The sequence below is a fragment of the Rattus norvegicus genome, chromosome 17, assembly GCF_021556685.1.
Source record: "Rattus norvegicus strain SHRSP/BbbUtx chromosome 17, alternate assembly SHRSP_T2T, whole genome shotgun sequence".
Classification (NCBI taxonomy): domain Eukaryota; kingdom Metazoa; phylum Chordata; class Mammalia; order Rodentia; family Muridae; genus Rattus; species Rattus norvegicus.
The window spans coordinates 31,019,618-31,091,706 of NC_141550.1; the positions used below are offsets into that span (position 1 = coordinate 31,019,618).

At 40.5% G+C, this 72,089-nt stretch overlaps 1 protein-coding gene across 1 annotated transcript; it reads left to right on the plus strand.

Annotated features, from left to right (window-relative positions):
* Positions 1-33,702: 33,702 nt before the first annotated feature.
* Positions 33,703-43,032, plus strand: Serpinb6e (serine (or cysteine) peptidase inhibitor, clade B, member 6e). The gene is made up of 6 exons (XM_087591946.1): positions 33,703-33,882; positions 36,215-36,370; positions 37,422-37,539; positions 38,689-38,831; positions 42,108-42,263; positions 42,551-43,032. The coding sequence occupies exons 1-6, from the start codon at positions 33,718-33,720 to the stop codon at positions 42,953-42,955; spliced, it is 1,143 nt and encodes a 380-aa protein (XP_087448072.1). The 5' UTR covers positions 33,703-33,717; the 3' UTR covers positions 42,956-43,032.
* Positions 43,033-72,089: the final 29,057 nt, after the last annotated feature.

A 72,089-nucleotide genomic window follows, 5' to 3' on the forward strand; every position in this document is an offset into this window, starting at 1 on the left:
ACTTAGATGCTTCAAACAGTAATGACTTAGATCTTATCACCACATCATATAACATATATATTGTTCTGAGCTGGGAACAAGTGGGTCATAAAGGTAAAACAGGGAACATGGTGCAATTGAGACTTTGAGTTGACCTGAGATTGTAGAAGTTACTTAATTCCTTTGCAAATCCAAAGTATAGTAAGATTTATTACTCTATTTATCTTAGAGGTTGGTTAATTCAGAACAGGTTGAATAAACATTGTGTATGTAGTTATAAATGATTGCAGAGCTCATTATCCACCTGGTTACAGGTTGAGTTAATGTTTGATTTGTAAAGGCAAGCTTTAAACAGTATTGCTGTGAAAACACATTTCTTTTTTTTTAGATTTTAATATTAACTTTAATGTAAATTAAAATACCTTTTATTAATACTGCATTTTCATATTTTACATGTTGAAAAGAACTTTGTATAGTTTCAAACCATGGCCAATAACACTTTCAGATGTCCTCTTTTCACGTTTTTATAATGAAATTTCATTCTATTTAATTTTCCTTTGTTCATTGACATAATATCAACTTAAAAATCTTCATTTGGTTGAACTATTGGTTGGTATGTCAGTTTCTCTTCTCAATCTCCTTTGACATTTGAAGTCATGATCGTGAGGATGAAAGTTTACTTCAGATGAAACTTTTTGGAAAAGTGTACATTACACATTCAGACAAAATAAGTTAAACTTTCAGATGACAATCCACAAGAATAAATATAATTTTATCCTGTCTATACACATTGTTTTTCAAAGACAGAAGAAAAATACTTCATGCTAATATTATCTACAAATTTACTATTATTTAATATATTGTTTAAAATTATTCAAATAGGTATATAAATGACTTCAATAGCATGTTCTAAGACATATATTTGTGATGATGATGGTCCATGAAGATGACTGTGGTGACTTCAAGTATTTCATTTTGTAATATTTGGGAAATTTATAATAATATTTACATTGCCTATAATATAATCAAATGTCATTTCATATACCTTGATGTACATCACAAGTACTAACTATTTAGAATTTAATAGTAACATTTTTTCTTTTCTTTTCTTTTTTCATCTTTATTAACTTGAGTATTTCATATTTACATTTCAATTTTTATTCCCCTTCCCCGTTTCTGGGCCAACATCCCCCTAACCCCTTCTCCTCCTCTTCTCTATGGGTGTGCCCCTCCCCACCCTCCCCCCATTACTGACCTCCCCCAACAATCACGTGCGCTGGGGGTTCAGTCTTGGCAGGACCAAGGGCTTCCCCTTCCACTGGTGCTCTTACTAGACTATTCACTGTTACATATGCAGTCGGAGTCCAGGGTCAGTCCATGTATAGTCTTTGGGTAGTGGATTAGTCCCTGGAAGCTCTGGTTGGTTGGCATTGTTGTTCATATGGGGTCTCAAGCCCCTTCAAGCTCTCTCAGTCCTTCCTAAGATTCCTTCAACGAGGGTCCCGCTCTCAGTTCAGTGGTTTAATGATGGCATTCGCCTATGTAATTGCTGTATTCTGGCTGTGTCTCTCAGGAGAGATCTACATACAGTTCCTGTTGGCCTACACTTTTTACTTCATCTTATCTAGTTTGGTGGCTGTATATGTATGGGCCACATGTGGGGCAGGCTCTGAATAGGTGTTCCTTCTGCCTCTGTTCTAAACTTTGCCTCCCTATTCCCTCCCAAGGGTATTCTTATTCCCCTTTTAAAGAAGGAGTGAAGCATTCTCATTTTGGTCATCCTTCTTGAGTTTCATGTGTTCTGCGCATCTAAGGTAGTTCAAGCATTTGGGCTAATATCAACTTATCAATGAGTGCATACCATGTGTGTTTTTCTGTGATTGAGTTACCTCACTCAGGATGATATTTTCCAATTCCAACCATTTGCCTATGAATTTCATAAAGTCATTGTTTTTGATAGCTGAGTAATATTCCATTGTGTAGATGTACCACATTTCTATATCCATTCCTCTGTTGAAGGACATCTGGCTTCTTTCCAGCTTCTGGCTATTATAAATAAGGCTGCTATGAACATAGTGGAGCATGTGTCTTTTTTATATGTTGGGGCATCTTTTGGATATATGCCCAAGAGAGATATAGCTGGGTCCTCAGGTAGTTCAATGTCCAATTTATTGAGGAACCTCCAGACTGAATTCCAGAATGGTTGTACCAGTCTGCAATCCCACCAACAATAGAGGGGGGGAGGGTTCCTCTTTCTCCACATCCTCGCCAGCATTTGCTGTCACCTGAGTTTTTGATCTTAGTCATTTTCACTGGTGTAAGGTGAAATCTCAGGGTTGTTTTGATTTGAATTTCCCTTATGACTAAAGATGTCAAACATTTCTTTAGGGGTTTCTCAGCCATTCGGCATTCCTCAGCTGTGAATTCTTTGTTTAGCTCTGACCCCATTTTTTTCATCTTTATCAAGTTGAGTATTTCTTATTTACATTTCAATTGTTATTCCCCTTCCCAGTTTCCAGACCAACATACCCCTAACCCCTCCCCCTTCCCTTCTCTATGGGTGTACCCCTCCCCATCTTCCCCCATTATCGCCGTCCAGCCAACAATCACATTCACTGTGGTGAACCCCATTTTTTTTATTTTTTATTTTTTTCATTCTTTTTTTTTTATTAACTTGAGTATTTCTTATATACATTTCGAGTGTTATTCCCTTTCCCGGTTTCCGGGCAAACATCGCCCTCCCCCCTCCCTTTCCTTATGGGTGTTCCCCTCCCAACCCTCCCCCCATTGCCGCCCTCCCCCCATAGTCTAGTTCACTGGGGGTTCAGTCTTAGCAGGACCCAGGGCTTCCCCTTCCACTGGTGCTCTTACTAGGATATTCATTGCTACCTATGGGGTCAGAGTCCAGGGTCAGTCCATGTATAGTCTTTAGGTAGTGGCTTAGTCCCTGGAAGCTCTGGTTGCTTGACATTGTTGTACTTTTGGGGTCTCGAGCCCCTTCAAGCTCTTCCAGTTCTTTCTCTGATTCCTTCAACGGGGGCCTATTCTCAGTTCAGTGGTTTGCTGCTGGCATTCGCCTCTGTATTTGCTGTATTCTGGCTGTGTCTCTCAGGAGCGATCTACATCCGGTTCCTGTAGGCCTGCACTTCTTTGCTTCGTCCATCTTCTCTAATTGGGTGGCTGTATATGTATGGGTCATATGTGGGGCAGGCTCTGAATGGGTGTTCCTTCAGTCTCTGTTTTAATCTTTGCCTCTCCCTTCCCTGCCAAGGGTATTCTTTTTCCTCATTTAAAGAAGGAGTGAAGCATTCACATTTTGATCATCCGTCTTGAGTTTCGTTTGTTCTAGGGATCTAGGGTAATTCAAGCATTTGGGCTAATAGCCACTTATCAATGAGTGCATACCATGTATGTCTTTCTGTGAATGGGTTAGCTCACTCAGGATGATATTTTCCAGTTCCAACCATTTGCCTACGAATTTCATAAACTCGTTGTTTTTGATAGCTGAGTAATATTCCATTGTGTAGATGTACCACATTTTCTGAATCCATTCCTCTGTTGAAGGGCATCTGGGTTCTTTCCAGTTTCTGGCTATTATAAATAAGGCTGCGATGAACATAGTGGAGCACGTGTCTCTTTTGTATGTTGAGGAATCTTTTGGGTATATGCCAAAGAGAGGTATAGCTGGATCCTCAGGCAGTTCAATGTCCAATTTTCTGAGGAACCTCCAGACTGATTTCCAGAATGGTTTTACCAGTCTGCAATCCCACCAACAATGGAGGAGTGCTCCTCTTTCTCCACATCCTCGCCAGCATCTGCTGTCACCTGAGTTTTTGATCTTAGCCAATCGCACTGGTGTGAGGTGAAATCTCAGGGTTGTTTTGATTTGCATTTCCCTTATGACTAAAGATGTTGAACATTTCTTTAGGTGTTTCTCAGCCATTCGGCATTCCTCAGCTGTGAATTCTTTGTTTAGCTCTGAACCCCATTTTTTAATAGGGTTATTTGTTTCCCTGCGGTCTAACTTCTTGAGTTCTTTGTATATTTTGGATATAAGGCCTCTATCTGTTGTAGGATTGGTAAAGATCTTTTCCCAATCTGTTGGTTGCCGTTTTGTCCTAACCACAGTGTCCTTTGCCTTACAGAAGCTTTGCAGTTTTATGAGATCCCATTTGTCGATTCTTGATCTTAGAGCGTAAGCCATTGGTGTTTTGTTCAGGAAATTTTTTCCAGTGCCCATGTGTTCCAGATGCTTCCCTAGTTTTTCTTCTATTAGTTTGAGTGTGTCTGGTTTGATGTGGAGGTCCTTGATCCACTTGGACTTAAGCTTTGTACAGGGTGATAAGGATGGATCGATCTGCATTCTTCTACATGTTGCCCTCCAGTTGAACCAGCACCATTTGCTGAAAATGCTATCTTTTTTCCATTGGATGGTTTTGGCTCCTTTGTCAAAAATCAAGTGACCATAGGTGTGTGCGTTCATTTCTGGGTCTTCAATTCTATTCCATTGGTCTATCTGTCTGTCTCTGTACTAATACCATGCAGTTTTTATCACTATTGCTCTGTAATACTGCTTGAGTTCAGGGATAGTGATTCCCCCTGAAGTCCTTTTATTGTTGAGGATAGCTTTAGCTATCCTGGGTTTTTTGTTATTCCAGATGAATTTGCAAATTGTTCTGTCTAACTCTTTGAAGAATTGGATTGGTATTTTGATGGGGATTGCATTGAATCTGTAGATTGCTTTTGGTAAAATGCCATTTTTACTATATTAATCCTGCCAATCCATGAGTATGGGAGATCTTTCCATCTTCTGAGGTCTTCTTCAATTTCTTTCCTCAGTGTCTTGAAGTTCTTATTGTACAGATCTTTTACTTGCTTGGTTAAAGTCACACCGAGGTACTTTATATTATTTGGGTCTATTATGAAGGGTGTCGTTTCCCTAATTTCTTTCTCGGCTTGTTTCTCTTTTGTATAGAGGAAGGCAACTGATTTATTTGAGTTAATTTTATACCCAGCCACTTTGCTGAAGTTGTTTATCAGCTTTAGTAGTTCTCTGGTGGAACTTTTGGAATCACTTAAATATACTATCATGTCATCTGCAAATAGTGATATTTTGACCTCTTCTTTTCCGATCTGTATCCCCTTGATCTCCTTTTGTTGTCTGATTGCTCTGGCTAGAACTTCAAGAACTATATTGAATAAGTAGGGAGAGAGTGGGCAGCCTTGTCTAGTCCCGGATTTTAGTGGGATTGCTTGAAGTTTCTCTCCATTTAGTTTAATGTTAGCAACTGGTTTGCTGTATATGGCTTTTACTATGTTTAGGTATGGGCCTTGAATTCCTATTCTTTCCAGGACTTTTATCATGAAGGGGTGTTGAATTTTGTCAAATGCTTTCTCAGCATCTAATGAAATGATCATGTGGTTCTGTTCTTTCAGTTTGTTTATATAATGGATCACGTTGATGGTTTTCCGTATATTAAACCATCCCTGCATGCCTGGGATGAAGCCTACTTGATCATGGTGGATGATTGTTTTGATGTGCTCTTGAATTCGGTTTGCCAGAATTTTATTGAGTATTTTTGCGTCGATATTCATAAGGGAAATTGGTCTGAAGTTCTCTTTCTTTGTTGTGTCTTTGTGTGGTTTAGGTATAAGAGTAATTGTGGCTTCGTAGAAGGAATTCGGTAGTGCTCCATCTGTTTCAATTTTGTGGAATAGTTTGGATAATATTGGTATGAGGTCTTCTATGAAGGTTTGATAGAATTCTGCACTAAACCCGTCTGGACCTGGGCTCTTTTTGTTTGGGAGACCTTTAATGACTGCTTCTATTTCCTTAGGAGTTATGGGGTTGTTTAACTGGTTTATCTGTTCCTGATGTAACTTCGATACCTGGTATCTGTCTAGGAAATTGTCCATTTCCTGAAGATTTTCACATTTTGTTGAATATAGGTTTTTATAGTAAGATCTGATGATTTTTTGAATTTCCTCTGAATCTGTAGTTATGTCTCCCTTTTCATTTCTGATTTTGTTAATTTGGACGCACTCTCTGTGTCCTCTCGTTAGTCTGGCTAAGGGTTTATCTATCTTGTTGATTTTCTCAAAGAACCAGCTTTTGGTTCTGTTGATTCTTTCTATGATCCTTTTTGTTTCTACTTGGTTGATTTCAGCTCTGAGTTTGATTATTTCCTGCCTTCTACTCCTCCTCGGTGTATTTGCTTCTTTTTGTTCTAGAGCTTTTAGGTGTGCTGTCAAGCTGCTGACATATGCTCTTTCCTGTTTCTTTCTGAAGGCACTCAGCGCTATGAGTTTCCCTCTTAGCACAGCTTTCATTGTGTCCCATAAGTTTGGGTATGTTGTACCTTCATTTTCATTAAATTCTAAAAAGTTTTTAATTTCTTTCTTTATTTCTTCCTTGACCAGGTTATCATTGAGTAGAGCATTGTTCAATTTCCATGTATATGTGGGCATTCTTCCCTTATTGTTATTGAAGACCAGTTTTAGGCCGTGGTGGTCCGATAGCACGCATGGGATTATTTCTATCTTTCTGTACCTGTTGAGGCCCGTTTTTTGACCAATTATATGGTCAATTTTGGAGAAAGTGCCATGAGGAGCTGAGAAGAAGGTATATCCTTTTGCTTTAGGATAGAATGTTGTATAAATATCCGTTAAGTCCATTTGGCTCATGACTTCTCTTAGTCTGTCGACATCACTGTTTAATTTCTGTTTCCATGATCTGTCCATTGATGAGAGTGGGGTGTTGAAATCTCCCACTATTATTGTGTGAGGTGCAATGTGTGTTTTGAGCTTTAGTAAGGTTTCTTTTACGTATGTAGGTGCCCTTGTATTTGGGGCATAGATATTTAGGATTGAGAGTTCATCTTGGTGGATTTTTCCTTTGATGAATATGAAGTGTCCTTCCTTATCTTTTTTGATGACTTTTAGTTGGAAATTGATTTTATTTGATATTAGAATGGCTACTCCAGCTTGCTTCTTCTGACCATTTGCTTGGAACGTTGTTTTCCAGCCTTTCACTCTGAGGTAGTGTCTGTCTTTGTCTCTGAGGTGTGTTTCCTGTAGGCAGCAGAATGCAGGGTCCTCGTTGCGTATCCAGTTTGTTAATCTATGTCTTTTTATTGGGGAGTTGAGGCCATTGATATTGAGAGATATTAAGGAATAGTGATTATTGCTTCCCGTTATATTCATATTTGGATGTAAGGTTATGTTTGTGTGCTTTCATTCTCTTTGTTTTGTTGCCAAGACGATTAGTTTCTTGCTTCTTCTATGGTATAGCTTGCCTCCTTATGTTGGGCTTTACCATTTATTATCCTTTGTAGTGCTGGATTTGTAGAAAGATATTGTGTAAATTTGGTTTTGTCATGGAATATCTTGGTTTCTCCATCAATGTTAATTGAGAGTTTTGCTGGATACAGTAACCTGGGCTGGCATTTGTGTTCTCTTAGGGTCTGTATGACATCAGTCCAGGATCTTCTGGCCTTCATAGTTTCTGGCGAGAAGTCTGGTGTGATTCTGATAGGTCTGCCTTTATATGTTACTTGACCTTTTTCCCTTACTGCTTTTAATATTCTTTCTTTATTTTGTGCATTTGGTGTTTTGACAATTATGTGACGGGAGGTGTTTCTTTTCTGGTCCAATCTATTTGGAGTTCTGTAGGCTTCTTGTATGTCTATGGGTATCTCTTTTTTTAGGTTAGGGAAGTTTTCTTCTATGATTTTGTTGAAGATATTTACTGGTCCTTTGAGCTGGGAGTCTTCACTCTCTTCTATACCTATTATCCTTAGGTTTGATCTTCTCATTGAGTCCTGGATTTCCTGTATGTTTTGGACCAGTAGCTTTTTCCACTTTACATTATCCTTGACAGTTGAGTCAATGATCTCTATGGAATCTTCTGCTCCTGAGATTCTCACTTCCATCTCGTGTATTCTGTTGGTGAAGCTTGTATCTACAGCTCCTTGTCTCTTCTTTTGGTTTTCTATATCCAGGGCTGTTTCCCTGTGTTCTTTCTTGATTGCTTCTATTTCCGTCCTCAGTTCCTTCAACTGTTTGATTGTGTTTTCCTGGAATTCTTTCAGGGATTTTTGTGTCTCCTCTCTATGGGCTTCTGCTTGTTTATTTATGTTTTCCTGGAATTCTTTCAGGCATTTTTGCGATTCCTCTCTGTAGGCTTCTACTTGTTCTCTAAGGGAGTTCTTCACGTCTTTCTTGAAGTCCTCCAGCATCATGATCAAATATGATTTTGAAACTAGATCTTGCTTTTGTGGTGTGTTTGGATATTCCATGTTTGTTTTGATGGGAGAATTGGGCTCCGATGGTGCCATGTAGTCTTGGTTTCTGTTGCTTGGGTTCCTGCGCTTGCCTCTCGCCATCAGATTATCTCTAGTGTTACTTTTGAACCCCATTTTTTAATAGGGTTATTTGACTCCCTGCGATCTAACTTCTTGAGCTCTCTGTATATTTTGGATATAAGCCTTCTATCAATAGTAGGATTGGGAAAGATCTTTTCCCAATCTGTTGGTTGTTGTTTTGTCCTAACAACAGTGTCTTTTACCTTACAGAAGCTTTGCAGTTTTATGAGATACCATTTGTTGATTCTTGAGCTTAGAGCATAAGGCATTGGTGTTTTGTTCAGGAAATTTTCTCCAGTGCCCATGTGTTCGAGATGCTTCCCCACTTTTTCTTCTATAAGTTTGAGTGTATATGGTTCGATGTGGAGGTCCTTGATCCACTTGAACTTAAGCTTTGTACAGGGTAATAAGCATGGACAGATTTGCATTCTTCTACATACTGACCTCCAGTTGAACCAGCAAGATTTGCTGAAAAGGCTATTTTTTTCCATTGGATGGTGTTGGCTCCTTTGTCAAAAATCAAGTGACCATAGGTGTGTGGGTTCATTTCTGGGTGTTCAGTTCTATTCCACTGGTCTATCTGTCTGTCTCTGTGCCAATACCATGCAGTTTTTATCACTACTGCTCTGTAATACTGCTTGAGTCCAGGGATAGTGATTCTCCCGGAAGTCTTTTATTGTTGAGGATATTTTTAGCTATCCTGGGTTTTTTGTTATTCTAGATGAATTTGTAAATTGTTCTATCTAACTCTTTGAAGAATTGTATTGGTATTTTGATGGGGATTGCATTGAATCTCTAGATCGCTTTCGGTAAAATGGCCATTTTTACTATATTATTTCTGCCTATCTATGAGCATTAGGAGATCTTTCCACCTTCTGAGGTCTTCTTCAATTTCTTTCTTCAGAGGCTTGAAGTTCTTATCATACAGATCTTTCACTCGCTTGGTTAAAGTCACACCGAGGTATTTTATATTATTTGGGACTATTATGAAGGGTGTCATTTCCCTAATTTCTTTCTCAGCTTGTTTCTCTTTTGTGTAGAAGAACACTACTGATTTATTTGAGTTAATTTTTTACCCAGCCACTTTGCTGAAGGTGTTTATCAGGTTTAGTAGTTCTCTGGTGGAACTTTTGGGATCACTGAAATATACTATCATATCATCTGCAAATAGTGATATTTTGACTTCTTTTCCAATCTGTATCCCTTTGAATTCCTTTTGTTGTCTGATTGCTCTGGCTAGAACTTCAAGAACTATATTGAATAAGTAGGGAGAGAGTGGGCAATTTTGTCTAGTTTTGATTTTAGTGGGATTGCTTCAAGTGTCTCCATTTAGTTTAATATTAGCTATTGCTTTGCTGTATATGACTTTTACTATGTTTATTTATGGGCCTTGAATTCCTGTTCTTTTCAGGACTTTTATAATAAAGGGGTGTTGAATTTTGTCAAATGCTTTCTCAGCATCTAATGAAATGATCATGTGGTTTTGATCTTTCAGTTTGTTTATATCGTGGATTATGTTGATGGTTTTCTGTATATTAAACCATCCCTGCATGCCTGGGATGAAGCTTACTTGATCATGATGTATGAATATTTTGATGTGCTCTTGGATTCAGTTTGCAAGAATTTTATTGAGTATTTTTGCTTCGAAATTCATAAGGTAAATTGGTCTGAAGTTCTCTTTCTTTGTTGGGTCTTTGTGTGGTTTAGGTATAAGAGTAATTGTGGCTTCATAGAAGGAATTCGGTAGTGCTCCATCTGTTTCAATTTTGTAGAATAGTTTGGATAGTATTGGTATGAGGTCTTCTATGAAGGTCTGATAGAATTCTGCACTGAATCCATCTGGATCTGGTCTCTTTTTGTTTGGGAGACCTTTAATGACTGCTTCTATTTCTTTAAGAGTTATGGGGTTGTTTAAATGGTTTATCTGTTTTTGATTTAACTTCGGTACCTGGCATATCTGTAGGAAATTCTTCATTTCCTGCGGATTTTCAAGTTTTCTTGAATATAGGCTTCTGTAATAGGATCTGATGATTTTTTAAATTTCCTCTGATTCTGTAGTTATGTCTCCCTTTGCATTTCTGATGTTGTTAATTTGGACAGACTCTCTGTGTCCTCTCGTCAGTATGGCTAAGGGTTTATCTATCTTGTTGACTTTCTCAAAGAACCAACTTTTGGTTCTGTTGATTCATTCTATGATCCTTTTTGTTTCTACTTGGTTGATTTCAGCTCTGAGTTTGATTATTTCCTGCCTTCTATTCCCCGTGGGTATATTCGCTTCTTTTTGTTCTACAGCTTTTAGGTGTGCTGTCAAGCTCCTGATATATGGTCTCTCCTGTTTCTTTCTGCAGGCACTCAGAGCTATGCGTTTTCCTCTTAGACAGCTTTTATTGTCTCCCATAAGTTTGGGTATGTTGTACCTTCATTTTCATTAAATTCTAAGAAGTCTTTAATTTCTTTCTTTCTTTATTGTTGACCAGGTTATCATTGAGTAGAGCATTGTTCAATTTCCATGCATATGTGGGCATTCTTCCCTTATTGTTTTTGAAGTTCAGCTTTAACCCATGGTGGTCTGATAGGACACATGGGATTATTTCTATCTTTCTGTATCTATTGAGGCCTGTTTTATGACCAATTATATATTCAATTTTGGACAAAGTACCATGAGGTGGTGATAAGAAGGTATATCCTTTTGTTTCAGGATAGAATGTTCTATAAATATCTGTTAAGTCCATTTGTTTCATGACTTCTCTTAGTCTGTCTATGTCTCTGTTTAATTTCTGTTTCCATGATCTGTCCATTGATGAGAGTAGGTTGTTGAAATATCCTACTATTATTGTATGCGGTTCAATGTGTGCTTTGAGCTTTAGAAAGGTTTCTTTTATGTATGTAGGTGCCCTTTTATTTGTATCATAGATATTTAGGATTGAGAGTTCATCTTGGTGGATGTTTCCTTTGATGAATATGAAGTGTCCTTCCTTATCTTTTTTGATGACTTTTAGTTGAACATCAATTTTATTCAATATTAGAATGGCTTCTCCAACTTCCTTCTTCAGACCATTTGCTTGGAAAGTTGTTTTCCAGCCTTTCAGTGTGAGGTAGTGTCTGTCTTTGTCTCTGAGGTGTGTTTCCTGTAGGCAGCAGAATGCAGGGTCATCATTGCATATCCAGTTTTTTAATCTATGTCTTTTTATTGGGTAGTTGAGACCATTGATGTTGTGAGATATTATGGAATAGTGATTGTTGCTTCCTGTTATATTCATATTTGGATGTGAGATTATGTTTGTGTGCTTTTCTTCTCTTTCTTTTGTTGCCAAGATGATTAGTTTCTTGGTTTTTCTAGGGTTTTGCTTGCCTCCTTACATTGGGCTTTGCCATTTATTATCCTTTTTAGGGATGTATTTGTAGAAAGATATTGTGTAAATTTGGTTTTGTCATGGAATATCTTGGTTCCTCCATCTATGTTTATTGAGAGTTTTGCAGGATACAGTAACCTGGGCTGGCATTTGTATTCTGTGACATCTGTCCAGGTTCTTCTGGCTTTCATAGTTTCTGGTGAGAAGTCCTGTGTGATCCTGATAGATCTGCCTTTATCTGTTACTTGACCTTTTTCCCTTACTGCTTTTAATATTCTTTTTTTGTTTTGTGCATTTGGTGTTTTGACGATTATGTGATGGGAGGAGTTTCTTTTCTGGTCCAATCTATTTGGAGTTCTGTAGGCTTCTTGTATGTTTATGGGCATCTCTTTCTTTAGGTTAGGGATCTTGTATGATTTTGTTGAAGATATTTACTGGTCCTTTGAGCTGGGAGTCTTCACTCTCTTCTATACTTATTATCCTTAGGTTTGATCTTCTCACTGAGTCCTGGATTTCCTGTATGTTTTGAACCAGTAGCTTTTTCTGTTTTACATTATCTTTGACAATTATGTCTATGATTTCTCTGGAATTGTCTGCTCCTCAGATTCTCTCTTCTATCTCTTCTGTTCAGTTGGTGATGCTTGTATCTATGGCTCCTTGTCCCTTTGTTTGGTGTTCTATAGCCAGGGTTGTCTTTCTTTGTGCTTTCTTTATTGCTTCTATTGCCATTTTTAATTCCTTCACCTGTTTGATTGTGTTTTCCTGTAATTCTTTCAGGGATTTTTGTGATTCTTCTCTATAGGCTTTTCCTTGTTTATTTATGTTTTCCTGTGTTTCTCTGAGGGACTTCTTCATGTCTTTCTTGAAGCCTTCTAGCACCATGATCAAATGTGATTTTAAATCTAGATCTTGCTTTTCTGGTGTTTTTGGATATTCTGTGTTTGCTTTGGTGGGAGAATTGGGCTCTGATGATGCCATGTAGTCTTTATTTCTGTTGCTTGGGTCCTGTGCTTGCCTTTTGCCATCAGGTCCTCTCTCGTGTGTTACCTTGTTCTGCTCTTTCTGACAGTGGCTAGATCGTCTTATATGTCTGTGTGTCAGGATTGCTGTAGACCTGATTTCCTGTGAAAACACATTTCTATGAGATGAGCCAAGCCTGGTAGCTCTGGGAGGGAATGAGGGCTGGTTCTCCTGGTCACTGTCCTGCTTAAATCTCTCCACTGGCTTAAGTCTTCTTTCCTTCCTTCGTCTTTTACTTTGATTGCTATGTTACAGATTACAGACCACTATGTTCCAGATGGCATGACTTTAGGAATATCATCTGCTGCCATTAGGTTCAGTTTTGCCTCATACCCCAGATATCATGCTCCAGTGCTGTCTGTGATAACCATCTTTTCCCTGCTTTAAAATGCAACTGTAACCTTTCATGATTTAGGGTCCTATATCAGTATGACAGACCCACATTGCTGGTTAGGGCCCCAGTACCTCTTGTTAGCTCTAAAGAAGTCTCTGTAGAAAGAACATCTTGATCTTGTGCAATTTTCTTGACATTGCTGACATATGATATAAAAACTATAGAAACAATATTCTCCATAATCAAAGAACCCTGTCCCTTCCACTTTAACATCAGAACCTGACTTGCTGTAGTTCTGATCCAATAACTCATGATGCCTTATACATCCTCTAATGCATTAGGATCCTCTAATAACTCCTATAATCTTCTTACTTGTAAGCTTAAAGAGATGGGCATTCTCTCTCTGCCCATATTTGACATCACCCAAATGGATCATAGGTTAAATTTGAGGAACTTTCTCTCTGATATAAAAGGGCTCCTCTTCCATCTCAGCATAGATATTTTTAAAGATTTTCTTGTATTTTTGTTTCTCCTGTAATATACATTTTTATTAAACCTCTTACCAGTTCTAAAGTGGTATATATTTTTTATACCTGTGCCACCATATTCCTTGGTCTCATGAAGGCAATTTATTCATTCCTAGATAGTTCAGGGCCCCATGCTTAGAGAATGGTTGTCCCACAGTGTACTGGTTCTGCCCACATTAATTAATTAAGACATCCCCCAAAAAGACATACCCACAGGTCAACTAATGTAGTCAATTTCTCATTGAGAGTCTCTGCAACTAATTCTAGATTGTGTAAAGGTAGATATTAAAGCTAACCATTCCATCCAGTTTTATGCTTTGGAGATCAAACATGGAGTCTACAGTATGGAAACAAATGCTCTACCCACTGGGATTCATTCACTGACCAGTTATATATATATATATATATATATATATATATATATATATATCTGTATATATATATCTGTATATATATATATCTATATATCTGTATATATATATATATCTGTATATAAAAATGTCCTAAGGTTGAGTGAAGAGCTCAAGTCCACTGAAGAGACAACAGAAAGCAAGCCAACAGGGTTATGCCAGTATACAGTAGACAAAAGCCAGTTATTATGTCTTGTGCCTACTAGTGATACATTGGCAGAGCACAGAGGCTTCTGGTAATGATCTGAGTGTAATCAGAAGCACTAACAGATGAGATGTAATGGCATTAGGGCCCCCACTATCTGGGCCAGAGATTCTGTCAATGACAGCATTCAAGTAGCCTGATATGGGGTGTTTGAACACGCAATCCCTCCTTCTCTGAGCATAGGCCATGGCTCCTCCTGAGTTTTTGAATCTTTTAGGCATGACTGTCCTCCCACTTGCCTCAAATGAGATGCTGTTCCATTGCTGAGGGATTGATGCTAGGAGCCTAGGCTTTGTGTGTTGTTAGGTACTCTCTCACAGAAACAGAATGAATGTGTATTGGTACACTATGCAAGGGATAAATAAAGAAATAAAGAAGTTGTTAGGTGAAGATTATCAGTTTGGTTCCCTTGGGGTATGACAGGTGTCTCTTAATTTTTTTTCAAAACTCATCCTTCTCACCTCTCTCACACTGTACCCAGGCCGGAGTAGTTTAAGCAAGGATGCTTTACTTGTAGATGTAGTCTCAGCCCCTTAACCTGATTCTTACTGCCTGCCCATGTCTTACAGGCCTCTCCTGTTTGGTCTCAGCTGTTCTGAGCCTCTCACCTACAAACTTGTCACCTGGTCCCAGCACTCAGGTGCCCCAGGCTCTGGCCCAAGTTTGTTTGGCCATAGCTCCATTGCTTCACACTGAAGGAGGCTTGTAACCAGGGAACTATGTGACCCAGGCTTCTTGGACTTCTTGGCCAACTGGTGTATGAGTGCTTCTGTCAAAGGTTCAGCTACAAGGCCTGGTTGTAATGACTCCTGGGTTGAGACTGCCATTCCAGCTGAGGCACTCACTGCCATGATGGATGCTGTGACTATTCCCTGATGGAATGGACACTCTGGGATGGGCCCCAGATGAGAGCCTGAACTATTCCCAAAGTGCTGCACATCTTGGATGATGCCAATGAGGATCAGGAAGCATAGGGTTTAATAAAGGCAGGTCACATTTGAATGTGTTTTGCCTCTACTGGTGGGACCATGCTATCTCTCCATTTGTCTTAGCCATCCCTGCCTTTTCTTGAGGTCATCTTGGTGACTCAACTCACTCTGTCCTCACTTCTCCTCAGGGAGAAGACCTGATTTTCTAACTTCATTTCTGTTGAATGTTTTTGAATGCTCTGCCTACCCCTCCAGTACCTGCTGGGCTGCTCAGATTGAATTCTTCAGCTCCTGGGTCAGGACAAACTAGCTTCACTCTGTTCCTGACCTTGGTGCTTCTAGCCTGGTCATAGAGTGTCCCGCGCGACCTCGCCAGCAAGAAAACATGCGGGGACATACGAATCCTTGCTACAGCTAAACGTTTATTGAATCTTAAGGAGAGCCCCGCGCGCCGGCATGGCGCGGCTTATATGCACCCTAGCGCGGCGCATCCACACCTGATTGGTCGCTTACCCATGATCTCATTAGGCACGCCCCGGAGTGGGCAAAGACCTGGCACGAAGGCACTCTTGCACATGCTCACACAGTTAACTTCCTGAAAGGAAGTCGGCTGGCGCAGCGGAGGCCAGCGCCATCTTGTCTAGCTCGGCCTTCCACGTGGGGCGCAGTGGAAGCCAGCGCCATATAGTGGTGGCGAATGTTATTGCGGCCCTCTACATCTCCCCCTTATTATTTTATTTATTAATAACAGTAAATTATTGTCTAGGTTGGTCTAGGTCCCTGCAGTTACGTCCATCTGCTGTAGCTCCTATCTTAGGTCATCCCTCTATGTCACAGCCTTATCCGTCGAAGGGTAACCCTATCGCCACCGGGCCCCATGTCTTAGATTGGTCTGTGCATGAGGAAAGTTGCCCATCTCTGGATACCACAGTGCTGTGTGACAGTAACTGTTAATGACCTAGGGCGAACTCTAAAAAGAGGCCAGCCAGAAGGTGAGTTAGTGGGGAGATCATGATCACCCTATCACATGCAATGAGGAAACCTCAGCGATGTAGAAGGGCTGATCAAAGAATCATCCCAGTGCAATGGATCCACAGGTCCATGGGGTGCAAGAGCAGAGAACTCAGATACTGACTAATTTTTGAGCATAGATAACCAAATTTTAGGGGAGGCCCCTTGTTCAAATGGCCATAAGTGCTTGAGTGATAACGGCCTTGTCACGTTTCTGTTGAGATCTGAGTTTGCAAAACAACCATAGCATGAACACTAATCCACAGCATAGGGCTGCACCAAACAGAGCCACTCCCGATAAGTAGTGGGCACCTCATTTGGTTCACCTCAGCTGTTACCACCAAGGGCCGTAGTCAAGCTGCTCCTATAATAAAATTTTAGAATTCCCAATTGTTAGTAACTACTCCAGAAAGCTCACCCACTGTGCTTGTCCAACAATAGATTGGGGGAGGGTAACTCTAGACACTGTAGACACAATGGCTATAGCAGTAAATGGCTGTTACAATAGCAGCGAAAGTAACAAGGTCGTTCCCAGGACAGTTCAGGATCAGCCATTCTTCTCTGGAACAACCAGCAGGCAAGGGGACTATGTCTGAGATCTGTACAACCAGGACAGAGTTCCCCAGTCTACAGCAGCTTTACGCAGGTGGCATTCCTGTGAAGCTACAGTCTGCAAAATGACAACACCAGTTAAGGCAGCAAGAGTCACCAGGGAAATGAGGGGGGCAGCAACGGCTGGAGTCCAGTCTTCTCCAGCAAGCAGCAGTGTACAGAGGGTCAGAGAGCAGGCCACAGTGGGACGGGACACATGTAGCGGTAACACTGACTGCAGCAACGGCAAAATCTCTGTGATGACAAAGGATGAGGGGGAATCTTCGATCTTCCTCTTAAGGGCACAGGAATGACTTCAGGGACCCGAACCAGGAGAGCTGAATCTTCATGCTCCCAGGATCAGCAAGTCTCAGCAACCACCTCTGGCAGCTGGCATACTCTTGTAGCATCCTGTAGAAAAAACACAAACATTCCCTCTTCCCCATATAAAATATCTGGACAGGATCATGCCAATACATGAATCTTTCTATTTCACCTAGTCAGAAGTATGCCTAGTTGTAGGGTGCCATAAACTTTGGCATCCAAATTTTAAAATTGAAATAAAAGGAGCATTATTTAGCAAACAGGGATAACTCCCCTTTTTATTTATTAAGATATAGTAAAGATATTATTTATTAAGGTAAGTCCTCGAGGATTAAATTGAGGACACTGAGCACTTATATTTATAAATTGACTTGTATACCAAAATATTGTCTTTAGCATTATTGTTTTGGATATATAAAGAATGAGATTTTTTGACTAATTGTTTCTATGTAAGGCCTATAATCTGCCTGGTATCATTGTCCTCCCTTGCTAAGGGGCCCAGGCAATCCAGTTTGAGTTCTTAAATGGTCTATTAAGGAACAGTACTTAGTGCTCTTAACCACTAAGCCATCTCTCTAGCCCCTCACCAGCTTTATTTACCTAAACATAAGCATTAATTAGAAATGTCAAATCCTGTAAATATTGTCCAATTTCAGTCTTACTAGAAATCCCTGAGCTAGCAGGGCGAGGCTGAGAATTTAAAGTAAGCAAATGGAGTCTTCCTCTTTTCATATTAACTCCATTACCATTTTCAAAGAGCTGGGTCTATGGTTTTGTTTAGTTGTCTGAGCCAGAGCACTGAAAGGACAGTGCGTTGTCAGAAAATTCACACTGAAATCACTCATTGATTTTACATAGAAAACCTGTCTCTAGTAAAGCATTAAGTAATTGAAATCAATTGTAAACCACAAGCCACGCATTGGCTATCAGTATGTGAATTGAAAGCTTGATTTTTTTTTAACATTTAAAAACAGTGGCTATAGCACGTAATTTAATAATCTGTGTTGAAGCAATAGAAACTCAAGAGAATAAACAAGCTATCCAATCATACATGTAGCCTTTTCATTAGATGAATCACCTATAAATACAGTAAGCGCATTTCCTATGGGTTGCATGCACAAATATACAGGAAGTACAAAAGCATGCAAAGAGTAAAATTATCAATTTTGCCTGAAAAATTTGTATATGTAATAGGCCAAATATCAGTATTTTGTAATAACCAATTAACTGTTGTTTGGAATAAGATATGTTTCACCAGGTTTCTTTTTAAAATACTTCCATGACTCTAGCCTACAATTCTGTATTAACACAACTGAAGCTTTATCTCCAATGTGGATAACAAAGACCTAAGTCCTCTGGCAAGGTGAGGTACTTAGCCAATTAACATATCCTTAGAAGCTTAAAATTAGTTTTAAATATTCTTTTCTGGAGTAGTGCAACAGCTACTCCCCAAATATAAAAGCTCATTTTGAGAGCAAAGGTTTGTAGTAAAAATTTCCATATACACTGAAAGGTTTAATGTTCTAACTTCTTACATCGAAGAAGCAACAAAATTACATAATATAAGGCTGTTAGCCATTCCTAATGATATCACTTTGTGGGCTCTCTAAAATTATAAGCAAGCTCACGAAATAAAAACTCAAAATCAATCCTCTAAATCTATCTTGAAATGGCAGTTGGAGTAAACAAACTGGCTGTAATGTTCTCACAAGTTTCAAAACCTCATCAATCTTTTGTAAATCCTGTAACAATCTCTACCTGTTTGATTTTTCTTAATTACAAATAAGTTTGAGTTAGTCAATGTAACACTGGCAATCTTTAATCACAATCTTTAAGTTCTCCTTGTAACACCAGAGCACAGCCACAATTTTGGAAAGTCACCTGAGTTCTGAGTACTTGACTAGGCAGCTGTTCTTGGGGCAGTGGAATTAGCATCAAAATACAGATAGCTTCAGGGCAAACCACAACTTTGGAAAGCAAAACTCGACCTCCAACAATCTAGTACAAAGATTGACTGCCAATTCCTATATATGAACGCACGATGGTGTAGTCTCCAGTACCTCAACAAAGAGACATTGTCCTAAATTCTTTTAGAAGCCTGGTTTCTAGAATAAGAGTTCCATAAAAATATTATCTCAATTTAGACCTGTTTCCCTAGGTTGGCTCATGCCACATGTTGTCTAGAATGACTCCATACAAATTACCAGCTTTATGTCAACTTTCTGTTACCAATATTATACCTTTTTAACCATATCCAATAACTTGAAAGCCAATAGTCCATAACCAAGGCAAGTAGAGCATATTTATACATTTAAAACCAATCAGAAACAAATTGAAGTGGCTACACATATATTTAATATTTAGACCAAACACCATTTTTACCTTTTTAGCTATGATTTTTAAGAGAAGCACCTTGTCACCTGTTGAGTCTAATAATCACAGTCAAAGATTTTTCTAAGATTAACAGCCATCAGTCTTATTACCATAGAAGCTGTGAAGCTCCTGGTGCCTTTAGGATCGGTTAGTATAAACATTTAGCCAGCCCCCTATTGAGGCTTCTAGCTACAGATGTAGGCTCCAAAAGCCAATTGAAACTGCTTTTTATTTATTGTTCCCTTTTTGAAGCGAGTTAAAACCAAGTCAAGGTGTGAACGACCAGCAGATAAAGTTTTTACCATTTTTTCTTTTGAACGTGAAACATAAAACATTTAAACAACGAGAAGCAAGAACCACAGACATAAACTGACAGACATGGGGATAGCTTGGTGCACCAAGGACAGACAATAGACAAAGAGGGAAAAAACCAGATGGTGTCAGCAGAGAGGTAGGATTTTCTCTTTCCCACCACTTTCACAGTGACTATCTACTCGAGTGGAGTTGATATGGACGATGGATTGTCTCAATTCGTGGACTAGTCCATCATCGTGTTGAAACCCAATTCCTGTAAGATACTGAGATATATTACGGGATATCTGAGCAGCACAACTGACATTCACAAATGGTATGGAAGTGAAACACAGTCCTGAATATTTCCACTCACAACCCAATTACATTAACTCCATCAAGCTGTGCATGGGCATTGAGATGTCCTTTTGTTTGATTCTCCTGAATAAATTTTCAGGCGGTCTACCTCTATCAAATCTGATCAGTATGACTCTGTGAAGCTCTTCTTCATAGCGAGCTGCCTCATCTTCTGAATCCTCTTCCTCAGAGGAGCTAAGATCGTCTGTCTCTGAGCTATCAAGCTCTGAAGTCTTTAAATCCTTTACCGGATAAAGACTTCTCCTTTTCAAGACTTTTTTCTCCCTTCTTTGTTTTATCTCTCCCGGGGCGTCTTTTCCCCACTCTCTCGCCTCCGCATTGGAGGGGACTGTCTGCTTGTTATTTTTCCTTGAGCTCTTTAATTTTTTTATCCAACCCTGTTTCTGACATGCCGCCTGCCTTGCCCCTCCTCCCGCGCTCTTTGCTTCGCTATTACAGGTGGGCGGCTCCCATGCAACCTCTGATGCTGCCTGGCGGCAGCTAGAAACTCAAAGGCCAATAGAAAAAACCCGAGGGCTGCCAAAACAATAATAGAGGCTTCCGCCGCATCTAGCAAGGGAGTGAGGTGGAACAGATCAAGGCTAAACATTGTCTCTCAGGGCCTACCCGCGTCCTGTAGCTTCTGGACCCTTTCTGTGAACAGAGGCTCTCCTCAGCGCCGGCGATGGTGAGGCGTTTGTCCCAGGTTCTCGCACCAAATGTCCCGCACGACCTTGCCAGCAAGAAAACACGCGGGGACATACGAATCCTTGCTACAGCTAAACGTTTATTGAATCTTAAGGAGAGCCCCGCGCGCCGGCATGGCGCGGCTTATATGCACCCTAGCGCGGCGCATCCACACCTGATTGGTCGCTTACCCATGATCTCATTAGGCACGCCCCGGAGTGGGCAAAGACCTGGCACGAAGGCACTCTCGCACATGCACACACAGTTAACTTCCTGAAAGGAAGTCAGCTGGCGCGGAGGAGGCCAGCACCATCTTGTCTAGCTCAGCCTTCCACGTGGGGCGCAGTGGAAGCCAGCGCCATATAGTGGTGGCGAATGTTATTGCGGCCCTCTACAATAGAGCCTTATTATGTGATTCCACTTCCCTGCTGTTCATCACTTCAGTACAATTGACTCACTCTTATGAATCCTTACTCTTTTGGAAAACCAAAATTATTGTCTGCCAAACTGACCACAATCCACCTCTATTTGAAATTCACTGTTCTCGACTTTTGCCACCCACTTCTGTTCAACACGGATTCTTCATGGCCCCAACCATTCAGGTCCTTTTTTAGCATTAGCCACTATTTGTTCTTAATAACCTGTTCTTCAGCCTTTCAGTGCAGTTTGGCCTTTCCTAGCCAAACTCTTTCCCCTCTATTAACCTTTGCTTATTGGCATCCTTGGGAATTCTTCTTCTTGGCTACACCTCCTTGAGACCTATGACTTTAAGCTGTGTCTGTTTGATAGTCAAATTGACTTTCCATGTCAAAGTTGAAATTCACACTGGAACCAGTGACATAAGCTTGTTATTAGAACTATGTGGGATGTTAAAGGAGTTTGGTTCTATCCTGGGCTACATGTAATATTTAGGGCCAGCCTAGGATGCTTAATGAGATACTGCCTCAAAAAAAAAAGTAAAGAAATGGCTAAGGATATTGCTCAGTGATAGAGTCATTGCCTAGCATTCAGGAGACCCTGATTCAGTCCCTAGCACCCCAGTGGGAAAAATTAATAGGAACTGGTGTTATGGCTACATGGGTAAAATGACTTGAGTTTGTTTCTTATAACCCACATAAAGGTCAAAGTAAGCTTCCACAATTTTAACTTCTCATTTCCATGTGTAGGCTGCCATATACCATCACACATTTCTTTCTCTCCCCACCTCCTCTCTCTCTTGCTCTCTCTTTCTCTCTCTATCTTACACACACACACACACACACACACACACACACACACACACACACACCAAGTAAATGAACAAATCATGTTTCCTTAAACTCCTCTAACTTCTGTTTTCCCATTGTCACATTCATTAGCTTGCTGGGCAAATCATCTGTCTCTGTCATGGCCTCTTCTTCCTTCCTTGTCCTACTCCTCCACAAGCCCCAATGCTGTATATATTCCTTTGTGTTTTTAATATTTTTTATTCATTTAAATACAGGGTCTCATTGTATATCTTTGGCTGTCCTGGAGCTCTCTATTTAGATCAGGTTGTTCTTGAACTTGCAGAGATGTATCTGTCTGTTCTTTCTTAGTGCTGGGATTAAGATAGTTGTCCATCTTCTTCTGTAAGCATCTGTATGGTTCCTGTTAGTGGTTTTTTATCTGAAAAAGTGACAACATTGTTACCTCTGCATGGTTCCTTAGTATGTTTCTATACTGCTGTGAAGCAAGACTTTCTTAATTCTGAGGATATCACCACATGCTGAGAAGTCTGTAAACTCATGCCTATAACACTGTTCGTATGCAAGAAAATTTGCCTCCCATCTAATCATATATTATGAGCTATAGGTTTCTAGAAATATATACACACTTACTGGTTTCCCAGTCTGCATACAAAGATTTTCTACCTTGTGTGACATTTGCTCAGCTAATCCTGAGTCTTTTGTTCTCAATTCTAGTTCTACAGACTCTGACACCTTTCTTGGTCTTTATTCCCAAAAGCAAACAAACTTGTAGGGTTTTGGCCTGGTGGCTGCAATGTATTCTGATGCTAAATATGACGTCTCCATCTGGTTTCTCCATGACAAGGAGATCTTTACATACACCAAATTATGTTATATAAACCCTTACCCCCAACTGTATCACTATTGGTTAATAAAGATTCCTACAGCTTGGTTTGGGAAGAAGAGAGTGTGGCAGTGTGAAGGTTCTGGGGTTTGTGGTCTAAGGTAGGAACCACAAAGGGAGGCAAGAAAGAAGAGAAGAGAGTTTTCATGTAATAGTGTGGAATGTTAGTACAGGGTCATGGGGGATGTCCTGATGGAGTGGGAATAGCCAAGGCAGAACACGAAAGTGACATCTGCTACCACCCCAGGGAGGTAGACATGATAGCAACAGAGAGTTGATATCTTCCCAGCTCCAGTGCTTTTAAGCTAATAATACATCTAAAAGTTTCTATGTCTTTTGTTTGGTGACTATATCATCTAAGTGTGGTACAACCCCCAATAGATATTAAATGGCAACAAGTGTGTGTAGCAAATCTCCAAAATGTTGAGTTACATACAACCTTTATGTTTGTGTTTCTACTTGTTCTTGCCCCTTTATTTATAAATGGTCATATACATACCACATCCTATTTCATCTGCTTGCATATCTGCACTAGGGCCAGAGACCCTATCTTTCCCTTTCTGTCTCTAAGGTGTGAATGGCCCTTGCAGTAAGTACAATAAGTCTGTACAACCAATGGAACTTTTATACCATATCTCACAAGCAATTGATACCATTTTCCAAATTCTAGGCAGTTCATATAATAAAATTATTAAAGCTGCTGGTTTCATATTGTACTATCCTAAGAAGAGTATTGTAATGGTTCTAAGGGACTTTGACCTTGATGTTACATAGCTCACAGGCTGGGAATAATGTCTGTCCTTGTGAAGGTCTTAGTTGTTATGAGACATACTGATGGCCCTACAAAATGGGAGCAGCGGTGTGTGTTTGGTAGGAAGGCCTGAGGAATGCAGCAATGATAACTAGACAGTAATCCTGTTATATACAATCACTTTCTTCTTGAGCTCAGCAAAGTGATGGCATCCTCATAAAAGTCTGGAAATCTGGGTTTTAGGGATGATGGTGCTGTGCTTTGATTGTGCACCAAAAACTCATCCTGAAGCCAGTCCCTCATGTGAGGTCTTAGGAAGTGGAGGTCCTTATGGAATTAATAGGTCATGAGATTTGAAGTATATGTAAATGTCTACCTCTAAACAGTCTAGGTTTTCTACTATAGTTATATGGCTATTACACATTTAATTAAATTGGGTTAATCAAGCAGTTCACAAATAGTAGGAGGCTTAGTCCATAGGTGGGTTTCTAGTTTTCTAAGGTTTCAGTTGCTGGATCCCTAGCCTTCCTTGATTCCACTCAGTGTGTTCTATTTTATAGGAAATATCACCAATTCAATACAAGTCCACCTCCACCATTGACCTCCAAGTGTAAGTGGTGTTAACATTCAATCAGTTAGCTAATCCATGGAGCTCTGAATATTTCACATGGACAACAAGAGCATTACCTACATTTACAAAATGTGTGTCATGGTGAAGCATGCAAAACTGATAAGAAGATGTTTGTCTTCTATTCTGAGGTAACAGGAAGGAATATGCAGAAGGATTTCTTAGTTGCTGTTCTGGCATGCATTCAATGACTTGTGTGTGCATGGCAGTAATCATTTAGGATGTTTTAAAGGAGTGTGTTTTTATAAGTAGAGCACAGTACATGCTGGGGATACAGCTAAGTGACAGAGTGCATGTTTAGCATTTGCAAGGCCACAATGTAGATTCTTAGGAAGAAACCATTCCAAAAATATAACACAGAAAAACATATGGAGTTGAAAAAAATCCAAAACTTCTGAGTAAAATGAAGTGCATTTTCTACTCATAAATAACATTCCTGGTGATTCTCTCTCTCTCTCTCTCTCTCTCTCTCTCTCTCTCTCTCTTGTCTGTGAATGTGGTATATGTATGTAATCCTGTGTGTGAAGTTTATGCTTGTGTGTGTGTGTGTGTGTGTGTTTGTGTTATATTCGACTTACAAAATAAAAGAAAATACTATTCTTCGTTAAGAAAGGCAGAAATTAGAGCTTTGTATAAAATTCAAGTACAATGAGTGTGCTGTCCTAGATAACCAGGAAGGATAATTTATAAATATTAAGATAGAAAGGCAGAGATTCAAGAAGCTAATGGGAGTGAGATATTTGAGCAATCCTTTACGTTTCACTCTTTTATTTTATTTTATTTTATTTTTTCCATCTTTATTAACTTGAGTATTTCTTATTTACATTTTGATTGTTATTCCCCTTCCTGGTTTCTGGGCCAACATCCCCTAACCTCTCCCCCCTCCCCTTCTCTATCGGTGTTCCCCTCCCCATCCTCCCCCCATTACCACCCTCCCCCCAACAATCATGTTCACTGGGGGTTCAGTCTTGGTAGGACCAAGGGCTTCCCCTTCCACTGGTGTTCTTACTAGGCTATTCATTGCTACGTATGCAGTTGGAGTCCAGAGTCAGTCCATGTATAGTCTTTGGGTAGTGGATTAGTCCCTGGAAGCTCTGGTTTGTTGTCATTGTTGTTCATATGGGGTCCCAAGCCCCTTCATGCTCTTTTAATCCTTTCTAAGTTTCCTTCAACGGGGATCCCGTTCTCAGTTCAGTGGTTTAATGATGGCATTCGCCTATGTATTTGCTGTATTCTGGCTGTGTCTCTCAGGAGACATCTATATCCAGTTCCTGTCAGCCTGCACTTTTTTGCTTCATCCATCTTATCTAATTTGGTGGTTGTATATGCATGGGCCACATGTGGGGCAGGCTCTGAATGTGTGTTCCTTCTGCCTCTGTTCTAAACTTTGCCTCCCTCTTCCTTTCTAAGGGTATTCTTGTTCCCCTTTTTAAGAAGGATTGAAGCATTCGCATTTTGGTCATCCTTCTTGGGTTTCATGTGTTCTGTGCATATAGGGTAATTTGAGCATTTGGGCTAATAGCCACTTATCAATGAGTGCATACCATGTGTGTTTTTCTGTGATTGGGTTACCTCGCTCAGGATGATATTTTACAGTTCCATCTATTTGCCTATGAATTTCATGTTTCAGTCTTTTAAATGTAAAAACTCACAGCTGGGATGGAGGCCTGTTTTGCCACTGACATCTGCTAGGCAGAGGGGTCTGAGCTCTCATAGAGGATCTGTGTAGCTCCTCAGAAAAGTCTATCTTCACAGACTTCAGATAATCAACATCTCCAAGGATCAGTGGTTGGAGAATAACCTTCCAGATCATGCACACAACTGTCACAGACCCAGACACATTCCAGAAAGGCTTCAGACACGTGAATAAACTCCAAGGCCTTTTTGGCTTCAGCTCTCTGAGATTCCAAAGCATACTGCATGTGCTAGGAGCCCAGGATCTCACTGTCTGGTCAGGTTGTATCACACATAGATTCCTAAATTGAGAATTCCCACATTACATAAGGTCAGGGGAGCCTGTACAAAGAAGTGCTATATCAAATGTCAATAAGGTTATTGCTGTGAATCTTTTGTTTGGCAAAGGACACAGAGTTGGCCAGACACTTAAACCTGGCCATCATTCTACCCACAAGTTCTTATTGCCCTCAAGGGCCAGGGTGAGATTGCAAACAGGGTTTTCATCCTCCTTTGAATAAAATAGCAACTCTTTTTTTCTAGCATATCTGGAAAAACACATGCTGTATGCTTTTATAATAGATTCTACATACAGCTATACCTTCTGCCCTTCATTCCAAAGAATAGCATTTTGTTATCTGTCAATAGTTTTGTAGCTTGAATTTAAAAGACCTTCATCACCCAGAGTTGGGGCTGTCCCATAGCCCTCAGACACAAAACCGGCCTGTAGAGAGCTGGTCTGTCACAAGCACTCTCCCCTCTAAGTCAGAAGCCCACTGGTGGGATCCCACATTCTCTCCATTGTCTGTCCATGCATAGACACACCAGAGCACATGGAGGTGGGTGCCACAGGGCAGACTAGAACAGGAACATTTGCTTCTCCATCTGCATCCAAAGCTGGGGCTATCCCACAGCTCTCAGATCCAAAATATGCTTGCAGAGAGCTGGTCTGCCCGGAGCACTGTCACGGCAAAGATCACAGGCTCACGGGTGCACGGGCCCACAGGAAACAAACTCCAGTCAGAGACAGAAAGCCCAGCTAACATCAGGGATAACCTGATGGTGAAAGGCAAGCACAAGTACCTAAGCAACAAAAACCAAGAGTACTTGGCATCATTGTAACTCAGTCTGCAAACAAAACAAACACTGAATATCCCAATACATTGGCAAATCAAGATTTGGATTTAAAAATCACATCTCATGATGATGACAGATGACTTTAAGAAGGAAAAAATACCTTTATTAAAGAAATACAGGAGGACATTGGTAAACAAGTAGAAGTCCTTAAAGAGGAAACACAAAAATTCCTTGAAGAATTACAGGAAAACACAATGAAAAATGTGAAGGAATTCAACAAAATCATCCAGCATCTAAAAATGGAAATAGAAACAGTAAGGAAATCACAAAGGGAGACAACTCTGGAGATAAAAACCTAGGAAAGAGATTAGGAGTCATAGACACAAGTCTCACCAACAGAATACAAGATATTGAAGAAAGAATCTCAGAGGCAGATGGTACCATAGAAAACATTAACACAATAGTGAAAGAAAATGCAAGGAGCAAAAAAGCTCCTAACCCAAAACATCCAGGAAATCCAGGACACAATGAGAAAACCAAACCTTAGAATAATAGGTATAGAGGAGAATGAAGATTTCCAAATTAAAGGGCCAGTAAATATCTTCAATGAAATTATAGAACAAAACTTCCCTAACCTAAAGAAAGAGATGCTCATAAACATACAAGAAGCCTACAGAACTCCAAACAGATTGGACAGGAAAAAAATTCCTCCCATCCCATAATAATCATAACATCAAATGCACAAAACAAAGAAAGAATATTAAAAGCAGTAACGGAAAATGGTCAAGTACCATATAAACACAGACCTATAAGAATTACACCAGACTTCTCAACAAAGAATATGAAAGCTAGATGATCCTAGACAGATGTCATACAGACCCCAAGAGAACACAAATTCCAGCTCAGGCTATTATATCCAGCAAAACTCTCAATTAACATAGATAGGGAAACCAACATATTCCAGTACAAAAGCAAATTTACACATTATCTTTCCACAAATCTAGTCCTACAAAAGATAACAGATCCAATACAAGGAGGGAAACTACACCCTAAAAAGCAAGAAATTAATCTTCTTGCAACAAACCCAAAAGAAGATAGCCACACAAACATAATTCTACCTCTCCCAACAAAAGTAACAGGAAACAACAATCACTATTCCTTGATATCTCTTAACATCAATAAACTCAAGTCACCAATAAAAAGACATAGACTAACAGACTGGATAGATAAACAAGACCCAGTATTTTATTGCATATGTGAAATGCACCCAAGTGTCAAAGACAGACATTTCCTAAGAGTAAAAGGTTAGGAAAAACTTTCCAAGAAAATGGTCCAAAGAAACAAGCTGGCGTAGCCATTCTAATATCAAATAATATCAAATAAAATCAACTTTCAACCAACAGTTATTAAAACAGATAAGGAAGAACACTTCATATTCATTAAAGAAAAATATACCAAGTTGAATTCTCAATTCTTACCATCTATGATCCAAATGCAGGGGAACCCGCATTCATAAAAGAAACTTTACTAGAGCTCGAAGCATACACTGCATCATGAACAATAATAGTAGGAGAGTTCAGCATCCCACTCTCATCAATGGATAGATCATGGAAACAGAAACTAAACAGAGATATGAACCAAATTAATTTAACAGACAACTATAGAACATTTCATCCTAAAGGAAAACAGTATACCTTCTTCTCAGCACCTCATGGTACCTTCCTCAAAATTGGTCATAAAATTGGTCACAAAACAGGAGTTAATAAATACAAGGAGATTGAAATAATCTCATGTATTCTATGAGATCAGTATGAAATAAGGCTAGTCTTCAATAACAACAAAAACAACAGAAAGCCCATGTACACAAGGAAGCTGAAGAGTGATCTACTCAAAGTCAACTTGGTCAAGGAAGAAATAAAGAAAGAAATTAAAGACTTTTTTTTAGAATTTAATGAAAATGAAGGCATAATATCCCCAAACTTTTGGGATACAATGAAAGCAGTGTGATGAGGAAAACTCATAGAGTGCCTCCAAAAAGAAATTGTAGAAAGCATATACTAACAGCTTGACAGCACACCTGACCGCTCTAGAACATAATGAAGCAAATTCACCCAAGAGAAGTAGATGGCAGAAAATAGTCAAACACTATGCTGAAATCAACTGAGTAGAAACAAAAAGAACTATATAAAGAATCAACAAAACCAGGAGCTGGTTCTTTGTGAAAATCAACATGAGAGATAAACCATAATCCAGCCTAACCAGAGGTCAGTAAAGAGAGACAGTAACCAAATTAACAAAATCAGAATTGAAAAAAGGGAGTCATGACAACAGAAACTGAGGTTAGGGAAGGTCAGTAACAGAAAGATCAGTTCCCCTCTTGCTAGGTGGCAAAAGATGTATTTCTGGGTACAGCTCACCAGGTCCTGACCTCTGCCTTTCCTAACCTATGAGTCCAGAGGCCAGCCCTCCAGACTCCTCGCCCAACTCTCTGCCCTACCAGTATTTGAGGCCCTGGATACAGATAGTGCTTTCAGATATCTGCTCTTCTCACTATCTGCAGGTGAACTTAGAGTACTGGATATGCTCTGCTGTGGGCAGGTTTTGGCACTGGGTGCTGGGGAGGGTGTGGCACCTGTGGTGCAGGGCAAGAGCCCTGCAATCTGAGTTAGGATTTCTTACCTGAGCTGTGAGAGTGTCCTAGTGTCAGTTGACTCCTTTGGGGAGTTGGTTCACTTTTGTTTCAGGCTAATTGTTGGTGTTGTCATGTGCTTGGATCGCAGGGGTGAAGTCCTTGTGTTCCCAGATAGTTGGTGGCTGTGCCAACTGCTTGGATGCCAGGGACAGGAACAAAGCACAAATTGAGGAGTGGGCTTGTGCACTAAGACACCTGCCAGCTGCATCTGGAGTTAAATGGGACTCTGCTTGCCCAGAAGTTGAGATCATGGACTCCTTTCATGTGAGACAGGTTTTGTGATCTCAAAGGGCTGGAGACAGAGAGACCTGGAAGTCAGTGCCAAGGGTGTTGGACCTCTTTTTCTGGAAACTCTAGAAAATGTTGTGATCTTTATGACTTTCAAAACTGGAAAGTGAGGTTCAAACAACAGCTACTAGGAGACCATCAATGTGAGAAGACAGATACAAGGAACTCTCCTGATCATTTTGGTGTGCTTTCTATTAAACTCACATCAGGTGGAATGTTAAAAGATCTGGAATCTGCGAGGCTAGCCTTCTAGAATTTGCAGAATATTTTTGTCCTGTTTTGTGTTCTAGATGAAATTCTCCAGTGAGTTACATTTTGGTCTTGATTTCTCCTTGTTATGTGGATGGACTGAGAGCTTTGTTGTGCTCAGCAAGCGATATGCCTCTGAAAAACAGGTCTCCAAGCCCCTTTTCTCTTGAAATTGTTTTGAGACTTGAAAGTATGTAAAATTAGCATTCCCATGGTGTCAGGGCTACTGGAAATTTTAGGGAGTCCTACCTGGAAAACCACCTGATCCTAGGAAAATTGGGGTTCTTTTCTAAGTGTTCTTAAATTCCTTAAAATCTTTTTCTTTTCACCAAGAATAGACACAGAAGGAAATTCGAACCTAGTTTTTTTAGAGTTTGAAAGATAAGCCACAGAAGAGCTTTTGAGAGTTTTGAAGTTGAGTAGAGGAAGAGAAAGTCCTGCTGGTTGAGTTAGTGATGGAGGTTCAGTAAGCAGCCAGATTGCATAAAGGGAAGCAGTATAGAAGCAGGGAAAACTTACTGGGGCCTTGGGGAGAAACAGAAAGAGACAAAGGTGAGAAAAGGTAACAGGTTTTTCTGTGCCTTGACTCAGAAAGATTGGCAGAGCAACCAGAGCCCCACAGGACTAGGTACCAGATGTGGGCTTTCTGGGAAGTAAAACATTATCTCCTTAAGTGGATAATTATCCTCCCCCCATGCATTTACCTGGACATTTGCTGTATTTCCCCTCCTCCCCCAGAGGGATGGTCTCTTATCTAAGTGATTAAATCTTTAGTTTTTGAATTGCTTGAAATGTTAGACATTCGCAGGCCAGAAGTAGAGTCCATTTTCTTGACCAGAAGGAAAGTGCCGTTTGAACTGGCCTCAAAATAGAGCTTTGATCAAGGTTTTGGTAGCATTCTTCCCTTTATAGAGGTAACACCTAATCATATAGGAGATTGGCTAAAGTTGGAAATCTCAATCTCTCTCTGTCTCTCTGTCTCTCTGTCTGTCTCTCTGTGTCTGTGTCTGTGTCTGTGTCTGTGTCTGTGTCTGTGTCTGTGTCTGTGTCTCTCTCTCTCTCTCTCTCTCTCTCTCTCTCTCTGTGTGTGTGTGTGTGTGTGTGTGTGTGTGTGTGTGTGTGTCCTGAAACTCACTGTGTAGGCCAGGTTGGACTTGAACTCTGCCTACCTCAGCATTTTGGATGCTGGAGTTGTAGGCATATCATCCCACAGATGGCTTCTCTCCCAGTATTGTCTATACAATATTGATTTGTTTCTTCTGTTTTTGCATATGCAATCCATGGAAACAGACATGCAGATTTTGTGAGGGATAATAATTTGAGACCAGCCCGTGTTGTATAATGAGACTCTAAATCAAATGGACAGATTTTTCCTTTCTTTCTCTCCAAACAGTGTTGTATACCGACTCCATATATCTGGCAGTTACATTGTATTGAGTATTATAGGTCATCTAGAGATGATATAACGTCACATATGTGAATTGAGCACTTGAGGATTGCAGCATTTTATAGGCAAACTGATGTCATTTAGATATCCAGGAATGACTGCATTTAACATTGAATTGTAGGAATTTCAAATCAAATCATATTTTTGTTATTTGTATTTATTTTGTTTTTCAAGACAGGGTTTTTGTGTGTTGTCCTGTCTGTTCTGTGGACTAGACTGACCTTGAGCTCAGAGGTTTGTCTTTCTCTGCCTCTTGTTTGCTCCGATGAAAGGCATGGTCCACAATGCCTATCCTAAAGTATCTCTTAAAGTTAATTGCAGCTAACTCAGCTCCATAATAGTACAAAGAATTAGAACATAGTTAAGAGATCCCCCTCTACTCCATCTGCAACAATGGCAGAGAGATGTTGAAGGATCACATGGAAGACCTACAACTGTATTTCCAAGCTTGGTGTTTCTGGTTTAGGACATGTAGTCTCTATAGACCTGCTAGCTTTGTGCTGAGACATTGTTCTGACAAAAGGAGAACATATTAGACAAGAGACTGATTCCAAACAGCTTAGTTAATGCTCCCTGTCAGCCATTTACACCCAGTAGGCTTTCTATAAATTGCCACACAAATGTCATTCTTTGTGTGTGATGAGACACAGAGAAGGTTGGTATGTTAGTGTTGACTGTCAGATTGACAGAATATAGAATCACCTAGGAAATGTTGACCTAGGCACACTATGAGTTTTTTTTTTATTAAATCCTCATGAATGAGTTACTATTTTGATCAAGTTACTCAGTTTGGGAAGGTCCACCCAAATGGGCAGAACCATTTTCTGATCTTATTCCTCAGTGTGGATGCAGTTGGAGGGGCTGCCTCTAGATCCTACTTCCCTGACATCTTTGCCATGAGGAACCACAAGCCAAAATACACTCTTATCAGTGGAGTTACTTTTTTCAGTGTGTTTTTTCATAGATACAGGGAAAGGATCTAAGACAGAAAGCAAGCCCTGGATGAACTCTTTCCAAGAGTTTTACCATTGACAAATGAATAAAGTAGAAAGATATGGAATTGGAGAAGGTAGAAGGAGGGTGTGTGTGTTTGTGTGTGTGTGTGTGTGTGTGTGTGTGTGTGTGTGTGTGAGTGTGTGTGAGAGAGAGAGAGGGAGGGAGGGAGGGAGAGAGAGAGAGAGAGAGAGAGAGAGAGAGAGAGAGAGAGAGAGAGAGAGAATGTGTGCAGGCACATGTTTACATGTTTTCCTCCAGGTAATATCAGCTGTTGACCTCTGCCTGTTACTTTCTTTGACATTGGGTCTACTTATTTACAAATGCCTTTGCCAGGCTATGGGCCAATCCATTTACTTTTAGAGATTCTTCTGCATATACCTCCCAGGCCTATCCTTGGGATACCAGCTATGTGCCACTTTGTCACATATATATATTTTTTCTTCACATATATATATACATATATATATTTTTTTCTTATATATACATGGCAGTTACTCTATTCTTCGAGGTATTTCCAAAGGCCAGCAGCTGTCTTTTTGTTTGTTGTTTTTTGATTCCACCTCCTTTGCCCATGACTGGGATCACTACTATGCACCTCCTTCTTGAGCTTTACTGTTTCTTAAGGTCCGAAGTAGGATCGTCACACGTAGATTGCCTACACTTTACCAACTGAGCCTTTCCCCAGAACAACACCTGTATTTTTAATCGGCAGCAAAACTCAATCTTTTCTTCAAGCAATCAGTCAGACTTTATACTTTCCTAATTCCATCCTGAAACAAACTGGGAGATGTTAGGTATTATGACATTGGACTACAAAAATTGACCTTGCATATAAAGTTCTTATTTTCATTTGTTTATTTTTGAGTTTCACTATGTAGCTTATGATAGGCTGGATTTGCTATATATACAAGGTTGGACACTTGTGCTGTATCTGTCCGTTGTTCACCAAGTTAGAGCATCACAATGTTTGTGAGAATGAACTTTTAGCCTATATATTTGACTGTGCTTCTATGATGTTTTTTGTAATCCCTCATTTCAGGCTTGCCGTCATGGATCCTCTGCTGGAAGCAAATGCTACCTTTGCCTTAAAGGTTTTGAGAGTATTGGGTGAAGATAGCTCAAAAAATGTATTTTTCTCACCCCTGAGCATGTTTTCATCTCTGTCTATGATCTTATTGGGAGCAAATGGAACCACTGCAAGCCAGATAAGTAAGGTAACCAGCACCATGGTAAAGCAGATAAATACTGTGGCCTGTCAGTTGAACTGGACCTTTTATGCTCTAAAATCTTCTTGCAGATGATATAGGGGTGTGACTGGAGAAGTTATAGGCAGGATGTACTACCCCTATTGGAATTCTAGATGTAATATCCAGATCCACTGGTGGTGATTGTGTATGTGAGGATTAATTTGGTGCAAAAATACCAAAGGTATGGTCCTAAGGCCTTATGATCCCCCCTGCTTTTGTTCTGGCCCTAAGGGATCTCAATTATCCAACAGGTAAGGTCTGTTCCTAGGATCTTGAAGTTTATTCCCAAATGGAGTCATTCTAATCTGGAAGACCAGGATTCGAATCTTTAGTGGATTTTGTTGAGTTCTCTGTTATATCCACACAAGTATGTGAACCTCAGAGACTGACTGCCCCAGAATCATATGGAGATAAGGACAGTGAACACTTCCTGAAATGTTAGTTCTGGCTGTGTTACAGACACTATGGATTGGCTGGCTTAGTTAATACACATTATTTTTTATAGTTCAATTGGCTTAATATTAAAATTCCTGGAGTTGGAAAGTTGGTTTTTTATGAACAGTAAATGGCATTTTTGTTTCTCCTCAAAGTGGGTGTTTTCGGTTTGTTGTGCAATGCAGACTCAAGTGCTTTCTTGTTGAGGTAGACCTAGGTGTTTTGTTGAGGCAAGATCCATGGAAGGACAAGTTATATTTGGAGAGAATATAAGTAGCACCCAATTGACAGAGACTGGGTGCTTACATAGCTAGCTTTAGAATGTTGGTCTTGTGTCATTGTTGATTTTCATTTTGTTGAGAGATGCATGACGTAGAATTTCTTCTGGGGTCATGGCTGGTTTACTCACTCCTCCTGACTCATGCAGATTCTGTAAGTATAACTGTTTCTGCTGAATCATTTCACCACATGTGATTTGGGTTCAGTATCCTGATACTACTAAACTAGACTGATTGTAGCTTGATTAACATAGATTAAAATTGACCCAAAAGCTACTTCCAAACAGGTCCACCTTCCTTTGTCCTATTTACCATCTTTTCTTTCTTTGGGTTGTGTGCTACAAAAGGGGTGGAAGCACATGAGAACCCTTATAAAAAGTATGTTTTAAAAACCTAAGCCTACATTTCCTGGATGTTTATGTCATGATTAGATTTCCTTATAGTGACACAGATTGGGTTTAACTCACTTAATGCCTTTTTTAAAACTTCATTGTCCCTACAATATCTTAGTTCCTGATACAGTTATATTCTGATGAATTGGGTATCAGATGACATTGTACCAATGTGGCAAAATATGTTCAGTGCATTGGATAAAGGACACATTGCAATATCCTAAATGTAGCAATTCTGATTCATAGCCAAATAGGAGTGTCCAGTCTCTTTTATCCAAGGTTATGGATATTTGATTCATCAGTATTAGTGTTTGAAGCCAGTCTTTCCTATTCCATGGCTATCTTATGACATGACTTTGCATTCTGGGTTAGCTCTTGGAATCCTTTTTTCTCTTCTCTTCTCTTCTTCTTCTTCTTCTTCTTCTTCTTCTTCTTCTTCTTCTTCTTCTTCTTCTTCTTCTTCTTCTCTCTCTCCCTCCCTCCCCTCTCTCTCTTTCTCTCTCTCTCTGTTCTAAAATATCACATCTACTCATAGGCAGTTTATCAGTTTCCTATGGGAGCAGCTGTAATAATTTGTGTACCTTTTCAGAAGGAAAAAGGATTGGGAACTCTAAGGAGGTAAACCTAATGTCTGGCTTCAGGGTATCTAGCATGTTCATTGTTGGCTGGGGTCATGCTTTTCTTTCAAGTAGGTTTGTGTGATAGTAAAATCAGTCCAGGATTTTCCACATTGCTTGGATTTCCTTTCACCCCTGTAGTTGGAAACAAGAGCAGAAAGATGGCAGCTTCCAGGCCTTTTAAAGTCTAGGCTTGAAACAAGGTCACTCTCCTAAATTCTAGTGGTCAGACAGTGCTAGAGCCAGCCCAGAACCAAGAGCAGGGAAGAGACAGCTTGACCAGATGTCAGAAGTCAGCTGCACTTGAGGGATAGCAAGTCTGGTTGAGCCATGGTTGAAGCCTGAGCATCATTTGTGAATGTGAAGAGGTGGCTTTGTAAAAGACCATTTCTTCTTAGAATAGGCTGACAGGGCACACAGAGGACCCTATACAGGGAACTTACAAGATACTTTCATATCTAACCAGGTGGGTCTTTGAATGGCATCAGGAATCTGTAAAATTGTGAGGGTGAGTTTAGTTTTGATTCTTTTCCTATAGCTTGGCCTGATGAAATTGTTTTTAATCTGTTGATTTCAGGTACTTTCTTTGTATAATTGCAACGGCAATGGAGGGGGAGATTTCCACCAGTGCTTCCAGTCACTTCTCACTGAAGTGAACAAGTCCGACAGAAGGCACATGCTCAAAACATCAAACAGTGTCTTTGTCTACAAAGACAGTTTTGAAATCCTAGCAGTAAGTGTCCTATAGTACTCGGAGATAGTAAGCTGAAGTTACCTTCTAGCCATCACGTAGATTTATACACACATACATGCACACCTTCAACAGAGGCACACACTCACATGAAATGTACATTTGCCTCATACACATAAAGACACAAATAAATAAAAAACAGCTATATCAAAGAGGAGTTTAGTATGTAGCCATGAGATCAGCTGTTTCATAGAAATATTGATAAACTATACCACATATACTGCTGGCATAATGGAATTTTTTCATCCTTTTAATACTGTGTTGGGTTTTCTCTTGTAACATGTCAGAATGTGAGTGGTCATCAAATTCATTATGGTTTCATAGAGTATATCAGCATGTGGCTTGTTCTTTGGTTTGCCTTGTGCTGGTGATCAGTTCCCTCTATGGCCTTATGCGGGCTAGGCTGGTCCTTTACTACTGAAATGAGCCACTGATCCACACCCTACCACAGGCTGTGTTTTTGTGAGTGACTCACCCCCTGCCCACAGAGCTCCCTTATGTGGTGACCATGGTCTAATTCCACATCATGAAATAAAATCAATTAAAATGATATACATAGTTTTATAGCTTCCACATCTAGTTCCCTAGTGGTGACACTGTTTTAAGTGGTGCAAATTTGTATTACTGTTATCATGAAAGTCTGTTCTAAAAGATCCAGCCTGTGAACAGCACAAAGGTGTCATATCACCTGTGTAGTTAACCTTCTGTCTGCTATTGTGGTGGTCTCTTAGAGTGACAGCAGTATGATAGTGTGTCTCAGGGTGCTTCCAGTTACCTCCTTGTGCTGTAGCTACTACTTTAAGAACTCAACTGTTAATCGTTTTTTAGTTATTCTTATAACAACCAGCATCTTTCCTCAATTATAAAATAAGAATAAAGAAAGTCAGAAATAAAAAGGTTGGATTTTATACTTTTCCACATATTTGTTTGGAAGTCATATCTATACATTTGATATTCTGTTTTTGTAAACTGGGAATGAGACTGTTGGTGCTAATCACTTTCATGGCTGTGTAACTTTGTCACTCTGTCTCAGTCTTTTAAAGATTCCTGTCGCAAGTTCTATGAAGCAGAGATAGAAAACATGCACTTCAAGGGCGCTCCAGAGCAGTCCCGCCAGCATATCAACACCTGGGTAGCCAAAAAGACAGAAGGTGAACATAGAGTTACTCTGTTTTGTTTTTAGTGCTGAGATTTGGCTGTAGGACCCTGAGTATGCTCAACAGGATGTCCTCTGACACTAAGCCACACTCCATCCCTGTTAGTTAGCCTATTATGAAAAAAAAATGTTTTTTGCCGTGTGTTTGTGCATGTCTGTGCACACCTGCTTGTCAGGACCACTCACAGATTTGGTTTTCCCTTTCTACCAGCGTGTCCTGAGACTTTTCTCAGTTCTTCAGGTTTGGTAGCAATGTTTTCCCCTGCTTGGAGATCCTTCTTTGTCTAGCCTTTATTTCTATTTTTGTTTTTGTTCTTTGATACACAGTCTCACTGTCTAGCCTTGACTGTCGCTAAACTATTTAGATCAAGCTGTACTTAAACTCAGAGATAAGCCCGCCTCTCAATTTTAAGTATTAAAGGCATGTGCTAAGATTCCACATTTTACAGTCTATTGTTGCTAATAATTGTAGGGCTTTCTCAAGATCTTCAAATGTAAAAAATATTTACCCTTTTTTTACATAAAGACTTTCTTTTTTATTTCCTGGAGGACTGAGCCCAAGGACTTGAGTATGCTAGGCAAAGTAAAGCGCTCTAATGTTGATCTGCCTCTTTAGCTCTAAATCAGGATTCAGTACTCCAGAGTAGTAGGTGGCACTGTTTGCTTATGATCCCTTTGCATGTATCAGCAAACTCCACTAGCTAATTCGTTCTTGTCCTTGTTCATGTTCTGTTGCTGTGAAGACAAACCATGACCCAAGCAAATCATATAAAAGAAAATATCACACAGCTTGCTTACAGTATTAGAAGGGTTATTTCATGATCATCATCGCAGGAAGTAGACAGACATGTTACTCGAGCAGTATCAGAGAACTTTATATCCTGATCTATAGGCAGTATGCAGAAAGAGTGACAGAGACAGAGAGACAGAAAGACTGGGCCTCCTGTGGGTTTCAGAAATCTCAAAGAGCACTCCCGGTAGTATACCTCTTTCAAACATGCTATACCTATTAATCCTTCCCAAACAGTTCAACTGAGGACTGAGCATGTAAATATATCACTCTATGGGGGCCAGTCTCATTTAACATACCAAAAGGCTTCAATTAATTTTTTTGTCCTTGTTGTGTGCTAATTCCTTCCTTCAGATGTAATCAGAGAGTTGCTGTCTCCAGGTACTGTAAATTCAAACACTCAGCTGGTTCTTATGAATTCCTTCTACTTCAAAGGAAACTGGGAGAAGCCATTTAACAAAGAGGACACCAGGGAGATGCCTTTCAATGTCAGCAAGGTAACCACAGTGCGGTAACTAAGTGCAGAGACTCCTGGACAAGGACCTCTGTTCGCATCAGCTTCTAAAACATAAAGAGGATTCTCATGTAGTCTGTGCCTCTCATGTCTCTGGGAAGCTTTTCAGGTAGAAGCCCCTTTCAGCCTTGAGGCCTTTCTTTTCCCTTCTCCTTTTGCATGTTTCCAGTGATGGGTATATGGTTTCAGTCCTGGCCCTGCTTCTGTCATGGGCTATGCTTTCACTGGCAGCAGTTGATTCCAGACCTGATAGCAGAGCTCTGGAGTATACTTGGAATGATTTTTCGTAGAATTTTGGAGATATGAAAATCTGAACTCCAGTTGTGGGTTATAAGGCTTCTTGTGGCTCTGAATGCAGCCCAGCCATTACTCACGATTCCCTGCAGTAGTGCACACTCCTTTCCTTTTACAGTTTCTTTCCTGAAGTTGTCTTGTGTCTTCCACGTCTTTGAGGAGGACATTCCCTCCTGCTCATTGCCACAAACCATACAGAGGGAAAACAGCCTTTCTCATCCTGTTGGAAAAAAAACATTTTAGGGCAGAGAGCTGTGTAATGAGTGCCCGGCTCAGTAAGCACTGAAAGGGTGAGTGAAATTCAGTCTTGGGCTTATGGAAGAAGCACGGATCTTTGCTTACAGACAAGCAACACAAAGGGATGGGTATTTGTGATAGACTCCATATACGGCCTCTTCTAGTTTGGAGCATGTTATTTGCTGGTGTCCCAGGGATTTTGTAACCATTTTCTCTCTCTCTCTCTCTCTCTCTCTCTCTCTCTCTCTCTCTCTCTCCCTCTCTCTCTCTCTCTCTCTCTCTCTCTCTCTCTCTCTCTCCCTCTCTCTCTCTCTCTCTCTCTCTCTCTCTCTCTCTGTGTGTGTGTGTGTGTGTGTGTGTGTGTGTGTGTGTGTACTTATACTTTGAGGATGACAAAACAAATGAGTTACATCATATTCTGGTTCATTAGTCAGACCTTGCATCTCCCAGACAAAGTTGAATTTGAACCTTCAGGTTTTTATTGTTAGGGTTCAGGATTAACCAAACAAACCACACAGATACTGATCTCAGCCAAATGCTGGTGGTTTAGTGAACACAGATTCAAAGACTGATATCAATGATGCAGCCAGGACTTGGGAGCCAAGATTTGACATAGGACAGTTCCCAGAAACAGTTTTATAGTCCTTATAAAATGTTAAAACTTGAAAAAACCCACACTATGTAATATTTAGACCATCCAAAGAATCTCTGTCTGATCTTGAAGTTAATTGACTGGGTCTAGGGGCAGGGAAGCTAGGGAATTGAGCCCAGGGGGCTCAGTGACATCTTATGACAATATGACATTATGGATAGGACAAGGAAAGTTAGGTGAAGTTGTCATCATGAGATACAAAATGAAGGTTGGGATAATATAGCAGAACTATTGTTAAGTTTGAACAGTCAATATTCAATGTGCAGAAATGGATTTTATTTCAAGATTTATTCATAGTAAACTTTTTTTTTTTCTGGTCAAAGTATTTCTGTCTTTGAAGTCACGTGTAACAGGATCCTACCTTAGGACTTCCTTCTCCTGCAAGCAACAGAAAACTTAGATGGTATCATTGAGTTCATACAAGTTTATCATCCAGCAGGAGGGTAGGAAATGAATGAAGCCTGGAGGTGCCTACATGAAGTGATGCTCTTGAAAACTGGCTTTTCTTTCCTCCTCTGCCAGTCTTTGCATGGAGTGTTTTTCCTCATTTTCAGAGCAGGGCTTTAACCCTGAGTCTATTGTCCATAGGGAAGAATATATACCTGAAAGCAAGAAGTGTCTTTCTTGCTTTCCCATATAACTTTCCCATATGACTTTTCCCATATAATCCATCAGTGGGAACATAGTTGTTTTGGCTCCTGATAAGTGTAGATCCATTACGCATTGTCTTTCTTTTTGTCTCTGCACTAGACACAGACTGTTCTGTGGCTACAGTAGATGCTAATTGTATTCCACATATGTGGCCATGCCTCCAAAGGCACAAGATTTTCTGTTCTGTGGATTTGTATTTAAATTATAAGCAGTATTGCAGCTCATACATTTGCTACTAATACAATCTTCAGATGTCACTTGAGAGCCTATTCTGTCTAAGGCACTAACTGGCTAGTGTGCCTACCTTTATGAAGCTCTCCTTTCTTGGAGAAGTGAATCTGAAATAAACATATGTGATTACATGGAGGTTTGTTTTGAGGACTCCAGAGACCTATGGTGATGGTGGCAGGATGCTGTGCTTTGGTGCACTGCCAGTAAGAACTGCCAAGGAAACCTTCACTGGGAAGATGGCATGAGAACAGACACCAGGGCATTAGAAGCATGTACCAGCTCTGAGGAAGAGTTTGTTGGGCAGAAAGGGGCTTAATCTAGTTAACCATAACACCACAGATGAACCTATGAGTATAGTGGATCCGAGGAGAGAGATTGAACTAGAATAGGAAGCCAGGAGGAGTCATTTCTATTCCAGGGTGTTTTAAGGACTTTAACTCTAATTCCTGCTAGAGTGGTCTGACTTGCCTTGTTCTTGGTTCTCTGGCTGCTATGCTGAAGTCTGAAAAAAGGTTTTCACAGTATTCCAGAGCTGTTAGGTTGACAGTGGAGGTTAACAATTAAAGTGCCATTTTGGTTATAATTCAAAGACAGACAGTAAAACTAGTTAATGACTCAAATCAAGGACATGAAATTATTTTGGCAACTGGAAGAAGGACATCACTGTCAACCAGAACAAGTAAGGCTTGTAGGTATACAAAGGAATATCAAAGGGCAAGAGTCAAATAGGCTATAAAATACATTGTTGCAGAGTTCAGGAAGAAGTCCAGGCTACAATAATGTATTTGGAAATTATGTTCAGAGTCATGAGAAAAATGAGTTTCCCCAATAGTATAGTTTGCCTGTAACATCACAGGTGTCTGGATTTGGGCCAGTCAGCTTCTGTCATTACAACTATTATGGAGATAACCAAGTATTCCCAATTGACTATCTTTTTTTAAGGTTACATCTCAATGACCTGAACATCCTCTTCTAGGCCCCATCTCTTAAAGATTCCTTCTTTTTCCAAAGCCCTACTCTAAAGGCCGAGTCTTGATAAAAGGGCCTTTAGAGATATGAAAAGTCTAAACTGTTTCAGAAGTTTAATGACTGATTGAATGTTCTAGAAGTCCAATAAAGGCCGTTACCACAGGGTCAGTGAATATCTTACCCTGTTGAATTTGCCTGGTATGTCTTGTTATCTATCCATTACAGAATGAGAAGAAAATTGTTCAAATGATGTTTAACAAGTCTAACTTCAGAACTTACCATGTGGAAGATATATCTACCACCCTTGCATTGCTCCCTTATCTTGGCAATCAGTTGAGCATCACCATCATGCTTCCAGATGAATACGTTGAACTGAGAACGGTAAGGATCAAGCATCCTTGATGGAGCTGTGGAAGAGAAAGAGTGGCATTTGGGTTTATACTGGGGCAGCTCTTCTAGACTCATATGATCATGGTTTTATTTTCAATTTATTTGTGATACTGGGGTGAAACCTAGGACCTGGAGCATGCCTTACAAGCTCTGTACCCCAGTATCTCCAAGCTACCATATGGGATACAGTTACACTTCCCTGGGCAGTGTAGAGCTTTCTCATTGTCACAAGAGCCCTGTATGACATCACTGTCATAAATTATTCAACCCTCTTCTAGGTGGAGAATCAAATAACTTATGAGAAACTTATAGAGTGGACAAGGCTGGAAAATATGCAAGAAGAGGAGGTGGAGATTTTCCTCCCACGGTTTAAACTGGAGGAGAGCTATGACATGAAGGATGTCCTTTGCAAGCTGGACATGACTGATGCCTTTGAGGAGGGCAGAGCAGACTTTTCTGGAATATCTTCTAAGCCAGGCCTATTTCTGTCCAAGGTTGTTCACAAGAGTGTAGTGGAGGTGAATGAGGAGGGCACAGAGGCTGCAGCTCCCACTGAAATAGTCACGATGGGGTCACCACTGTCTCCCCAGTGCTTAGTCACTGACCACTCCTTCCTTTTCCTCATTCAAGATGACAGGAGCAAAGCAATTTTGTTCCTTGGCCGGTTTTCCTCTCCCTGTTGAAAGGGTGTTCTTGTCAGTAGTTTTCCTGCACTCCATGGTTTGCATGTGACCCAAGCAACCTTATCAATAAAATACAATGGCAGTTATGAAATAAAGGGTTTATGGCACATCACTTTCAGAACTATGTTTCTGTCTCATGGGAGGATCTAGAATCTGAATTTTCATTTCTGGGTGTATGTGGTGTTGCTGTCTGTAGAGCTCATCCATGTTGCAGAATGTTATGGTTTCTTTCAGTCAGTCATGCACGCTCACACAAGGGAAATGGTAATATTATCTCTTCTCCAGCTGCATTCAAATCTCATTTCACTTTAGTGAGAGAATATGCCCAGTTCAGGACTCATGGGGAAGTGGCCATCCAGACTCAGACAGTCTCTGTGGACAGCTCAGGTCCCATTCTGGGGCAAGCAGAGGCACAGTGTGCTAGGACTTGGCTCCATGAGAAACTCCCTTATTTCTCTGTTTCTATGCTGGACACGGAGTGTGTCAGGAGCCTCTTTTTGACAAAGGCATGTGTAATTATTCTGGAGACTGTGATGATCACAACTAGTGAGTTTCTCCCTCATAGAAAGTATAACAACTAAAGTATTTTAGAGTGATGGGACAAAACAGTGCAGAGGGTTCTCTATCTTGTATTCTTGATGATGCTATTTTAGGTTTAACTTGAATTTGATCTCCTTGATGAAGAATCTCATGATAAATTACCCAACTCTATTAAAGGATGTAAGGCTAGATGCCCCAGCTAACTCATCTTAGGTTCTGTTATACTGCTTGCTTCTACAAACCTCTTCATGTAGTTGTTGAGTGAGATCCAGAATGTGGTTTATCCCTTTAAAAGTCTCTTGGTCTAAATGATCAGGGATTCAGGTAGGTTGCAAATACCTAAGTGTTGTCCTAGCCTGCTGGAATAAAGACTTTCAAATGATCATAAACTCTATCAAGTCTTTATCTTAGATTTGCTCCCCATAGCACGAAGATTCTGCACCCATATTTTCACTTGCTGGAAATGCAGTCACAGCATTGAGAAGCTTGCTGTTCGGCTGGAGGACCTGTGATTGGAACAGCAAAATTGCTTTACAACTCAAGGAGTGCTGCCCACAGATTAGCACAAGCACAGTAGATGTGCCTCTGAGAGGTAGAGCCCCAAGGACTGTTTGTTTTGAGGACTTCATGCTGTTGTGTAGCTTCCTTCTGCTTGTGGCCCTTACGGTCATCATTGTGAGTACATCCATTATAACCTATGAGTTGTATGAATACTCCAAGGGGTTTCTAGCCCATCACTGGACAGTGTCATTGGCACTTACAGTAATTATGATTGTTCTTTTTTAACCATTGCTGCTGGATCATATTAATTCAACCACCACCTCAGAAAGAACTTAAGATATAGATTGTTAGTAAGTTAGTTTACAATGTTTTTCTTAGTTGCTATGATGCAGAAAACCTTGGAACACTTAGATTTCAGAAAGGGGCATTTTGATCATTGAGCAAGTTTTTTTTTGTTTTTTTTTTTTTTGTTTTTTTGTTTTTTTGAGGTCAGAGAACAAGAATATTGGCAGCCCAACTAGTACTAGCTGACTTGAGTTTTTGCTAAAGGTGGGCTGGTGCTAAAGGTGATGATTAATTTTTTGTATCCAGTTTTCACCTTAACTTCTTGATATGATTTAATAAAAATGGTAAAGAGTAGGTGTGCACCTTGAGGATTTAAAGCAAAAAGGACTGATTATATTTTACATAAAAGTTTAGAATTGTGATTCTTTTTAAAGATTTTTTTATAAGATTACTTCTTAAGACAAGTAATAAAATGATTGATTCTTCCTTTCTAACTCCATATTGCAGCCTGCCAGTAACTGGCTGAGAAAATACCTTGCTTGCTTACTCTTTGTTACTCTAGCACAAGATTCTTAAATATGAATGTATTTGGGTTCTTGGGATTAATTTGGCTTTTTCACCTATGCTACATAAAATGTTTATTCATGCAAGGCTATTGGGGAAGTCATTGTAATCAATCACAAAGAAAAATATAATGTAACCACATTGTAATTTTTATGTTCTTTCAATATTTTCCTGGGTTACATAAGCTATGGGAGAAGAAATAAAATTGTTGGAGCCTTGCTTCATCCACTGTGTGCGTGTGTGTGTGCGTGTGTGTGTGCGTGCGTGTGCGTGTCTGTGTGTGTGTGTATGTGTGCATGTGTATGTGTGTGTGCATATGTGTGTGTGTATGTGTGCATGTGTATGTGTGTGTGTGCATATGTGTGTGTGTGTGTGTGTGTGTAAGTTTTTCCCTCAAATTGAGAGAGAAAATGATTGACCTATAAAGAAGTTTTCTGTGTCTGTGTGTTCTAGCAATTCTATGCATATTCCTATAGAGCCTGATATATCAAAGTGGACTTTGACAAGATTCCTATTACCACTTGGTGTATCATAAACTCTAACCCCCTGGTACAATAAGCCTAAATAAACTCTTCCTTTTACATTGCCTTGGCCATGTTGTTTTATCACAGCAATAGGAAAGTAACTAAGGTTGTCCTATCCCTAACAACCAACCCATCTCAACCCCATTTTTTGGAATCTCCCAAACTAAGAAAGCTGCTTAGGTGATGATACCCCATGTAAAGGAGCTAGGAGTTATGACAAGACAGGATATAGGAGGTGCATGGACTTGTGTTGGCTTCTAATGGCTGAATTTATCCTGGAACTAGACCACATCTCAATGTTTTTTGAGGTAGTTCAGACAATACTGCCTCAGTAGTATTCCCCAATCTCTGTGCCTGTGACTTGATTACAAGAGCTCTGGATCTCCCTTGGTTTGTTCACTTGTCCATTGTTTATTCTGAGTTGGTTAGTTATGGACATTAATTTGATATATACCATCTTCTGTCTGTTTTCAAAATATATTTATTATTATTATTATTTAAAATTTTATTTAATCTTCATTTTTACACTTCAGATTTTATTCGCCTCCTGGTCTACTCTCTGACTGTTCCTCATCCCATATCTCCTTCCTGCCCCTGTCTCCATGAGGATGTCCTCATCCCCTCACCCCTACCCCACCCTCCAAACTCCCCGGGGCCTCCAGTTTCTAGAGGGTTAGGTGCGTCTTCTCTGACTGAACCCAGAGTCGGCAGTCCTCTCATGTATTTGTGTGAGGACACTCACATCAGCTGGTGGGTGCTGCCTGGTTAGCGGTCCAGTGTCTGAGAATTTGGGGGTCCAGGCTAATGAGAAGCTGATCCTCTTACAAGGTTATACTTGCCCTCAGCTTCTCTCAGCTTTTCCCTAATTCAACCACAGGGATCAGCAGCTTCCGTCCATTGGTTGGATGGAAGTATCTGCGTCTGACTCTTTCAGGTGCTTGTCGGGTCACTCAGAGGGCAGTCATGTTAGGTCCACTTCTGTGAGTGCTCCTTAGCCTCAGTAATAGTGTCAGGCCTCAGGGCATCCCCTTGAGCTGGATCCCACTTTTGGTCAGTTTCTCAACCTCCTTTTCCTCAGGTTCTTTCCATTTCCATCACTGCAGTTCTTTCAGATAGGAAAAATTATGGGTAAGGGTTTTGACTGTGGGATGGCAGCCTCATCCTTCACTTGATGCACAGTGTTCCTGCTGGATGTGAGTATGCAAGTTCCCTCTCCCCTCTGTAGGGCATTTCATCTAAGGTCCCTTTATTTGAGACCTGAGAGTTTATGGCCTCCCAGGTCTCTTGTACATTATAGAAGGTGCTACCAAACTTCTACCCCTGATGTTGCCTGTTTCCATTCTTTCTGCTGGCACTCAGGACTTCAGTCTTTTCCCCCCACCCAATACCAGATCATGTTTCCCTCTTTCTCCCCACCTAGTCACCTTTCTCACCCTAGTCCCTCCCTCCATCTTTGTGATTGCTTTCTTCTCCTGTCCGAGTGGGATTGAGGCATCCTCACTTGGACCCATAGCTTTGACCTTTTTGATTTCTGTGGACTGTATCTTGGGTGTTATGTACTCTTTTATTTTGGTTAATATTCACTTATTAGTGAGTACAGACTGTGCATGTCCTTTTGGGTCTGAGTTACCTCACTAAGGATGATATTCCATTCTCAGTTCAATGGTTTGCTGCTAGCATTCACCTCTGTATTTGTCATCTACTGGCAGAGCATCTCAGGAAACACCTATATCAGGCTCCTGCCAGCATGAACTTCTTAGCATCAGGAATATTGTCTGTGTTTGGTGGCTGTATGTATATGGGATGGATACCAAGTTCTGAATGGCAGGTTCTGAATGGCTATTACTTCACTTTCTGCTCCAAACCTTGTCTCCATATCTCATCCTATGAATATTTTTGTTCTGCCTTTTAAGGAGGACTGAAGCATCCACACTTTGGTCATCCTTCTTCTTGAGCTTCTCTGGATTGTATCTTGGATAATTCGAGATTTTAGGCTAATATCCACTTACCAGTGAGTGCATACCGTGTGTGTGTGTGTGTGTGTGTGTGTGTGTGTGTTGTGATTGTTTACATCACTTAGGATGATATTTTCTAGTTCCATCCTTTGCCTATGAATTTCATGAAGTCATTGTTTTTGATGGCTGAGCAATACTCCGTTGTGTAGATATACCACATTTTCTATATCCACTCCTTGGTTGAACAGTATCTGAGTTTTTATGAGTTTCTGCCTATTATAAATAGGACTACTGTGAACATAGTGGAGCATGTGTCCTTGTTATATGTTGGAACATTTTTTTGGTACATGACCAGGAATGATATAACTCAGTCCTCAGGAAGTACTATATTCTGAGGAATGTCCAGACTAATTTCCAGAGTGGTTGAATGAGCTTGTTATCCCACCAACAATGGAGGATCAGTCCTTTATGTCCTCATCCTTACCAGCATCTGTTGTCACCTGAGGTTTTTTTATTTCATTTTATTTTATTTTTTTGTTTAATTTGACTTTTTTAAAATTTACATTTCAAATATTATTCCCTTTCCTGGTTTCTTGGACATAGCCTCATATCCCAACCTCATCCCCTTCTTCTATAAGGGTGTTGCCATCCCCATCTACCCCACCTTTTTGCCCCCCAGCATTCCCCTACACTGGGGGTCCAACCTTGTCAGGACCAAAGGCTTCTCCTTTCATTGGTGCCCAACAAGACCATCCTCTGCTACACATGCAGCTGGAGCCATGGGTCAGTCCATGTATAGTCTTTGGGTAGTGGTTTAGTCCCTCAGAGCTCTGGTTGGATGCCATTGCTGTTCTTATGGGCTTGTAAGCCCCTACAGACCTTTCTATCCTTTATTTCCTACAATTGGGGTCCCATACACAGTTCAAAGGTTTTCTACTAGCATTTGCCTCTGTATTTGACATACCCTGGGTGTGTCTCTCAGGACATATCTATATCCAGCTCCTGTCAGCATACACTTTCTTAGCTTCATCAATCTTATCTAGTTTTGGTGGCTGTATATATAAGGGCCACAGGTGAGGCAGGCTCTGAATGTCCATTCATTCAGTCTCTGCTCCAAACTTTTACTCCATATCACCTCCTGTGAATATTGTTGGTCCACCTGTTAAGAAGTGAAGCACAGCTCCCTGCTGCCAACCCAATGGGGGAGAGAGCTCACTGCCTGGACAGGTGGGCACTCCTGAGACTGCAGAGCTGGAGAAACCACAAATACTGACCACCCCTGCCCACATCCCTGGCTCAAGAGGAAACTATATAGGGCCTCTGGGTACCAGATGATACTGGCACTCAAGCAGCAGGTCCACTGTGGTCCAGACATCACCCGGACCTGAAGGGATGGGGTCAAAAGCTCCCTGCACCCAAATCCTGTGGGAGGGAGAGCTAAACCTTTAGAGGGGAAGACACACATGGGAAGCCAGAAGAGACTACACTCTGCCCACATTTCTGACTCCAGAGGAAAACACCTAAAGCCATCAGGGACCATGGTGCATGGGGGCCCCGGGAAAAGGCAGTGTAGGCCCTACTGCTTGATGCCCTCACAGAGAGCTCAAAAGCAGGCGCCCAGGGGCAACTTCAGATGCAGGACCACATGTAAGACCAACTTTTCTGCTCCAACCAACCTGCCTGGTGGACTCAGGACACAGGCCCACAGGAACAGCTGAAGACCAGTAGAGAGGAAAGACTACATGCCTGAAAGCAGAACACTCTTTTCCCATAACTGGCTGAAGGAAAACAGGAAAACAGGTTTACAGCACTCCTGGCACACAGGCCTATAACATGGTCTAGTCACTGTCAGAAATAGCAGAAGAAGGTAATACCATAGACAACCTGATGGCAAGAGGCAAGCGCAGGAACCGAAGCAAGAGAAAACAAGACTACATGGCATCATTGGAGCCCAATTCTCCCACCAAAGCAAACACTGAACATGCAAACACATCAGAAAAAAAAAGATCTAGATTTAATATAACATTTGATCATGATGAGGGAGGACTTCAAGAAAGACATAAAGAACACCCTTAGAGGAATGGAGGAAAACATGAATAAACAAGTAGAAGCCTATAGAGAGGAATCTCAAAACTCCCTGAAAGAATTCCAGGAAAACACAATCAAACAGGTAAAAGAATGAAAAATGGAAATAGAAGCAATAAAGTAAGCACAAAGGGAGACAACCGTGGATATAGAAAACCAAAGGAAGAGACAAAAAGCCATAGATGAAAGCATCACAAACAGAATACAAGAGATAAAAGAGAGAATCTCAGGAGCAGAAGATTCCATAGAAATCATCAACACAACCGTGAAAGATAATGTAAAATGGAAAAAGGTACTGGTCCAAAACATACAGGAAATCAAGGACTCAATGAGAAGAACAAACATAAGGATAATAGGTATAGAAGAGCGGGAAGACTCCCAGCTCAAAGGACCAGTAAATATCTTCAACAAAATCATAGAGGAAAACTTCCCTAACCTAAAGAAAGAGATGTCCACAAACATACAAGAAGCCTACAGAACTCCAAATAGATTGGACCAGAAAAGAAACTCCTCCCATCACATAGTAGTCAAAATACCAAATGCACAAACAAAGAAAGAATATTAAAAGCAGTAAGGGAAAAAGGTCAAGTAACATATAAAGGCAGACCTATCAGAATCACACCAGACTTCTCACCAGAGATTATGAAAGGCAGAAGATCCTGGACAGATGTCATACAGACCCTAAGAGAACACAAATGCTAGCGCAGGTTACTGTATCCTGCAAAACTCTCAATTAACACAGATGGAGAAACCAAGATATGCCATGACAAAACCAAATTTACACAATCTCTTTCTACAAATCCAGCCCTACAAAGGATAATAAAGGGTAAAGAAGGCAAGCTACACCCTAGAAAAAGCAAGAAACTAATTGTTGTGCAAAAAAAGCAAAGGAAGACAAGCACAAACATAATCTCACATCCAAACACGAATATAACAGGAAGCAACAATCACTATTCCTTAATATCTCTCAATATCAATGGACTCAAATACCCAGTAAAAACCATAAATTAACAAACTGGATCCACAATGAGACCTTGCATTCTGCTGCCTATAGGAAACACACCTCAGAGACAAACACAGACACTACCTCAGAGTGAAAGGCTGGAAAACAACTTTCCAAGCAAGCAGTCTAAAGAAGAAAGCTGGAGTAGCCATTCTAATATCTAATAAAATCGATTTTCAACTAAAAGTCATCAAAAAAGGTAAGGAAGGACACTTCATATTCATCAAAGGAAAAATCCACCAAGATGAACTCTCAATCCTAAATATCTATGCTCCAAGTACAAGGGCACCTACATACATAAAAGAAACCTTACTAAAGCTCAAAGCACACATTGCACCTCACACAATAATAGTAGAAGATTTCAACACCCCACTCTCATCAATGGACAGGTCATGGAAACAGAAATTAAACAGAGACATAGACAGACTAAGACAAGTCACGAACGAAATTGACTTAACAGATCTTTATAGAACATTCTATTCTAAGACAAAAGGATATACCTACTTCTCACCACCTCATGGTACTTTCTCCAAAATTGACCATATAATTGGTCATAAAACAGGCCTCAATAGAAACAGAAAGATAGAAATAATCCCATGCATCCTATCAGACCACCACGGCTAAAGCTGGAGTTCAACAGCAATAAGGAAAGAATGTCCACATATACATGGAAATTGAACAATGCTCTACTCAATGATAACCTGGTCAAGGAAGAAATAAAGAAAGAAATTAAAGAGTTCTTAGAATTTAATGAAAATGAAGGTACAACATACCAAAACTTATGGGACACAATGAAAGCTGTGCTAAGAGGAAAACTCATAGCTCTGAGTGACTGCAAAAAGAAACAGAAGAGAGCATACATCAGCAGCTTGACAGCACACTTGAAAGCTCTAGAACAAAAAGAAGCAAATACACCCTGGAGAAGTAGAAGGCAGGAAATAATCAAACTCAGAACTGAAATGAACCAAGTAGAAACAAAAAGGACTATACAAAAAATCAACAGAACCAAAAGTTGGTTCTTTGAGAAAATCAAAAAGATAGATAAACCCTATAGATAAACATTTTATATATAAACATTTTTATGTATCAGATGACAGCAGATTCTTGCAAGGATGTAGACAAAAAGGAACACTCCTCCATTGTTGGTGGGATTGCAAACTGGTACGACCACTTTGGAAATCAGTCTTGAGGTTCCTCAGAAAATTGGACATTGCACTAACTGAGGACCCAACTATACCCAAATAATATACTCTCTTGAGCACATACCCAAATGATGCACCAACACACAACAAAAACACATGCTCCCTATGTTCATAGCAGCCTTATTTATAATATCCAGAAGCTGCAAAGAACCCAGATGCCCTTCCATATGGGAATGGATATAGAAAATGTGATATATCTACACAGCGGAGTATTACTCAGCCATCAAAAACAATGACTTCATGAAATTCATAGGCAAATGGATTGAACTAGAAAATAGCATCCAGTGTGAGATAACCCAATCACAGAAAAACACAGGTGGTATGCACTCAGTGATAATATGGATATTAGCCCAAATGTTCAAGTTATCCAAGATACAATCCACAGACTACATGAAGCTCAAGACGAAGGATGATCAAGGTGCGATGCTTCACTTCTTTTTTTTTTTTCAGGTAGATTTCTTTCTTTTCTATTTTTTTCATCTTTATTAACTTGGGTATTTCTTATTTACATTTCGATTGTTATTCCCCTTCCCAGTTTCTAGGCCAACATCCCCCTAACCCCTCCCCCTCCCCTTCTCTATGGGTGTTCCCCTCCCCATCCTCCCCCCATTACCGCCCTCCCCCCAACAATCACGTTCACTGGGGGTTCAGTCTTGGCAGGACCAAGGTCTTCCCCTTCCACTGGTGCTCTTACTAGGCCATTCATTGCTACCTATGAGGTCGGAGCCCAGGGTCAGTCCATGTATAGGCTTTGGGTAGTGGCTTAGTCCCTGGAAGCTCTGCTTGGTTGGCATTGTTGTTCATATGGGGTCTCAAGCCCCTCCAAGCTCTTTCAGTCCTTTCCCTGATTCCTTCAACGAGGGTCCCATTCTCAGTTCAGTGGTTTAATGTTGGCATTCGCCTATGTATTTGCTGTATTTTTGCTGTGTCTCTCAGGAGATATCTACATCCAGTTCACGTCAGCCTGCACTTCTTTGCTTCATCCATCTTATCTAGTTTAGTGGCTGTATATGTATGGGTCACATGTGGAGCAGACTCTGAATGGGTGTTCCTTCTGCCTATGTTCTAAACATTGCCTCCCTATTCCCTCCCAAGGGCATTCTTGTTCCCCTTTTAAGGAAGGAGTAAAGCATTCGCATTTTTGGTCATCCTTCTTGAGGTTCATGTGTTCTGTGCATCTAGGCTAATTTGAGCATTTGGACTAATATCCACTTATCAATGAGCACATACTATGTGTGTTTTTCTGTGATTGGGTTAGCTCACTCAGGATATCTCCCAGTTCCCTCCATTTGCCTATGAATTTCATAAGGTCATTGATTTTGATAGCTGAGTAATATTCCATTGTGTAGATGTACCACATTTTCTGTATCCATTCCTCTGTTGAACGGCATTTGTGTTCTTTCCAACTTCTGGCTAGTATAAATAAGGCTGCTATGAACATAGTGGAGCATGTGTCTTTGTTATATGTGGGGCATTTTTGGGTATATGCCCAAGAGAGGTATAGCTGGGTCCTCAGGTAGTGAAAAGTCCAATTTTCTGAGGAACCTCCAGCCTGATTTCCAGAATGGTTTTATGAGTCTGCAATCCCACCAACAATGGAGGAGTGTTCCTCTTTCTCCACATCCTCGCCAGCATCTTGTCACCTGAGTTTTTGATCTTAACCATTCTCACTGGTGTGAGACATGAAGAACTCCCTTAGAGAAACACAGGAAAACATAAATAAACAAGTAGAAGCCTACAGAGAGGAATCACAAAAATCCCTGAAAGAATTCCAGGAAAACACAATCAAACATTTGAAGGAATTAAAAATGGAAATAGAAGCAATCAAGAAATAATACATGGAAACAACCCTGGATATAGAAAACCAAAGGAAGAGACGAGGAGCCGTAGATACAAGCATCACCAAGCAGTAAGGGAAAAAGAGAGACAAAGACAGACACTACCTCAGAGTGAAAGGCTGGAAATCAACTTTCCAAGCAAACGGTCGGAAGAAGCAAGCTGGAGTAGCCATTCTAAAATCAAATAAAATCAAATTTCAACTAAAAGTCATCAAAAAAGATAAGGAAGGACACAGAGAGTGTGTCCAAATTAACAAAATCAGAAATGAAAAGGGAGACATAACTACAGATTCAGAGGAAATAAAAAAAATCATCAGATCTTACTATAAAAGCCTATGTTCAACAAAACTTGAAAATCTGCAGGAAATGGGCAATTTCCTAGATAGATACCAGGTACCAAAGTTAAATCAGGAACAGATAAACCAGTTAAACATCCCCATAACTCCTAAGGAAATAGAAGCAGTCATGAAAGGTCTCCCAACCAAAAAGAGCCCAGGTCCAGATGAGTTCAGTGAAGAATTCTATCAGACCTTCATAGAAGACCTCATATCAATACTATCCAAACTGTTCCACAAAATTGAAACAGATGGAGCAGATCTTTTGCCAATCTGTTGGTTGCCGTTTTGTCCTAACAACGGTGTTCTTTGCCTTACAGAAGCTTTGCAGTTTTATGAGATTCCTTTGTTGATTCTTGATCTTAGAGCATAAGCCATTGCTGTTTTGTTCAGGAAATTTTCTACAGTTTCCATGTGTTCAAGATTCTTCCACATTTTTTCTTCTGTTAGTTTGAGTATATCTGCTTTGATGTGGAGGTCCTTGATCCACTTGGACTTAAGTTTTGTACAAGGAGATAAGCATGGATCGATCTGCATTCTTCTACATGCTGATCTCCAGTTGAACCAGCACCATTTGCTGAAAATGCTATCTTTTTTCCATTGGATGGTTTTGACTTCTTTGTCAAAAATCAAGTAACCATAGGTGTGTGGGTTCATTTCTGGGTCTTCAATTCTGTTCCATTGTTCGACCTGTCTGTGTCTGTACCAATACCATGCAGTTTTTATCACTATTGCTCTGTAATACTGCTTGAGTTCAGGGATAGTGATTCCCCCTGAAGTCCTTCTATTGTTGAGGATAGTTTTAGCTATCCTGGGTTTTTTGTTATTCCAGATGAATTTGCAAATTGTTCTGTCTAACTCTTTGAAGAATTGGATTGGTATTTTGATGGGGATTGCATTGAATCTGTAGATTGCTTTTGGTAAAATGGCCATTTTACTATATTAATCCTGCCAATCCATGAGCATGGGAGATCTTTCCATCTTCTGAGGTCTTCTTCAATTTCTTTCTTCAGTGTCTGGAAGTTCTTATTGTACAAATCTTTTATTTGCTTGGTTAAAGTCACACCGAGGTACTTTATATTATTTGGGTCTATTATGAAGGGTGTCGTTTCCCTAATTTCTTTCTCGGCTAGTTTCTCTTTTGTGTAGAGGAAGGCTACTGATTTGTTTGAGTTAATTTTATACCCAGCCACTTTGCTGAAGTTGTTTATCAGCATTAGTAGTTCTCTGGTGGAATTTTTGGGATCACTTAAATATACTATCATATCATCTGCAAATAGTGATATTTTGACTTCTTCTTTTCCGATCTGTATCCCTTTGAATTCCTTTTGTTGTCTGATTGCTCTGGCTAGAACTTCAAGAACTATATTGAATAAGTAGGGAGAGAGTGGGCAGCCTTGTCTAGTCCCTCATTTTAGTGGGATTGCTTCAAGTTTCTCTCCATTTAGTTTAATGTTAGCAACTGGTTTGCTGTATATGGCTTTTACTATGTTTAGGTATGGGCCTTGAATTCCTATTCTTTCCAGGACTTTTATCATGAAGGGGTGTTGAATTTTGTCAAATGCTTTCTCAGCATCTAATGAAATGATCATGTGGTTTTGTTCTTTCAGTTTGTTTATATAATGGATCACGTTGATGGTTTTCCGTATATTAAACCATCCCTGCATGCCTGGGATGAAGCCTACTTGATCATGGTGGATGATTGTTTTGATGTGCTCTTGGATTCGGTTTGCCAGAATTTTATTGAGTATTTTTGCATCGATATTCATAAGGGAAATTGGTCTGAAGTTCTCTTTCTTTGTTGGGTCTTTGTGTGGTTTAGGTATAAGAGTAATTGTGGCTTCATAGAAGGAATTCGGTAGTTCTCCCTCTGTTTCAATTTTGTGGAATAGTTTGGATAATATTGGTATGAGGTCTTCTATGAAGCTCTGATAGAATTCTGCACTAAACCCGTCTGGACCTGGTCTCTTTTTGGTTGGGAGACCTTTAATGAGTGCTTCTATTTCCTCAGGAGTTATGGGGTTGTTTAACTGGTTTATCTGTTCCTGATTTAACTTCGGTACCTGGTATATGTCTAGGAAATTGTCCATTTCCTGCAGATTTTCAAGTTTTGTTGAATATAGGCTTTCATAGTACGATCTGATGATTTTTTTAATTTCCTCTGAATCTGTAGTTATGTCTCCCTTTTCATTTCTGATTTTGTTAATTTGGACACACTCTCTGTGTCCTCTCGTTAGTCTGGCTAAGGGTTTATCTATCGTGTTGATTTTCTCAAAGAACCAACTTTTGGTTCTGTTGATTCTTTCTATGGTCCTTTTTGTTTCTACCTGGTTGATTTCAGCTCTGAGTTTGATTATTTCCTGCCTTCTACTCCTCCTGGGTGTATTTGCTTCTTTTTGTTCTAGAGCTTTTAGGTGTGCTGTCAAGCTGCTGACATATGCTCTTTCCTGTTTCTTTCTGCAGGCACTCAGCGCTATGAGTTTTCCTCTTAGCACAGCTTTCATTGTGTCCCATAAGTTTGGGTATGTTGTACCTTCATTTTCATTGAATTCTATAAAGTTTTTAATTTCTTTCTTTATTTCTTCCTTGACCAGGTTATCATTGAGTAGAGCATTGTTCAATTTCCACGTATAAGTGGGCATTCCTCCCTTATTGTTATTGAAGTCCAGTTTTAGGCCGTGGTGTTCTGATAGCACACATGGGGATTATTTCTATCTTTCTGTACCTGTTGAGGCCCGTTTTTTGACCAATTATATGGTCAATTTTGGAGAAAGTAGCATGAGGAGCTGAGAAGAAGGTATATCCTTTTGTCTTAGGATAGAATGTTCCATAAATATCTGTTAAGTCCATTTGGCTCATGACTTCTCTTAGTCTGTCTACGTCTCTGTTTAAATTCTGTTTCCATGATCTGTCCATTGATGAGAGTGGGGTGTTGAAATCTCCCACTATTATTGTGTGAGGTGGAATGTGTGTTTTGAGGTTTAGTAAGGTTTCTTTTACGTATGTAGGTGCCCTTGTATTTGGGGCATAGATATTTAGGATTGAGAGTTCATCTTGGTGGATTTTTCCTTTGATGAATATGAAGTGACCTTCCTTATCTTTTTTAATGACTTTTAGTTGAAAATTGATTTTATTTGATATTAGAATGGCTACTCCAGCTTGCTTCTTCCGACCATTTGCTTGGAAAGTTGTTTTCCAGCCTTTCACTCTGAGGTAGTGTCTGTCTTTGTCTCTGAGGTGTGTTACCTGTAGGCAGCAGAATGCAGGGTCCTCGTTGCATATCCAGTTTGTGAATCTGTGTCTTTTTATTGGGGAGTTGAGGCCATCGATGTTGAGAGATATTAAGGAATAGTGATTATTGCTTCCTGTTTTATTCATATTTGGATGTGACGTTATGTTTGTGTGCTTTTTTTCTCTTTGTTTTGTTGCCAAGACGATTAGTTACTTGCTTCTTCTAGGGTATAGCTTGCCTCCTTATGTTGGGCTTTACCATTTATTATCCTTTGTAGTGCTGGATTTGTAGAAAGAGATTTTGTAAATTTGGTTTTGTCATGGAATATCTTGGTTTCTCCATCTATGTTAATTGAGAGTTTTGGAGGATACAGTAACCTGGGCTGACATTTGTGTTCTCTTAGGGTCTGTATGACATCTGTCCAGGATCTTCTGGCCTTCATAGTTTCTGGCGAAAAGTCTGGTGTGATTCTGATAGGTCTGCCTTGATATGTTACTTGACCTTTTTCCCTTACTGCTTTCAATATTCTTTCTTTATTTTGTGCGTTTGCTGTTTGGACTATTATGTGACGGGAGGTGTTTCTTTTCTGGTCCAATCTATTTGGAGTTCTGTAGGCTTTTTGTATGCCTATGGGTATCTCTTTTTTTACGTTAGGGAAGTTTTCTTCTATGATTTTGTTGAAGATATTTACTGGTCCTTTGAGCTGGGAGTCTTCACTCTCTTCTATACCTATTATCCTTAGGTTTGATCTTCTCATTGAGTCTGGATTTCCTGTCTGTTTTGGACCAGTAGCTTTTTCTGCTTTACATTATCTTTGACAGTTGAGTCAATGATTTCCGTGGAATCTTCTGCTCCTGAGATTCTCTCTTCCATCTCTTGTATTCTGTTGGTGAAGCTCGTATCCACAGCTCCTTGCCTCTTCTTTTGATTTTCTATATCCAGGGTTGTTTCCATGTGTTCTTTCTTGATTGCTTCTATTTCCATTTTTAATTACTTCAGCTGTTTGATTGTGTTTTCCTGGAATTCTTTCAGGGATTTTTGCGACTCCTCTCTATGGGCTTCTACTTGTTTATTTATGATTTCCTGGAATTCTTTCAGGGATTTTTGCGTTTCCTCTCTGTAGGCTTCTACTTGTTCTCTAAGGGAGTTTTTCACGTCTTTCTTGAAGTCCTCGAGCATCATGATCAAATATGATTTTGAAACTAGGTCTTGCTTTTCAGGTGTGTTTGGATATTCCGTGTTTGCTTTTGTGGGAGAATTGGGCTCCGATGTTGCCATGTAGTCTTGGTTTCTGTTGCTTGGGTTCCTGCGCTTGCCTCTCGCCATCAGATTATCTCTAGTGTTGCTTTGTTCTGCTATTTCTGACAGTGGCTAGACTGTCCTATAAGCCTGTGTGTCAGGAGTGCTATAGACCTGTTTTCCTTTTTTCTTTCAGCCAGTTATGGGGACAGAGTGTTCTGCTTTCGGGCGTGTAGTTTTTCTTCTCTACAGGTCTTCAGCTGTTCCTGTGGGCCGGTGTCTTGAGTTCACCAGGCAGGTCACTTGTAGCAGAAAAGTTGGTCTTACCTGTGGTCCCAAGGCTCAAGTTTGCTCGCAGGGTGCTGCCCACGAGCTCTCTGAGGCGGCAGCAACCAGGAAGATCTGCGCCGCCGTTTCCGGGAGCTTCAGTGCACCAGGGTTCCAGTTGGCGTTTGGTGTTTTCCTCTGGAATCAGTAATGTGTGCAGCGTGCAGTCTCTTCTGGTTTCCCAGGCATGTCTGCCTCTCTGAATGTTTAGCTCTCCCTCCCACGGGATTTGGGTGCAGAGAACTGTTTATCCGGTCTAACTTGTATATTTCTTATTTACATTTTGAGTGTTATTCCCTTTCCCGGTTTCCTGTCCAACATCCCCCTAATCCCTCCCCCTCCCCTTCTTTATGGGTGTTCCCTTCTCCATCCTCCCCCCATTGCCGCCCTCCCCCAACAATCACGTTCACTGTGGGTTCAGTCTTAGTAGGACCAAGGGCTTCCCCTTCCACTGGTGATCTTACTAGAATATTCATTGCTACCTATGACGTCAGAGTCCAGGGTCAGTCCATGTATAGTCTTTAGGTAGTGGCTTAGTCCCTGGAAGCTCTGGTTGCTTGGCATTGTTGTTCATATGGGGTCTCGAGCCCCTTCAAGCTTTCCAGTTCTTTCTCTGATTCCTTCAACGGGGGTCCTGTTCTCAGTTCAGTGGTTTGCTGCTGGCATTCGCCTCTGTATTTGTTGTATTCTTGCTATGTCTCTGGAGAGATCTACATCCGGCTCCTGTCTGCCTGCACTTCTTTGCTTCATCCATCTGGTCTAATTGGGTGGCTGTATATGTATGGGCCACATGTGGGGCAGGCTCTGAATGGGTGTTCCTTCTGTGTCTGTTTTAATATTGCCTCTCTATTCCCTGCCAAGGGTATTCTTGTTCCCCTTTTAAAGAAGGAGTGAAGCATGCACATTTTGATCATCCATCTTGAGTTTCATGTGTTCTAGGCATCTAGGGTAATTCAAGCATTTGGGCTAATAGCCACCTATCAATGAGTGCATACCATGTGTGTTTTTCTGTGATTGGGTTATCTCACTCAGGATATTTTCCAGTTCCAACCATTTGCCTACGAATTTCATAAAGTCATTGTATTTGATAGCTGAGTAATATTCCATTGTGTAGATGTACCACATTTTCTGTATCCATTCCTCTGTTGAATGGCATTTGTGTTCTTTCCAACTTCTGGCTATTATAAATAAGGCTACTATGAACATAGTGGAGCACGTGTCTTTTTTATATGTTGGGGCATCTTGTGGGTATATGCCCAAGAGAGGTATAGCTGGATCCTCTAGCAGTTCAATGTCCAATTTTCTGAGGAACCTCCAGACTGATTTCCAGAATGGTTGTACCAGTCTGCAATTCCACCAACAATGGAGGCATGTTCCTCCTTCTCCACATCCTCACCAGCATTTGCTGTCCCCTGAATTTTTGACCTTAGCCATTCTCACTGGTGTGAGGTGAAATCTCAGGGTTGTTTTGATTTGCATTTCCCTTATGACTAAAGATGTTGAACATTTCTTTAGGTGTTTCTCAGCCATTCAGCATTCCTCAACTGTGAATTGTTTGTTTAGCTCTGATCCCCATTTTTTAATAGGGTTATTTGTCTCCCTGCAGTCTAACTTCTTGTGTTCTTTGTATTTGGGATATAAGCCCTCTATCTGTTGTAGGATTGGTAAAGATCTTTTCCCAATCTGTTGGTTGCCGTTTTGTCCTAACCACAATGTCCTTTGCCTTACAGAAGCTTTGCAGTTTTATGAGATCCCATTTGTCGATTCTTGATCTTAGAGCATAAGCCATTGGTGTTTTGTTCAGGAAATTTTTTCCAGTGCCCATGTGTTCGAGATGCTGCCATAGTTTTTCTTCTATTAGTTTGAGTGTATCTGGTAAGCACCTTTTTCTTTAGGGAAGTTTTCTTCTATAATTTTTGAGGGTATTTACTGTCCCTTTAAGAGGGAATCTTAGCTTTCTTCTGTAGCTCTTATCCTTAGGATTAGTGTCCTCGAATTACTGGATATTTTGGTTTAGGAGCTTTTTGCATTTTGCCTTTTCTTTGACTGGTGTGTCAATATTTTCTATGGTGTCTTCTGTTCCTAAGATTCTACCTTTTTTCTTGTATTCTGTTGGTGATATTTGCAACTATGATTCCAAATCTCCTTCCTAGGTTTTCTATCTCCAGGCTTGACTCCCTTTGTGCTTTCTTTATTTTTCTATTTCCATTTTTAGATCCTGGATGGTTTTGTTCAATTCCTTCACCTGTTTGGTTGTGTTTTCCTGTAATTTATTAAAGAATGTTTATGTTTTTTCATTAAGGGTTTCTACTTGGTTACCCGTGTTGCTATGTATTTCTTTTAGGGATTTATTTATGTACTTCTTAAAGTACTCTATCATCATCATAAGATGAAATTTTAAATTCAAATATTGCTTTTCTGGTTTGGTGGGATATCTAGTATTTTCTTTGTTTGGAGTACTGTGCTCTGATGATGCCAAGTAATCATGGTTTCTGTTGCTTTGTTCCTGTCCTTGCTTCTCGACATCTGGTTGTCTCTGGCGTTAGTTGGTCTTGCTGTTTCTGCCATTGGTTTGACCCTCTGTGTCAGCACTCCTGGAGATCAGCTTTCTCCCATTGGGATATGGCACAGAGAACTGTGTCACAAGTTCCTCTCCAGGCACAGGCCAAAGCTGCAAGGATCCTTTTCTAGACTGCTCTTTGGTTCCTGTGTCCGGGGGACTCTAGGTGGGTTCCTCTTGTGCCAGGATTGTGAACAGAACTGGTAGTCTCCCCTGTGCTGTCAGGATTATCCACACATCTGAGAGTCCTGCTCTCTTTCCATGGGGTCTGAATACAGAGACCTGTAGACCAGGTCATCTCAGCATGCAGGTGGAAACTGGAAGGTTCCATTCCCAGCCTGCTCCTCAGTTCTTGTGTTCAGAGGGCTCCAGACAGGTTCCTTTTGGGCCTATTTTATTTTTTCTATCTTTTATTGTCTGGTATCAGGATAATACTGGTTTTGAAAAGATAATTTAGCAGTGTTCCTTCTTTTCTACTTTGTGAATAGTTTGAGGAGCATGAGTAGCAGATTTCTACACAGAATCCACCTGTGTTCTATTTACCTGGAAGATTTTTAGTGAATGTTACAATTTCAATGTTTGTTATGTGTATATTTCCAGTATTTACTTCATCTTGAGGTAACTGTTGAATAATAGAAATCTATAAATTTATTTATTTATTTTGGATTTTCCAGTTTGGTAGGACACAGGAGAGAAGTAGACTGTAGGAAATAATTAAAGTCGGGGCTGAAATCAACCAAGTAGCACCAAACACACAGACACACACACAGACACACACACACACACACAGACACACACACACACACACAGACACACACACACACATACATACATATATATATATGAAGAATCAACAGATTCAGCACCTCGTTCTTTGAGAAAATCAATCAGATAGCTAATCCCTTAGCCAGATTAACCAGAAAGCACACAGAGAGTATACCAACTAATAAATCAGAAAGGAAAATGAAGACATAACAAGAGAAAGTTAGAAAATTTAAAAAAAGATCCTACTACAAAAGCCTATACTTGATAAAATTGGAAAATACGGATCAAATGGACAATTTTTAGACAGATTCCATATACTAAAGTTAAATCAGGATGAAATAAACCTTCTAAATAGTCCCATAACCACTGAAGAAATAGAAGCGTTCATTAAAAGCCTCTCATCAAAAAATGGACAGGACCAAGTGGTATAAGAGCAAAATTCTAACAGACTGTCAAAGACCACCTAATACCAATACTCTTCAAACTAGTCCATAAAATAGAAACAGAATGCATTCTGTGAAGCCCCTGTTATGCTGATAATAAAACTTCACAAAGATCCAACAAAGAAAGAGAAATTCAGTCCAATTTTCCTTATTAAATATAGATACAAAAATACTCAATAAAATTCTTGCAAACCAAATCCAAGGACACATCAAAAGGATTCCCCTGCACTGGAGCTCCAGCCTTGGCAGGACCAAGGGCTTTTCCTCCTGTTGGTGTCCAACAAGGCCATCCTCTGCTACATATGCAGCTGGAGCCATGGGTCTGTCCATGTGTAGTCTTTGGGGAGGGGTTTAGTCCCTGGGAGATCTGGTTGGTTGCTATTGTTCTTATGGGGTTATAAGCCCATTCAGTCCCTTCCATCCTTTCTCTAATTCCTCTAATGGGGACTCTGTTTTCAGTTCAGTGGTATGCTGCTAACATTCACCTCTGTATTTGACATGCTCTGGCTGAGCCTGTCAGGAGACAGTTATATCAGGCTCCTGTCAGCATGCACTTCCTAGCTTCAACAATATTGTCTTATTTTCTTTTTTTAAAATTTTTTTATTAACTTGAATATTTCTTATTTACATTTCGAGTGTTATTCCCTTTCCCAGTTTACAGGCCAAATCCCCCTAACCCCTACCCCTCCCCTTTTTATGGGTGTTCCCCTCCCCATCCTTCCCCATTGCCGCCCTCCCCCCAACAATCACGTTCACTGGGGGTTCAGTCTTAGCAGGACCCAGGGCTTCCCTTCCACTGGTGATCTTACTAGGATATTCAATGCTACCTATGAGTTCAGAGTCTAGGGTCACTCCATGTATAGTCTTTAGGTAGTGGCTTAGTCCCTGGAAGCTCTGGTTGCTTGGCATTGTTGTTCATATGGGGTCTCGAGCCCCTTCAAGCTTTGCAGTTCTTTCTCTGATTCCTTCAACGGGGGTCCTATTCTCAAATCAGTGGTTTGCTGCTGGCATTCGCCTCTGTATTTGTTGTATTCTGGCTGTGTCTCTCAGGAGAGATCTACATCTGGTTCCTGTCTGCCTGTACTTCTTTGCTTCATCCATCTGGTCTAATTGGGTGGCTGTATATGTATGGGCCACATGTGGGGCAGGCTCTGAATGGGTGTTCCTTCTATGTCTGTTTTAATCTTTGCCTCTCTATTCCCTGCCAAGGGTATTCTTGTTCCCTCTTTTAAAAAGGAGTGAAGCATTCACATTTTGATCATCCGTCTTGAGTCTCATTTGTTCTAGGCATCTAGGGTAATTCAAGCATTTGGGCTAATAGCCACTTATCAATGAGTGCATACCATGTGTGTTTTTCTGTGATTGGGTTACCTCACTCAGGATGATATTTTCCAGTTCCAACCATTTGCCTACGAATTTCATAAAGTCATTGTATTTGATAGCTGAGTAATATTCCATTGTGTAGATGTACCACATTTTCTGTATCCATTCCTCTGTTGAAGGACATCTGGGTTCTTTCCAACTTCTGGCTATTATAAATAAGGCTGCTATGAACATAGTGGAGCATGTGTCTTTTTTATATGTTGGGGCATCTTTTGGGTATATGCCCAAGAGAGGTATAGCTGGATCCTCTAGCAGTTCAATGTCCAATTTTCTGAGGAACCTCCAGACTGATTTCCAGAATGGTTGTACCAGTCTGCAATCCCACCAACAATGGAGGAGTGTTCTGCTTTCTCCACATCCTCGCCAGCATTTGCTATCACCTGAGTTTTTGATCTTAGACATTCTCACTGGTATGAAGTGAAATTTCAGGGTTGTTTTGATTTGCATTTCCCTTATGACTAAAGATGTTGAACATTTCTTTAGGTATTTCTCAGCCATTCAGCATTCCTCAGCTGTGAATTCTTTAATTAGCTCTGAACCCCATTTTTTAATAGGGTTATTTGACTCCCTGCAGTCTAACTTCTTGAGTTCTTTGTTTATTTTTGATATAAGCCCTCTATCTGTTGTAGGATTGGTAAAGATCTTTTCCCAATCTGTTGGTTGCCGTTTTGTCCTAACCACAATGTCCTTTGCCTTACAGAAGCTTTGCAGTTTTATGAGATCCCATTTGTCAATTCTTGATCTTAGAGCATAAGCCATTGGTGTTTTGTTCAGGAAATTTTTCCAGTGCCCATGTGTTCCAGATGCTGCCCTAGTTTTTCTTCTCTTAGTTTGAGTGTATCTGGTTTGATGTGGAAGTCCTTGATCCACTTGGACTTAAGCTTTGTACAGGGTGATAAGCATGGATCGATCTGCATTCTTCTATATGTTGACCTCCAGTTGAACCAGCACCATTTGCTGAAAATGCTATCTTTTTTCCATTGGATGGTTTTGGCTCCTTTGTCAAAAATCAAGTGCCCATAGGTGTGTGGGTTCATTTCTGGGTCTTCAATTCTGTTCCATTGGTCTATCTGTCTGTCTCTGTACTAATACCATGCAGTTTTTATCACTATTGCTCTGTAATACTGCTTGAGTTCAGGGATAGTGATTCCCCCTGAAGTCCTTTTATTGTTGAGGATAGTTTTAGCTATCCTGGGTTATTTGTTATTCCAGATGAATTTGCAAATTGTTCTGTCTAACACTTTGAAGAATTGGATTGGTATTTTGATGGGGATTGCATTGAATCTGTAGATCGCTTTTGGTAAAATGGCCATTTTTACTATATTAATCCTGCCAGTCCATGAGCATGGGAGATCTTTCCACCTTCTGAGGTCTTCTTCAATTTCTTTCTTCAGAGTCTTGAAGTTCTTATTGTACAGATCTTTTACTTGTTTGGTTAAAGTCACACCGAGGTACTTCATATTATTTGGGTCTATTATGAAGGGTGCCGTTTCCCTAATTTCTTTCTTGGCTTGTTTCTCTTTTGGTAGAGGAAGGCTACTGATTTGTTTGAGTTAATTTTATACCCAGCCACTTTGCTGAAGTTGTTTATCAGCTTTAGTAGTTCTCTGGTAGAACTTTTGGGATCACTTAAATATACTATCATATCATCTGCAAATAGTTATATTTTGACTTCTTCTTTTCTGATCTGTATCCCCTTGACCTCCTTTTGTTGTCTGATTGCTCTGGCTAGTACTGCAAGAACTATATTGAATAAGTAGGGAGAGAGTGGGCAGCCTTGTCTAGTCCGTGATTTTAGTGGGATTGCTTCAAATTTCTCTCCCTTTAGTTTAATGTTAGCAACTGGTTTGCTGTATATGGCTTTTACTATGTTTAGGTATGGGCCTTGAATTCCTATTCTTTCCAGGACTTTTATCATGAAGGGGTGTTGAATTTTGCCACATGCTTTCTCAGCATCTAATGAAATGATCATGTGGTTTTGTTCTTTCAGTTTGTTTATATAATGGATCACGTTGATGGTTTTCCGTATATGAAACCATCCCTGCATGCCTGGGATGAAGCCTACTTGATCATGGTGTATGATTGTGTTGATGTGCTTTTGGATTCAGTTTGCCAGAATTTTATTGAGTATTTTTGTGTCGATATTCATAAGGGAAATTGGTTTGAAGTTCTCTTTGTTTGTTGGGACTTTGTGTGGTTTAGGTATAAGAGTAATTGTGGCTTCATAGAAGGAATTCGGTAGTTCTCCCTCTGTTTCAATTTTGTGGAATAGTTTGGATAATATTGGTATGAGGTCTTCTATGAAGGTTTGATAGAATTCTGCACTAAACCCGTCTGGACCTGGGCTCTTTTTGTTTGGGAGACCTTTAATGACTGTTTCTATTTCCTTAGGAGTTATGGGGTTGTTTAACTGGTTCATCTGTTCCTGATTTAACTTCAGTACCTGGTATCTGTCTAGGAAATTGTTCATTTCCTGCAGATTTTAAGTTTTGTTGAATATAGGCTTTTGTAGTAGGATCTGATGATTTTTTGAATTTCCTCTGAATCTGTAGTTATGTCTCCCTTTTCATTTCTGATTTTGTTAATTTGGACACACTCTCTGTGTCATCTCGTTAGTCTGGCTAAGGGTTTATCTATCTTGTTGACTTTCTCAAAGAACTAACTTTTGGTTCTGTTGATTCTTTCTATGGTCCTTTTTGTTTCTACTTGGTTGATTTCAGCTCTGAGTTTGATTATTTCCTGCCTTCTACTCCTCCTGGGTGTATTTGCTTCTTTTTGTTCTAGAGCTTTTTGGTGTGCTGTCAAGCTCCTGACATATGCTCTCTCCTGTTTCTTTCTGCAGGCACTCAGAGCTATGAGTTTTCCTCTTAGCACAGCTTTCATTGTGTCCCATAAGTTTGGGTATGTTGTACCTTCATTTTCATTAAATTCTAAGAAGTCTTTAATTTCTTTCTTTATTTCTTCCTTGAACAGTTTATCATTGAGTAGAGCACTGTTCAACTTCCGCGTATATATGGGTGTTCTTCCCTTATTGTTATTGAAGATCAGCTTTAGGCCGTGGTGGTCTGATAGGATGCATGGGATTATTTTTATCTTTCTGTACCTGTTGAGGCCCGTTTTTTGACCAATTATATGGTCAATTTTGGAGAAAGTAGCATGAGGAGCTGAGGAGAATGTATATCCTTTTGCTTTAGGATAGAATGTTCTATAAATATCTGTTTAGTCCATTTGGTTCATGACTTCTCTTAGTCTGTCTATGTTTCTGTTTAATTTCTGTTTCCATGATCTGTCCATTGATGAGAGTGGGTTGTTGAAATCTCCTACTATTATTGTGTGAGGTGCATTGTGTGTTTTGAGCTTTAGTAAGGTTTCTTTTGCGTATGTACGTGCCCTTGTATTTGGGGCATAGATATTTAGGATTGAGAATTCATCTTGGTGGATTTCTCCTTTGATGAATATGAAGTGTCCTTCCTTACCTTTTTTGATGACTTTTAGTTGAAAATCGATTTTATTAGATATTAGAATGGCTACTCCAGCTTTCTTCTTTAGACTGCTTGCTTGGAAAGTTGTTTTCCAGCCTTTCACTCTGAGGTAGTGTCTGTGTTTGTCTCTGAGGTGTGTTTCCTATAGGCAGCAGAATGCAAGGTCTCATTGTGGATCCAGTTTGTTAATTTATGGTTTTTACTGGGTATTTGAGTCCATTGATCTTGAGAGATATTAAGGAATAGTGATTGTTGCTTCCTGTTATATTCATGTTTGGATGTGAGATTATGTTTGTGCTTGTCTTCCTTTGTTTTTTAGGCAAGACGATTAGTTTCTTGCTTCTTCTAGGGTATAGCTTGCCTCCTTATGTTGGGCTTTACCATTTATTATCCTTTGTAGTGCTGGATTTGTAGAAAGAGATTGTGTAAATTAGTTTTGTCATGGAATATCTTGGTTTCTCCATCTATGTTAATTGAGAGTTTTGGAGGATACAGTAACCTGGGCTGGCATTTGTGTTCTCTTAGGATCTGTATGACATCTGTCCAGGATCTTCTGGCTTTCATAGTCTCTGGCGAAAAGACTGGTGTGATTCTGATAGGTCTGCCTTTATATGTTACTTGACCTTTTTCCCTTACTGCTTTTAATATTCTTTCTTTATTTTGTGCATTTGGTGTTTTGACTATTATGTGACGTGAATTTCTTTTCTTGTCCAATGTATTTGGAGCTCTAGGCTTCTTGTATGCTTATGGGTATCTCCTTCATTAGGTTAGGGAAGTTTTCCCCTATGATTTTGTTGAAGATATTTACTGGTCCTTTGAGCTGGGAGTCTTCACTCTCTTCTATACCTATTATCCTTAGGTTTGATCTTCTCATTGAGTCCTGGATTTCCTGTCTGTTTTGGACAAGTAGCTTTTTCTGCTTTACATTATCTTTGACAGTTGAGTCGATGATTTCCGTGGAATCTTCTGCTCCTGAGATTCTCTCTTCTATCTCTTGTATTCTGTTGGTGAAGCTTGTATCTACGGCTCCTTGTCTCTTCTTTTGATTTTCTATATCCAGGGTTGTTTCCATGTATTCTTTCTTGATTGCTTTTATTTCTATTTTTAATTCCTTCAAATGTTTGATTGTGTTTTCCTGGAATTCTTTCAGGGATTTTTGTGATTCCTCTCTGTAGGCTTCTACTTGTTTATTTATGTTTTCCTGTGTTTCTCTAAGGGAGTTCTTCACATCTTTCTTGAAGTCCTCCAACATCATGATCAAATATGATTTTGAAAGTAGATCTTGCTTTTCAGGTGTGTTTGGATATTCCGTGTTTGCTTTGGTGGGAGAATTGGGCTCCAATGATGCCATGTAGTCTTGGTTTCTGTTGCTCGGATTCCTGCGTTTGCCTCTCGCCATCAGATTATCTCTAGTGTTAACTTTGTTCTTCTATTTCTGAGAGTGGCTAGACTGTCCTATAAGCCTGTGTGTCAGGGGTGCTGTAGACCTGTTTTCCTCTTTTCTTTCAGCCACTTATGGGAACAGAGTGTTCTGCTTTGGGGTGTGTAGTTTTTCCTATCTACAGGTCTTCAGCTGCTCCTGTGGTCCTGTGTCCTGAGTTCACTAGGCAGGGCGCTTGGAGCAGGAAGGTTTGTCTTACCTGTGGTCCTGAGGCTCAAGTTTGCTCATGGGGTGCTGCCTACAAGCTCTCTGCAGGGGCAGCAACCAGGAAGATCTGCACCGGCCTTTCTGGGAGCTTCCTTGCACCAGGGTTCCAGATGGCGTTTGGGTTTTCCTCTGGAATCAGTAATGTGGGCAGAGTGCAGTCTCTTCTGGTTTCCCAGGCATGTCTGCCTCTCTGAAGGTTTAGCTCTCCCTCCCTCGGGATTTGGGTGCAGAGAACTGTTTATCTGGCCGATCCCTTCAGGTTCTGGCGGTGTCTCAGATGCAGCAGATTTCCTGCTCCTCTGCCCTTATCCAAGGGAACCCAGAGGTCGTATACAGTTTCCTCTTGGGCCAGGGATGTGGGCAGGGGTGGGCAGTGTTGGTGGTCTCTTCCACTCTTTAGTCTCAGGAGTGCCCACCTGTCTCGGCGGTGAGGTCTCTTCCCACAGGGTTTGGGAGCAGCGAGCTACTGTGGGCAGGGATCTGCAGGTTTGGGAATCCCGCTAAAAACCAGAAGTGTCTGGTCCTAGAGGAATTTTGTCTCTGTGTGTACTGAGTTCACCAGGCAGGTCACTTGGAGCAGAAAAGTTGGTCTTACCTGTGGTCCCGAGGCTCAAGTTTGCTCGTGGGGTGCTGCCTACGAGCTCTCTGCGGGGGCAGCAACCAGGAAGATCTGCACCAGCCTTTCCGGGAGCTTCTGTGCACCAGGGTTCCAGATGGTGTTTGGTGTTTTCCTCTGGAATCAGTAATGTGAGCAGAGTGCAGTCTTTTCTGGTTTCCCAGGCATGTCTGCCTCTCTGAAGGTTTAGCTCTCCCTCCCATGGGATTTGGGTGCAGAGAACTGTTTATCTGGTCGGTCCCTTCAGGTTCCGGTGGTGTCTCAGACACAGGGGACCTGCTGCTGCTGTGCCCTAATCCAAGGGAACCCAGAGGCCATATACAGTTTCCTCTTGGGCCAGGGATATGGTTGTCTTATTTTCTTATTCATAATGCCAAGTTATCATTTACTCATTTCATTATGGCTGTTCTTAGCTCCAATTTGGTAAACCTCAGTGCTATGCTCTCTTGACTCTTAACCCATGGCTGCTTCTCCTGCCTTCTACACTCTCTTTTCCCCCCTGGTCTTCCTCTCCTGCAAAACCTAAACCCCACCAACGTTGCTTCTGCCAAGCTATTGGCTGTTGACATCTTTTCCAATCACAATTAACTTAAGGGCAGGGTTCCAGAGGCTATGTGAAGACTTCAGGTCTTGGGGTCCCACACTTAGTATTACAATAGACAGGAGAAGACAAAATCTCAACATTCCTAGAATTTAATGAAAATGAAAACAAAACCTACCTAAATATGTAGGACACATGACAGTCCTTAGAGGAAAGAGTTCATTACATCACTAAGTATTTAAAACTATGCCAGGAAACTTGGTAAGGTTGAACATGTTGAGACCCAGAAACACTGTGGGCACACACCTGAGACATAGGTGACTCCTTGCTCCCTGCCAGATTCCTGACCTGGAACACATGCCACACTCCTCACATAAAAGAAATGTGTCATTTGGTCATGAAGGCCCAAAACAGAGTTCTCTAGCCTACTGAGGTACCTAGGGACTAAGAGGACTTAGAGAATAAACTTTCCTCCCCATATAATCTTCCCTGCTAAAGATTTACTCTCAGGTCTATCCTGAGAAATGTGTATTGTATGTTATCAATTCAATTTCTGCTAGGAACCAATATACTGTTTACAACAGTGGACTATCTCTTTCATCAAAATCTCCCATGTGGCGGAGCCATGGAGACTGCATTCAACCACAGAGCTGTAGTTTAGTTCTCCTGTTGAAGGCCTTTCTGCACTCGTAACCACAACTACAACTGTGACCAAGCCTGTTTCCACCAGGCTAAGGACAATCACTGCTGGGATAAGCTGGAACTCCCCTTCTCCCCACTCTCAAGCCCCCATTTCCCAGCCCACATTACCCCTGATTCTATACTTCATTCTGAGATTCCCAGCAGTGCCTCATGGCCAAGCATCTGAGAATCACACAGCCTGGTCTTATTGCAGACCCAGGGACCCTTGAACCAGCTTCAGATTTCCCACATCTCAGACTACTGTGCTTATGAAAGATCCCCATTTGACATCAGTGCCGCGATTTCTTAAGAGTGAAATTTTTTAAGTTGGCCTCTGCTTAGCCCCTAGACATAAGACCAGAAAGTACAGAAAGCATATTCCCACCCACTCTCCAGGAAGCTACCCAGGCACAAGAACAGATGCTATAGCTGTGGCCTTGTCCTGGGAACTCCAGGAGGGGAAACATCTGTCAAGTCAGATATCCTTGGTCCCTGTCCTGGGAACCCCAGGACAGGAAAACATTTGTCAAATCAGACGTCCTTGGTACTGGAATAGGTACGCTGATATGGTTGCGGCCTTGTCCCAGGAACTCCAGGACGGGAAACATCTGCCTAGTCAGATATCCGTGGCACAGGAATAGCTGAGGCTAATGAAGCTGTGTGACCTTGAAATGACTATATAAACTCTATATTTCTGCTGTTCGGGGCTCTTCACATCCCTCCTGCGTGAGGACCGTGTCGAGCCCCAGTGCACTGGTATCTCAAGTAAACCTCTTGCTTTTACATTGAGATGTGAATCCTGTGTGTTCATGGGGTGGCGCCGTCCTCAGGATTGGAGCAAGAGTCTCCTCAATCTGAGGGTCTTTCACTTTCTCATTCCAGAGAAGTGTCTAGGTGGTTCCAACCAGCCTGGAACCTGCCTTGGTGGCAGCCTGACATCCACACTGCCTCCAGTGTGTGATAAGCACAGTCAAATTCCACATGGTCCTCCTTCCCAAGATGCCGGGCCCAAGGTTAGAGTGGACCTGGACCCACAAGTACATACATCACAATTCTGAGTGATAACAAATTAATAGTGATGCTTCTGATAATCTCGGAAAAGTACCAACAAACAGCATCCTAAAAGAGCATGAAAAGAGACAATCAAATTCAGGGCCATAAGAAATGAAATAGATACAAAGAATTAAAGTAAGAAGAAATAAGGAAACAATGGGGTCTTTGAAAAATAACTAGACTGGCAAAGTATTAGCTAGATTAACAGAGAGAGAGAGAGAGAAAACCTTAATACAATTATGAATATAAGTGATACATAATTGTAGATAGTGAGAAAACTCAAAATCATGAGTACATACTTGAAAAACATGTATTCTGGTGAAGTAGAAAAT

What these genes read in the sequence shown, in the direction of transcription:
- Serpinb6e (XM_087591946.1), top strand. Translation starts at nt 33,718, where the DNA reads ATGGATCCTCTGCTGGAAGCAAATGCTACCTTTGCCTTAAAGGTTTTG. An exon ending in CTGCAAGCCAGATAAGTAAG is followed by an intron (nt 33,883 to 36,214) that starts GTAACCAGCACC and finishes TGTTGATTTCAG; the next exon opens with GTACTTTCTTTGTATAATTG. An exon ending in GGTAGCCAAAAAGACAGAAG is followed by an intron (nt 37,540 to 38,688) that starts GTGAACATAGAG and finishes TCCTTCCTTCAG; the next exon opens with ATGTAATCAGAGAGTTGCTG.